The sequence below is a fragment of the Salvia hispanica genome, chromosome 3 (assembly GCF_029641045.1).
Source record: "Salvia hispanica isolate PSC_SH4W2 chromosome 3, Shi_PSC_v1, whole genome shotgun sequence".
Classification (NCBI taxonomy): Eukaryota; Viridiplantae; Streptophyta; class Magnoliopsida; order Lamiales; family Lamiaceae; genus Salvia; species Salvia hispanica.
Window position 1 is genome coordinate 58,944,767 of NC_142694.1, and position 72,089 is coordinate 59,016,855.

The 72,089-nt window shown below is 36.7% G+C and overlaps 2 protein-coding genes, 2 long non-coding RNA genes and 2 pseudogenes across 4 annotated transcripts; 3 read left to right on the forward strand and 3 right to left on the reverse strand.

Moving 5' to 3' along the window:
* Positions 1-281: 281 nt before the first annotated feature.
* On the reverse strand, positions 282-1,611 carry LOC148931169 (uncharacterized). Its single transcript, XR_016136709.1, has 2 exons — positions 772-1,611; positions 282-668 (listed from the first exon to the last, which is right to left on the reverse strand). It is a non-coding gene; the product is annotated as an uncharacterized LOC148931169 (long non-coding RNA).
* Positions 789-3,953, forward strand: LOC125212009 (uncharacterized). The gene is made up of 3 exons (XR_016136710.1): positions 789-915; positions 2,175-2,235; positions 2,768-3,953. It is a non-coding gene; the product is annotated as an uncharacterized LOC125212009 (long non-coding RNA).
* An 8,009-nt stretch (positions 3,954-11,962) lies between these two features.
* LOC125210477 (inositol-3-phosphate synthase-like) lies at positions 11,963-13,943 on the reverse strand (annotated as a pseudogene).
* Positions 13,944-17,726: 3,783 nt separating this feature from the next.
* LOC125210744 (protein SOSEKI 2-like) lies at positions 17,727-20,041 on the forward strand. Its single transcript, XM_048110326.2, has 6 exons — positions 17,727-18,056; positions 18,133-18,202; positions 18,292-18,404; positions 18,495-18,910; positions 19,103-19,305; positions 19,923-20,041. The coding sequence occupies exons 1-6, from the start codon at positions 17,885-17,887 to the stop codon at positions 20,026-20,028; spliced, it is 1,080 nt and encodes a 359-aa protein (XP_047966283.2). The 5' UTR covers positions 17,727-17,884; the 3' UTR covers positions 20,029-20,041.
* A 4,339-nt stretch (positions 20,042-24,380) lies between these two features.
* LOC125211925 (protein DOWNSTREAM OF FLC-like) lies at positions 24,381-25,934 on the forward strand. The gene is made up of 2 exons (XM_048111888.2): positions 24,381-24,609; positions 25,387-25,934. The coding sequence occupies exons 1-2, from the start codon at positions 24,453-24,455 to the stop codon at positions 25,713-25,715; spliced, it is 486 nt and encodes a 161-aa protein (XP_047967845.1). The 5' UTR covers positions 24,381-24,452; the 3' UTR covers positions 25,716-25,934.
* Positions 25,935-56,877: 30,943 nt separating this feature from the next.
* Positions 56,878-58,465, reverse strand: LOC125215394 (putative ETHYLENE INSENSITIVE 3-like 4 protein pseudogene; annotated as a pseudogene).
* Positions 58,466-72,089: the final 13,624 nt, after the last annotated feature.

Consider the following 72,089-nt stretch of genomic DNA (forward strand, 5'->3'; position numbering starts at 1 on the left):
TTTGGACAAAAATATATTGTTTGGGACCAAAAGGTAATAAACTTAATGTAATGGACCAAATATTTTTAGAATATACATAAAGGACCAAATTTATACTTTAGTGTAAAAATAAATGTAACATCCCAACTTTTATCGTCTTTTTAAGGTGGGTAGAATGTAACACCTCGTTTATTTTTATTATTCTCGAAATGACATTAAATGTTTAGCCGAAAATTTCAAACTAAAGAATAAAATAAGTTATTATAATTCTAGTAAATAATTAAGGTTATACATAAGTGAGAAACATAGTCAACCAAACTTTTTATTTTACAAGTCTAACTACCAGGATACATCTCTAAAAACTATGAAATGGAATACAAGAAATAAAATGGTGTACATATGTGGGCCTATAAGTTAAATCCCAGCCCACTTCAAAATTTTTGGAACCCATTCATGGAATACCCAAATAACTAAATTAATTCTTGTTTATTGCTCCTCCACCTCCTCCTTCCTTCTTCTTCCTCCTGATGACTCTCATCCCCCTCAAGCCACGTAACTGTTCCACCTCCTGCTTGATCCACCCCTCCACTTCCTGCTTGATTACTTTCCTTCCCTTTAAGGCACGTAGCTGCTGCTTGATTACTCTCCTTCCCCTCAAGGCACTTAGCTGCTTGATTACACTCCAGCTCCTGCACATAATTCACAATCACTTTCTGCAAATCCCAAACAAAAACAGAGAGAGAGCCGAGAGGGAGGAAGAGAAGTAGAAGAGCTCCCGTTTCCAATACCAACCATTCACGGCAGAAATCGAGAGTTCAAGGGTGCTGCCTAATTCTCTTCCAATAAGCATCCCAAATCATAGAGACGAGTCTGCCAAGTCCAAGGAAACTACTCCTTTCAGTCCCACAATTTCACAATTCAATATCGTGTTTTGAGGTATAAAACCCTTCCCCTTTTGATCATGTTTATACATAGCATATCATCCACCAACTCTCACCCAAGTAATTCAATCAATAACAATGAACCGAACACAACGAATTGAACACCCCTCTGTAACTAAATGAACTACGAAAAGAACATAATTTGAGTGCGAGAACTTATCTTGCGTTTCGGGGCTGGTTCGGGTGTGATCGAGTTGAGTTCGGGGTTGCTTTGAATGGTTCGGGGGCTGCCGGATACCGGCGAGGTTGTTTCGAGCTCAGTCGGGGCTGCTGGATATTGATTCGGGGCTGTCCGACAGCAAGCGTACGACGATGGCGTGAGCAGCGCCGAAAGAGAAAGAGGGAGTGGGGAAGAGAGAGGGAGAATCGGAAGGAGATAGAGAGAGACACCGCCGTAGGCGGCGGCGGACGGCGGCTCTGGACAGGGTCGGCGGCGGTGGCAGATTCGAGAGAGAGGGCAACGGCTGAGGCAGGCGATGAGGAGAGGGAGGTGCGACGGCGAGCCACCGCACGCGCAGCAGTGGCGGCGGCGGCGGCGTGAACAGGTCCGAAAGAGGGGAGGGGAGTGGGGCATCGATTCTGGTGGAGTGAGGAGGCAGGCGATGGAATTTAGGGATTTGTCTCTAATTTGGGAAAAATGGAAATGAGAGAGATAGGGAGGGGACGATTGTGGAGGAATGGAGTATTTCAAATTGGGCCTCTTCCCAATTAATTTAATTTGGGCCTTTTACTTTTAATTATGGGTTCCTTTTCTTTTAATTATTGAGGAAGAAGTTGGGCCTCTTTTTGAGTTATAATAGTTGGGTTCAATAATTTTAAAGTGGAGATATAAGGTGGGTGAATAGACGCAATTTTTTTGGGTTGAAAATAAAAGGGAGTCTTGGCCAATTGTAAAAATGATATCATTTGGTAGAAAATATAATATAGAATTTTAGCCCTAAGTTTTATATTAAGGTTCAATTAATATTTTGATTTCTTCTAATTGTGTAACTAAGCTAAATAATTGATCTTTTGAACTATTTTAGCGTATTGCTTAAGATTAAATTTTCAAAGTAAAAGAGACATAGATCCAATTTAGTCGAAACCCGAGAATAGTGGAAGAAGAAGCATCAAATAATATGAGTTTTAGAAATTGCTTAAAGACAAGAGAAATAATATAAGGCATTAATTATGAGGCATGCATTCCTATAAAAGTTTAAGAATTTCTTGAAGTTTGATTAGTATTTTATTTTATATTGTGATGTTTTCAAAAAGGTTATCTCCGCAAGTTAAGGTCGGAGCGAGAAATTCAAGTTAAAGAAATTAAACGAACGAGGTGAACTTTTCTATCCTACAGACTAATGTGGATGAAAATATGAAAATGTGAATCTATGTTTGTTGCTTATGTAAATGGTGTTGTCTTGCCATAAATGATTTGTTTTATGCCTATCTGTTTGGTTGGAACGTAAGAATCGAATTCGGGTCTGAGTGAGGGTGGTGTCCCTACTCGGATTAGTGTACACAGGTGACTGTTGGAAGGTGGCCACCTTCCACGGCACAAAGATGATATAGTGGAGGCCGTTGGGAGGTGGCCACCTCCCCGGCTGGAGAAAGATGTAGGTGACCGTGGGAGAGCACCATCTCCACGACACTTGGTGTTCAGATATGGCAAAAGTACAGAAAGAACATAGACTGATCAGTCGAACATTAGCTCACAAAGAATTTAGTAAGCTCGGGCCTTTTAAGAGAAAACCCTCGAGTGTTACTGTGATGGCATGACAATATTTTCATTTTATGTATGTATATTTCGGCAATGTGTTCACTGAGTATTTTTATATTCAGCCCTGCATATATTTCTAAATGTGCAGGTTGAGCAGTGACGATGGAGAATGCTGAGCAGAGTTATGATTTTCCTTTTATTTTAAGTAGAGGTTCTCGGCGGTGCATGTCTCCATACATGTGACCGTGTTCAATCCGCTGCGTACTAAGGTTCTAGATGACATTGACTGTTACTCTGATAATTAGTTATTAAAATGTAAGATTTTCATTCAAGTTCTAGTGATTAAGAATTGATTTGAAATTGTTTGCCCTTTAATTCTAAGTGAATATTCAGTCATTGTTTATCGCCTTTCTATTCCCCTCTTCTTATTTCCAACCCTAGTCACGGTTTCCCGGCTTTGCTATCCCTAGCAAAGTGCGGTCGTGACAATAAAGTACTAATTTTTTTATATGGATGATCAATAATTAATAATGTCATATTGATACGCTCTGTTTGCACTGCTTTAGGGCCCTTATTTGGTCTATTTTTAATGTCTAGATCGCAATTCATGTCCGTATTTTACATGGTTTATCTATTTTGGTATTTTGACATGTTTTGTGAGAATTGCGCATATTTGAGCTAAAAAGATAGGAAAACGACGAAGATGGAAATTTGGAGCGTTCAAGACACCCAGCGGCCCGCTGCGTGTGTCGCTGCGACAGCTGGCCCATAGCGACCGCTATGTCTGAAGCGGTCCGCTCCGGAGAAAGTTGTGCTAAGAATCTGAATACGCCCAGCGACCGCTGGGTAGTGCGCAGCGACCGCTCGAGAAGGTCCCGAAGCCACTGGACTAATTTGCAGCGACTGCTACAACTCATGCAACGACCGCTATACAAATGGGCAGAAGCTACGGGCAACGCACAGTGACCGCTGGCCAAGGTATAGCGGTCCGCTGTGAAAACGCGGTGCATGATTTGACCTAGATTTTCTCCAGATTTTACCAAAATTAGCCAACCTTTTCCTTATATCCATAGGATTTGAAATTCTCCCTATATATACCCCCTCAAACCTCTTCATTTAGAGACACTTTTACACACTCTTTCGCCTCACAATTCTAGAGCATAATATTTGAGAGATCTTTGTTGTGCAAGAGTTTGAAGACGGATTCAAGTGAAGATCAAGGCTACAGGATTCTACATTTGGATTTTATCACTTTAGTTCTTATTTTTACATTGCTTTCCGTTCAAACTATGTTTTTAGATTATTCCATCATGTGTAACTAAATTCATAGGATTCTAGGGATATGTTAGTAACTTTTATTGGTTTATACAATTCCTTTTTCTATTTAATATCTGTTTTATGTTTACTTCGTTTCTTCCTTAAGTTGTTCCGTAATACTGAACAACTTGCTGATTTGATATAACTTGCTACATAATCGTGAGAGGAGGTTGGCGAGTTAGATCCACTTATTAGACACTACAATTAGCTTCCCTTAAAATGACACTGTTAATTGAGAGTGAGAAATTTTCACGGGTCTTAGGAGCTTTTAGGAGTTACGAATCTAGGATTGACAACCCTAGTGTTAGTAATCTACGCTTGTATCCCATGGGCATAACTAGCGTGACTCGTTCTATCGAAGTATAAACTGTGCTAGGGTATTGTAGTTGGAATTTGTATAACCATAATTGTGAACGCACACCCCCAGAATTCTCTTATCTCATACTCCTATATTTTTTCTCTATTCTTGTTGCAATCGGTGATTTGCTACTTTCAGTTTAATTATTTTCAAAAGTTTTCAAAAACTCTTTGGTTCTGCAAATAGTAAAAGAGGCTTAGTAGAAGGTAGCCAGTCGGTGATCTTATTCTCCGTGTTCGACAATCCGGTACTGACCTTTAGTTATACTAGATCTACCCTATATACGTGCATGTATTTTTAATGCTAATAAATAGTGCATCACACATCAATTTTATGATTATTTGAATCATCAGTCTATTAATTGGAAGAAACCTGTCTCACCAATAATATAAATATAGCAGAAGTTACTCTAATAATTAGATCTCTAGATAATTGTTGGATAATATCTATAATGAAAAAAAAGAGTGAACTAAATAAATGGTGCTTGATCTTTATTTTATATCGTTTTTGGTACCTATAAGTCACATTTTTGGTACTTGATGCGATTTTCACCCCAAAATACCCTCTAAACAAATATATTTTCCCATTTTGTCATAGAGGATATTTTGGGCATACACAAAACTAGTACCAAAAGTGATAATATTATAATATCTTCTCTCATTCTCTTCACTCTTTATACTATTATTATTTTGATGTTATAAATTAATATTTAATTTATTTTTTAATATCATTCAAATATAATTAATTTTTTTATTATAGGTAAAATTATATTTAGTTATTATAATAATATTATTATAATAGTACTTAATAAATAATTATAGTATAATTATTTAAATTATAAATCTTATAATAATAATAATAATAGTAGTAATAATAATTAATAGCTAATCAATATAGTCTTAATAAAAATTTAAAATTGTGAATTGTATCCATAATGATATAAAGAGTTGAATATTTTTTGTCAGATGTTTCAATCCTAAAATGAGTATAAAAATAATTTAATAAAAATATTCAATTGATTTAATTACTTTAAATAATTAATTTAATTAGGTGTTTTGTTCTTGATTTATATTATGAATGCAATTAGATGTATATATAAAATACTAAAAAGAAAGAAGAAAAAGAAGAGAAAAAGAAAAAAAAAGAGGAAACATAAACTAAGGAAAAAAGAAAGAAGGAAGAAAGGAAGATAAAATACTAAAAAGAAAGAAGAAAATGAAGAAAAAAGAAAGAAGAAGAAACTAAAGAAGAAGAAAAAGAAATAAGAAAAGAAGAAAAAAAAATTACATGTTTGGTAACTACTCCCTTCGTCCAACAAAAGATGTCACACTGTCATTTTTAGTTTGTCCTACAATTGTAGATGTCACATTTCCATTTTTGGAAAAAGTTCTTTCTCACATGAATATAAAAATAATATTTTCTCTCTCCATTTAACACACAAAATAAAACCTCCTGAAATCTCGTGCCGTCCCACAAGTGTGACATCTTTTGTGGGACGGAGGTAGTATATAATTGAAATTTTCAAAAATATCCTTCATAACCAAAAAATCACATGTTTGGTACCCTAGGGTTATTTTTGTCAAGGGGTACAAAAAACGATATAAAATAATGATCAGATATTATTTATGTGCAAAAGTGAAAGATTAGATATCATTTATGTAGTTCAATCTTAAAAAAAACATAATTATTGACCTATTTATTGACGAATTCTCATGCAGTCATTTGAGTCACAAAATATACTGTCAATTGCCACTAATATCTAACTAGTTAGTATTCCTTCTGTCCCATAAGAGTATGCACTCTGTTTTTTTAGTCCGTCGTTCTAGAAGAGTATTCACTTTTTAATTTTGGAAAATATTTTTTTTATTGAGGTGGAATCTATTCTTCACTAATACTGCTTTAGTTACTTTTTTCTTTTTCTTTAGTCAATACAAATCAGTAGTATTACCGTCAATGAAGATACTCAAGGTAATAAAATACCGTATGTTTTTGTTTGATCTATTTGACATCCTACTTGAAGATACTCAAGGTAATAAAATACCGTATGTTTTTGTTTGATCTATTTGACATCCTACCGTCAATGCAGATGCTCAAGGTAATAAAATACTGTATATTCTTGTTTTATCTATTAGGCATCCTTTACCATAAGCACTATATTCGCATTTGATCTATTTAGGGCATCCACAATGGGGTGGACTATACGACGTCCTAAGTTCCGCTCTATGCACTGCCACATCAGTATTTTAGCCTCCGCTTCTTCCAATTTATAATGGGGTGGACTATAGCCAGCCCTAAGCCCCGCCCTATAGTTTTTTCTTCTATTTTATATTTAATTTATGTTTGCAAATATATCAAGCTAAATTAAAAAAAAGCAACACAATTAGATGCAAATCCTACATTTACTTTATTTTTTAAAAAAAAGTTACAAAATTAGATATAAAAAAAGTGCACTGCATATAAAAAGAGGCTAGTCTAGCAATACCAGCGTTCGGCTGAGGCCATCGATCATCCGCTGGAGGGACGCAATTTGAGCCGGGTTGGTCGCCTGCATGAGGGTGTTGTGCGTGTCCAAAAATGTCCTATAGTCGGAGGAGGCCACCAAGTCCATGTAGGCCTGTGCTGCATCCGAAGTCGGGGCCGTGGTCGCGCTCGAGGTCGGGCTCGGGGTCTGGTCAGGCGGTGCCACGGCGGAGGAGGTCGCCTTGCCCTTGCCCTTGGCAGCCTTGATGCCAGGGGGACGTCGGGTGGACATCGGTGTGCCAGAACTCTCATCCTCGAACACCAAATGGTTGAGGTCCATGGAGCTGCGCCGCTGTCGCTGCTCGTATAATCACGATGAGGGTGCACTTCGCCCTCTTCTTCGCCGTCGTCGAGTGGGGCAGCACACATCCAACAAACTTCTGCTTCTCCTTCAATAGCGCCCAGGACTGGTAGAGCTTGAAATCGCCGTACAATGCGTGTACGACTGCACCGCTTTGTTGCGCACATCCGCGAGACTCTCGCCGCTGCCCTGCTCCCTCTCGTACTTCTCGTACTCCCCCGAGAACAAATTGACCTGCTTCTTTCAGTGCTTGCGGAGTGCTCCCTATGGCGGTTGAAAGAGGTCGACGGCTTGACCTCGTTATATTTTTCGGCGATGCGCTCCCAATACGCAGTAACCTTCTAGTTGTTGGCGAACATCGGATCCTTTGAAATATCAATCCAACATCTCGTCAAGACGATGGATTCTTCCACCTGGTAGTTTGTCATTCCAGGGGCGAACTCTTCATTCACCGCCGTTTGCGGCAACTTCTGGGCTCTTACCTTGGTTCGCTTCTTCTTAGTGGCGGAGCCCGAGGCGGCGGAGGGAGCGGTAGCGGCGGAAGAGCGGCCGCGTGATGGGGCGGGTGTGCGGGTTGGAGAAGGCTCCATGTCTGACAGCCCGCACGAGTATGTGCTGAAATCAAGATCGTACTCGGTGGTGTCGAAGCGCCGGTATTCACCGGGCTCTGTACCAGGCCACCCTGCACCACCGAACATCGGACTATCCGGATATGGATAATCGGGATTCATTTTGTTTGAAATGTTGAAAATAGAGTGTGAAAGGAATGGAAATGGAGTATGAAAGGAGTGAAAATGAAGTGAAAAATGAGATATATATATATATATAGTGTGTGAAAATTAAATAAAATAAAATAAAAAAACCGAAAAACGCATTCTATTGTCCGTCGTATCGTCCGCGTCTCCCAAGGTGGCGGACGATGCGACGGACGAAGGAGCGGAAGACGCACATCGTCCGCGTACGATGGATCAGGCGCGGACGATGGAAAAGCCATCGTCCGCGACGCCACAATGGCGGACGATGCGACAGATGATGCATCGTCCGCCCCATCGTGGATGACCTTAACATAATTTTATTTAATGTTTCCTTCCAAAATGAGCTGCATTGACTGTAATATCTAGTCATATTTACCACTAATACATAGATCACCAGTTAAACAAATATTGCCACTAATATCTAGTTAGTATAAAATCACTATAAATCTTTATTATACAATGACTATAAAATAGTTCTCCCTCCGTATGCAAAAAGTAGAAACATTTGAAATGATACGTGTTTTAATGTACAATTGGTAAAATAAGTGAGAAGAATTGGTAAAGTAAGAGAGAGGAAACGAAAAATGAGTAAAGTAAGAGAGAGGAAGAAAGGAAGTAATGAAAGTAGAATTTGTGGATTGTGTGGTTCATGTCCTAGAAAGATTATAAAGTTTCTATTTTTAAGGAACAACCCAAAATAGAAATAATTGCTATTTTTTAAAAACGGAGGGAGTAATTCTTAATTTTTAGTAGTACTCCATCCGTCCAATAAAAATATTGGCACTTTCCATTTTTATCAGTTCCATATCCATTTATGGAAAATTATCACAATTTTTATCTATGTACATTAAGTTATTTACAACTTATACCATAAATAAATGCTACTCCCTCCGTCCTATAATAGATGACACACATTGGGATTGACACGAAATTTTAGGAGATGTTGTTTTGTGTGTTAAATGGAAAGAGAAAATATTATATTTATATTAATGTGAGAGAGAACTTTTTCCAAAAAAGAAATGTGACATCTTTTGTGGGACAGACTAAAAAGAAAAGTGTGACATCTATTATGAGATGGATGGAGTACTAATAATAATGTGGGTCCCACTATCCACCAACACTACTTCACCTAAACTACCTTTCCCCCCTCGATCTTACTTTACCAATTTTGTCTTAATTCTTGTATCATATCATATGACCATATTTTTATGGAACTGAGGATGTATAATTTTTTTGAACTTCCTTTTGTTCTTTGTCTTGATCATATACTTTGTACTCTCAGCTATAATGATCCCTCCATTCCATAATAGAAGTCATATTTTGTGTGAATACGGGTTTTAAGAAATGTAAAGAATATTGAGTTGGAAAAGTTGTAGAATATGAGGTCTATTTTTTTATACTGATTTTATAATACAATGTGAGTGAAATGAGTTAGTAGAATGCGAGACATACTTACTATTTAGAGTCCACAGTGATGGAACCAAAATTCAAAGAAGCTGGTGCTGATATTTTAAAAATTAATAACTTCTAAATTATTTATTTTTTATAAAACTAAAATAATATTTTCTCCTGTAAAAATCGTACCCAAAATTTTAGGACACTTTTTTATTTGAACACATTTTTTAGTTTTACCATTCAACACACAATTATGATTATAATTTATTCTGTCATTTATTCTTAACAAAATTACATTTTAAGGATATATACTAGTCAACTTATTATAGGATACATTAGCAATTAATATAAAAAAAAATAAATAATTTAAATTATAAAAACTAATTAAAACGCATCTTAATAAAACACATATAAATTTAATTTTTGTGCATAACACATAATGTATGTAACAAATACATGAATTGTAATTAGGAAATGATATAAATATACAGGCAAGTTGATGGAAAAAGGATGTAAATACATAGCTTAAATTTAATGGCTGATCACTTGATTCAATTCAAAAATTTTTTGTAAAGAAGAGAAATTGTAGGCAATTGAAAGGTATTGGGCACCTAGTACTAAATACAATTGGGCCATTAAATTTATTATTCATTTTCAACCCAACATTAATAATATAAATTATTCATCTTATTCCCTCGCATAACATCTTCTTCGACTAACGAGGTGTGACGCTCACTATAACCACTAATGCCAAGTAGGGATGTCAATCCAACCTAAAATCTACGGATCGACTCGAATAATCCAATAAAATTATAGATTTAGGGCTATATTTTTGCAATTGGAATATAAAACGGGCTATATAAGCCAGCCCGATTAGGTCGACGGGTTAGGTGGGCTGACCCAATAGGGTTGTGGATCAGCCCGATGGATTGCACTTTTCCATTAAAATAATAATAAATTTAAGGTTTATTTTAGATATATATCATGCTTTCATAATATCAATAGTTCTTGTTTTCATAAATTTTATTATATAATATTCTTTTAGAAATTTTAATAAAGACAAAAGAGTTCAATTTATATGCTAAACACTTTTATTCTTTGAAATTTAAGATTTTTTTTAGAATACATTAGTTTAAAAATTATTCTTTTCCAAAGGTCATGAAATTATATTGAAAATATTACTATTACTCCCTGTATCCCATTACAAGTGAGAAGATGTATTCCTTTTTGGACCGTCCTACTATAAGTGTGACATTTCCTTTTATGGAAAAAAGTAACACTTTATCTTTCTCTTACTTTATCATTTCTCTTACTTTTTCTCTTTACTCTTTTTTCACTCATAAAAACATGTTCTTAAAAGAAATGTCTCTCATCATCACATGTAATGGGACAGATGGAATATTATTTAATAAATATATACGTTATTACTCCCTCCGTCCCAACTAAGTTAATTTATATTCCTTTTTGGGATGTCCTAACAAAATTGAGGTATTTCTTTTTTTTTTGACAAAAAATAAAACATTGAATCAGTCTTATTTTGCTATCTCTTATCTCTCCTACTTTATTTTACTATCATTTTAACTCATTCAATACAATTTCTTAATCTCTCAAAAAAAGTGACTCAACTTAATTGGGATGAAAGGAGTATTATTTTATACTGCCCTTGTCCCATGCTATTCGCTCTTTTCTTTTTTCGGGCCCGTTCTAAACTATTTTCACTATTTCTATTTTAGGTAAGAATGTTTTAGAAACATCTTATAAATGCATAACCAAACGCAATGTAATAATATTACTTCTTCTCGAATTAGGTTAAAAGTGGATTGTAGAGTTTATTATATACAAACAAAATTCTATTCGTGCGAACTGCTCGAAATATATTTTTCAGTATACAAACCCTAACAATCTCTCACTTTTACTCAATACATGGTTTCGAGTATACCCACTGCCAAAACTCTCCCACTTATATTTACAGTAGGTCTCAATGCATGATATATCGAACCACAAATCTTTTCACCTCATGTTTGAAACATGTTGTCACAAAGACACTTTTTTGAAAGATTCTGTCAGGTTGTTCCCTGATGATATCTTGGTCACTATAATGTCTTGTTGTGCACTAACTTAATGAGCTCATTTTTTCCTTGAGTTATCCACTTGACTAGGGTAAACGTTACAAAATATAATATTATTAGGCATACTTCGAAATCACAGTCAAAGCTATTAGAAAAAAATGAGATAGAATCTATGATTTAATCACACTCCTTCAAAACTTAGTATTCAACACATAAGATGAACACACAGTTAGATGATGACTTGCTCAATCACTCCTAAATTTAGATGTGCCCCATCGTGCATGCTCCTCATTTTATATTTTTTAATAGTCAGAAGTTGCAAGCCACAGTTTTATTAACGTTTTCACTTACTTATTGTGTAATTGTTCATCTTATCTTGTGACTGCTGTAATATAAAAATATATATCAAATATAGACACAAAATGACGTAATACAAAAGTTAAAAGCCATATAATAACGTCTTTAGTTTAATTAAAACAAAATGAGATATGGGTTAATGCTAGCTTGAGTAGAAAAAAAAAATACAACTGTAATGACTTAATGAAAAATAGAGTAATAGGAAGAAAATAAAAACAAAAGAAACCACCATAGAATATAGTTTGATAAAATGATTTGGTTTAAGTAATCTTCACTTGTATTCCAAAATCATGTTGTTTTCAGGTGCCAATCCAACACAAGCCCTAAATATGTTCTCCAGCATCGCACGCTGCTTCGACATTGCATTCACCACCGGTGTTCGTGGAGGCAACTGTTTTATAAAATACTCCCTCCATCCCCAAAGAGTATGAACTTTGGGTTCAACACGAGTTTTAATGCATTATTGGTAAAGTAATAGAGAGATAGATAGAAAAAGTTTTTAAAATATTGTTAGTGGAGAATGGGTCGCACCTCATTAAAGAGAAGAGAATTTCCAAAATTGGAATGTTCAAACACTTTCGGGACAGACGAAAAAGGATATAGTGTATACTCTTCAGGGACGGAGGGAGTAGTACATATGTTCATGTAGATGTTTGATTTTTTTTCTTTTAAATTAAAAATTTATGTAGAAAAGAATGTGGAACGAGTAAAATTTTCTTGCAAAATTTTGAAAAAAGTTATATTGAGTCTATTGAAAATTATGATTATAATATTTACGTTAGATTTGAATTACTACTCTAACCTCGTTATTGGGCTTTGAGATAAATTCGAGTGCTCAGCTCATCAAGAAGGACCAAGTCTAGAATGATGGAAGCTTCAAGAAGATAGTCCTCGCAAGTGTTGTGCATAACAATAATGCTTTTGCCTCCCATGAAGATATTCGATGTGTACTCGTCCATCGCCCTCTTGTTGTCTTTTGACATACGAGACATCTTGTATAACAGCTCAAACTATAAAAATGTCGTCTTGGTATAATTAGAGGGACAATTGTATATACCTTAATAACAACAACATGGTCAGTGTCCACGACATTGCTCTTTGAGATCTCTTTGGACGGAAAGTTTGAGGAGCGGAGAGGTTTATTCCATCATTATTTCCCAAATGTTTCTAACTCACTATAGAGGACGGCTGCATGCACAAGAGAGATGTAACATAAAACATCTTAAATTGAAACAAAGGGTAAATAAAAGTGGATATAGCTTAATACCAGCCCCAACAAGGAAATCTACTAGAGCTGATTTCATCTTTGTTTGCCCACTGTTGAAATCATCGCAGCCAATTAAAGAGTTCCTACTAATGGCTATCTTAATCAACCCTGTAAAATTTATTTCTTAATAAGATTTCTTGTTTCAAATATTACCAAAAGTTCCACTATCCCAAACAAGGTTGAGGGAGAGATCTCAGATTCATTCCTCTCCAGCGAGGCCAGTAAATTCTCGGTCGTATCATTCAAACCAACAACGATGCTGCTATACCTCTCTACGTTTGTCGTCCATAGCACGATGACCCTGTCGACCTTGTTCTTTTCCTTAAACTCCCTGCAACATATGAAATTCCTTCACATTCTAACAACACCTTCCAAACTACAAAATAACACATAACATGACCTAAAACATTACCTAATGTCTCTAATCAGTTGCGGGGCTTGTTCCTTCTTGGTTTCCTTGATTACGTTGTTGGCACATGCCACTTGATTGGCTGCGATGAAATCTGCATCGTAGATTCCCGAAAGTGGGACCATGTGCTCCATGTAGGGCTGCATCTGCTTTTGAAGATCAATATCTAACACTCTGGCTCTGCCCGTTGCATCTGTCGAATTCACGTCGCTTAAGTCCGATCCCCCCAAACGATATCGTCTGAGTCACCTAATTATTTGTTAATCATAGTCAAAATCGTTAAAGACAAATAATATCTCTTAAAGGGAAGAAGTAATCCAAAATTAGATTGGCGAAGCACCAACATGCAACTCAAAAAGGATAAATAATTGGCTTCATTATAAGTGAATTATAATCTATTAATGATAAAACTTCGCACATCATAGTATAAGTGTGTGTGTGTGTGAGAAAGAGATGGATTATATACCATAGGGAGCAAGCTCTTGAAAGGAGCATAAACTCTTCTCCGTTGAACGACCGAACCTGGATTAAGGACGCTTGGGTTAGCGGCCTGAAATAGTTGGCATGTTTCACCTTATCTTTCATTTCCCACGGAACACAAACTGGTCAAATTTAAATTAATTAACCAATTATCTTATTTAGTACTACTTTCGTCCCCCAAATTTTGACACAGTTTATCATTTCAGTCCGTCCCTGAAAATTTGACCCACTTCACTTTTACCATTTTTGGTAATGGACCTCATATTCCACTAACTCATTCCTACTCACATTTTATTATAAAACTAATACTTTAAAAGTAGGACTCACATCCCACCAACTTTTTCAACTCACTTTTCATTACATTTCTTAAAACTCGTGACGAGTCAAAGTGTGTCAAAATTTGGGGGATGGAGGTAGTAATCACTCTAAGATTATGTACTTCCTCCGTTCCATAATAGTAGCGGCAATTCTTTTCAGCACTGAGATTAAAAAAATGAGTGTAATGTATTAAATAAAAGATAATAAAGTAGGGGAGAGAAAAAAGTAGAGAGAATAAAGTAACATAGATGAAAAAGTAAGTGATAAGAAATGCATCCACTTTTACTTAAAAGGGAAATGACTCCACTAATATGGAACATAGCAAAATGGCAAAATGACTCTACTACTATGAAATATATACACCCTCCGTCCATCTTAAGTGATTGACTACTTTTCGGCACGTGTTTGGAGAAAATAATAGTAATAAATAGTTAAAGTTGAGAGAAAGTAAAGTAAGTAAGAGAATAATGTAGATACGACTCTCTTTTATACTCCCTCCATCCCACTTTAGGAGTCCCGAATTACTATTTTTGGGTGTCCCACTTTAGGAGTCCCGGTTGGAATATTCCATAAATGGTATTAGGCCCCACATTCCACTAACCTTTTTCCATTCACATTTTATTATAAAAACTAATATAAAAAAGTAGGACCCACATTCCACTATCTTTTTTCACCAACTTTCTTTTACATTTCTCAAAACCCGTGTTGAACTCAATCGGGACTTCTAAATTGGGACGGAGGGAGTATTATTCTCTCTCCTACTTTATTTTCTCTCCACTTTAATTATTTATAGTATCATTTTCGCAAAATAATGGTAAAAAGAAATCAATCACTTTAGGAGTCCCAATTTACCCTTTTTTAGTGTCCCACTTTAGGAGTCCCCGTTGGTTATAGGCCTCATATTCCACTAACCTTTTTCCACTCACATTTTATTAAAAAACTAATGTATAAAACTAGGATCCACATTCCACTATCTTTTGTCACCAACTTTCTTTTACATTTCTTAAAACCCGTGCCGAACTCAAATGAGACTCCTAAAGTGGGACATAGGGAGTAACATCTCGAATAGTAAACTAAAAAGAAAACCTAAACATCTTAAATGAGACGAAAGTACTCCCTCCGTCCCAAGATAAGCGAAACACTTCTTTTAGACACGAGATTTAAGAAATTGATATTTAAATAGTTAAAGTGAGAGAGTAAAGTATGAAAGAGAAAAGTAGAGGAGTGAAGAGAAAATAAAGTAGGCGGAGAATAAAGTAAGAGAGATGATTTTTTTACCAAAAAGGGAAATGACTCACTTATAGTGAGACATTCCAAAAATGAATACAACTCGCTTATATTGGAACGGAGTCCCTCCGTCTGCGAATAGGGGTCTCATTCCTATCTTGAACGGGTTTTAAGAAATGTTAAAGTAAAGAGAGTGGAAGAAAGTTAGTGGAATATGCGTCTCATTTTTATATACTCCCTCCGTCCCACAAAGATTGTCCCATTTTTCTATTTTCATCCGTCTCACAAAGTTTGTCCCATTTCATTTTTACCATTTTTGTTAGTGGACCCCATATTCCACCAACTCATTCCTACTCACATTTTATTATAAAACTAATACTTTAAAAATAGGACCCACATCCCACCAACTTTTTCAACTGACTTTTCATTACATTTCTTAAAATTCGTGCAGGGTCAAAGTGGTACTATCTTTGTGGGACGGAGGGAGTATTACAGTTTTAAATGATATATGGAGTGAGTTAGTGGAATATGAAACCTCTTTACTATTTATAGTAATTATGAACGGAGACTTGTATTCACGGGTGTAACAAAATGAAAAAAACGGAATTCCTATTTGTAGACGGGAGGGAGTAGAAGAGGAGGAGGGAGTATACACATAGACGAGATGATTGAAGTGACTAAATATGCAAAAGCAAAATTCAGTGCATTTATAGTTGTGTTTTGAGGAACAGTGGTTATGAACTTATGATACGCTCACTTTTCAGTTTTCACGTCTTATATTCTGTACGAAGTACAAAAGCTGTTTCATTGTTGTAATAAATTTCTAGTACCCATTTCTTGCTTTTTCACATCGGTCACAAAAGTCAAACCACCCAATTTTCACATCTTGTAATCAAAAGTTCTAAACACAACATGCCATGCCAATCTACCAGGCCATTATTGTGTTTATATGTAATTGTGTATGCATATTAGTTAGAGCATTTCTTTCCAAAATTCCTCTCCAATTGTAATTGTGGAGTACTTGACCAGATAGTATACCTCTTTCAATTTAAAAAAAAGTACATTTACCTTTTATTCACGTTAGATGAAATTGAGATATAACACAATTTTGAAGAGTATATTTAGCTCATATGATTGATATATGTGAAGGTTGCATTAGACTCCAAGTGAACACTAAAACTTAAAATGGTATAGATAATTAGTTCTATTAGTATTTTAAAATTAATCCCATTTTTTATTTTTAGTAAAAATTACCTATCTTTAGATTTACACTAAACCAAAACAAAAAAACTTTCTCAAATTTTATGAGTAAAAAAACATAATGTAGAGAATATTCTTTTAAGTTTAAGTTTAGTATAAATGGTTGAAGTAAAATCAGATTTGGTGTGATAAATATGTTAAAATCGGTTTAAGTTTTGTGTAAATAGTTGGAGATGCTCTTATGCCCCCTCTCTACATGATTAAATGTCTTATATTGACCGGCTTGGATTCTAAAAATTGTTTTAACTTTATGATTAAAAGTGGATATTAAAAGTTAGTGAACTGTGTGTCTTACTTTCATATATTAATTTTATAATAAAATGTCAGTGTAATGAGTTAGTGGATTGTGAGGTCCATTTACCAAAAATAGTACCCCCACCGTCCTTGAAAAACCGTCCCTGAAAAAGTATAAACATTGTAATTTTGGAAACTTTTTATCTAATGATGTGAGACATATTCTCCACTGACAATACCTTAATTATTTTTTTTATTTTTCTTTTACTTTACCAATTATGCATTACAACTCATATCGAACCAAATGTTTGTACTTTTTAGGAACAAAAGGAAGTAAAAGTGAAATGAGATATTCATTTGTACACAAATGAAAAAGAAAAATTAGACATTTAAGAGTGAACTACAAAAATGGTCCCTGGACTTTGGGTTTAACACGCCCATAGTCCCTCGATTTAAAAAATATCTCTAGACATCCCTGGACTAATATTGATATAAAGAAACAAAGTGAAGGATGAGAAAAGGGAAGAAGAATGATAATTTTGAAATAATATCATATTTAGTACATAACTGAAATAATATCAGATTTAAAATGATAAAAGTATAAAGAGACCAAATTGTCCAAACTCCCCAAAAGGGTATTTTCAACCGAAAACGGTGAAACAGGACAGTCCAGGGATGTTAGGCGATATTTTTAAAATCCAAAGATGTCAGAGCGAGATAAACCCATAGTCCAACAACCATTTTTTTAATCCACATATTTAATGATGCACAAGAGTAAGCATTGAGTTACACCACACCACACCTCACCTCACCTCACCTCACACATACATTCTCTCTCTTAAAGAATTTGCTGTAGATACGGTGATCGAGGCAGTCTCTTTCTTGTCTTGTCTCTTTCACTGCATCCTCTTCTTGCTCGTGTAAAGAGGGGTATCTCCACACGTACACTCTCTCTAACAAGTTTTCAACATTTCTAGAGAGAGAAAGAAAGAGCAGGAATGGAGGTGAGGAGAGAGAGCAACAATGGAAAAATGTGTATTGAAGCAAGAATGATGAGGCCATCTTTCAAGAAAGTTCAAATTGTTTACTATCTTTCAAGAAATGGCCATCTCGAGCACCCTCATTATATGGAAGTCACTCATCTTTTTCATCAACAACTTCGTTTAAAAGGTTCAAATTTTTGTTACTTTGTTCAAATTTACATATTTAATTAGATTTTGATGTTACATTTTTTATGTGTTTGTAGATGTTATAGATCGCCTCACGGTTCTAAGGGGTAAGGCCATGCCTTCCCTCTACTCTTGGTCTTGCAAAAGGTTTGTCACAAATTTAATTTGTACATGTTAAAATTGGAATTTTATTAGTTGTGTAATACTACTAATTATTAATACTAACATGTATGTAGGATATACAAAAGTGGGTATGTATGGAATGATTTGGCACAAAATGATGTTATTTATCCATGTGAAGGAGCTGAATATGTACTAAAAGGATCTGAATTAATTGAGGGCACCACTGGTAATTGAACTAAATTAAGTTAACCTCTTCCTTTTTATATTGAAATTGCACCGATTGATGTCTAAGTTGTGGTGTTTATTTTGACTATAGAGAAATTGCGCCATCTTCAAATTAGCAAAGTTCCACTAATCAATAACCAATACGATCGAGATGAGGAGGAAGAAGGATACACTAGCACCATTACGCCGCGGTCGAGACGCTCGAGGGGGGTCTCGACCGACGAATTCAGGCCTCCGAAGCCTGAATTCTTGTCGGTCTCGTCGCCACCCTCGACCACGTCATCCTCCGTCTCTGAGAAGGCGAACAACGAAGTGATAGGTGTCGAAAAAGGTGGCGCAATATCTAAGGATGTCGAAGATGTTGGCACCGAGCCATTGCTGAGCAGAAACTCTATGCTGCTCAGCCTCATTGCCTGCGGCGGCTCTGTCTCGTTCAGGAAGGCTGCGCCGCCGGAAGCGGCCAGAAGGAGCGGCAGCGGCGGGCTGCATAAAGGGGTTGTGAATAATGTGATATGTCCTACTCTTTCGTCTCTTAAAATTTGTCACTTTTCTATTTTATTCTATTCCCAAAAATTTGTCACATTTTAGTTTTATTATTTTTAGTAGTGAACCTCAGATTTTAAATTGTTAGGGACAAAGGAAGTGCTTTATTTTTTTAGAATTGCTTCATTTATGGTTAATTTTATTTGATATGGTTAGGTTGTATGCAAATCAGCAGTTAAGCATGTCGTGGACGTGGATGTGGACGAGGATGTAAAGATGATAGGTTTGATGTCGGAGAATCCGAGGTTTGGGAACTTGCAATCGGAGGAAAAGGAGTATTTCAGCGGTAGCATTGTGGAGACAATCCCCATTGAAAAAGTTGAAGGATTGAAGAAATCATCATCTCATAATGAAGAAAAGTGAGTATGTTTGATGTTTCTGATTTTGATTGCTATGATGCTTTTCTTTTTGGTTATTAATAGTACTAGATTTTGACTTGGGTCTTAGTAAACGTGCTAGAACGACAATTTGATGCCACAATGTTATGCTGTAAAACAAGACAAACGTTTAAAAACAAGAGTATTGATATCGATAAGTCAAATTATTTGAGTATAGTTAAGTAGGAGTTAAAGTCAACTTCTAAGTGTTGTTGGTCATTATCTAATCTCTCTTTCTGCAGACAAAATGCCAAATGAAAAAACCAAATTGGTAATACCAAGAGAAATATCACAAAGAGAAAAAGACATGTAACTTGTGATTTTTGCAATAGGTTAAAGGTGATTTTGTAGGCCCCATTGGATTCTTGACAAAATAGAAAAGGTGATTTTCTTCAAAAAGATTACTTTTTCCGCGAGGTAAATTTTGGGTTTAGTTTTAGGTAAATTTTGTTTTTTAGTTTCTTTCTTACTCGTAGATAAGAGATCGACGATGGTGGGATGTAGTGATCATTCTTAATAGGGCTTTTTATATCTCAATCGAAGATGGATAGAGTATCAAACTGTATTAATAATTTTGTGTGGGATGATTTATTAATTAGGAGTGGCATGAGTGGGCTAGGAGAAGCAGCTGATGAGGAACAAGTGCAAAAGAAGGGGAAATGCATTCCAATGAAGAGGTCATGCTATAGACAGCCCAAGAAATGAACCATTTATTGCCAAAAAATTACTGGCTTGTAATTTCGTTGTTTGCAACTTAGTTATCAACAGTTAAATTTCAGTATTTACCTTAGATTATGTCATGTGCTTTTTTACCCAGTTACTCATAAATTTTAAAGTTTCATGGATTAATTAAGTCGCTAGTGCAGCAGAAAACTTGCATAACTAATATCATACATACACTATCAGTAATGATTAAGAAATAACAATCACCGAGATTTTATTGTATATAGTCAAGAAAGACCTATCTCACTGTTAGATACGTTCAATGGTATACAACTGCGGAGTCGCCGCACAAACAACAGCAGCGGTGGTGCTGAGCTGTGCAAGTGCGTGAGGTGAGAGAAAGTGAAAGTGATGAGAAACTTGCTCTCACATGCAAGACTTGGACCATGAAATTAATTGTTTGGGTCGATTAGTTAAAAGAAGAGAAAAGAGTCATTGGGCTGTTTGTTTATTAAAGTTGGTTTTTAGTTTTTATTATTTTGGGCTGGAGGAGTAAGTAGAAAGAGATATGGTTTTGTGATGATATTTTGTGGTTTGGGCCGATGGATTCGAATAAAGGAAAGGAGTGTTTGACTGGAACTTAAGTAATTGGTTTGAGCTGAATCAAATTATTTTTTTTTGAGCCGGTTTAACTACTAGACTTTTGGGGATGCGAACGGCCAGCTGGTGACACCTCAGGCGGCCGCCAAAATCGAAAGGGAGATGAAGACAACGTTCTAAAGTTACGGAAAATTTCTGAAATTTCTAAGAAAGATCGTAGGGTAAAATGAATCATATAGTAGGATGCATGTTTTGTTTTTTCTAATTAGATTATTTTCCTAAAGTTTATTTTTGTTCGCATGTTATGTTCCTTTCATAAAGGTGATTTTTGCACAATATTTTAAAACTGGAACGGAAAGGTAGACTTTTTTTTAAAATAAGGATTATGTCTTAAGTATATTTTGATGTTAAAGGTTATGTTGATTGTTTATCATACCGTATTTTATTTTTTATGGAATCTATCTAAAGTGATTTTTCCATGTATAATTAATCAAATTCGGGTCTAACTATGAGTATGGGATGAGCCCTATTAGGCTAGTGTACACCGATAGTAGATCGTGAGCCATCTTTTGAATTTATCGGTCTAATGACTTGGTATGTGGTCACATACCCTATCATGCATAGTTCATATATGGAGTGATGATGATGATGATGATAGATGGTTGCGGAAACAAGTTTTATGATTGAAATGATTTTAGTGTCTCGGGCCTTTCTAAAGTTAAAACCTCGAGGTTACTCAATGGTGACATGATAAATATTTTTGAAATAATTTTTTCGGCATGAGTCCACTGAGTGCATCAAGTACTCTGCATGTGTTTAATGAATGAGCAGATTGAGCGGTGGGTGTTGTACATAAAAGTGAAGAAGATGCCCAAAAGTGAAGAATATGTTATGTCTTCATACATGACATTATTCTACCCTCGAATGCTTCCGCTGAGAAATTCTTTTTATGGCTTCATGTCATTGAATATTATCTTCTTTCGATTGTTGAACTACTGGGAACGCTACCCTGATTTGCTTCACTAAAAATCCAAGTTTTGAACTATGTTTCGTGCCCAATGATTGTTTTCTCCTTTCTTCCCCATTTCTTAAGCCTCCACTAATCGCGATCAAACGAGTTTCTTATCCTTAGAAAGTGCAGTCGTGACATTATAAGTACTCCCTCCATCCACAAATAATCATCCCATTTTGCTATTTTCATTTGTCCACCAATAAATCTTTCATTTGCTTTTAAATTACTTTTGATAATAGACACATAAATTAGGACTTACCTTCTGTTAATCTTTTTTATCCACTTTCTACTTGTTTTTAGAAAAACTCATGCCTAATCAAACTTGACCTTATAATTACCGGCGGATGGAGGATTTATATTTCTTGCATTTTGTAATTGTATATTTGATATTAATAATAATTTAATTAAATAAAATACATATAATGAATATAAAAATATAGAAAAGTGAAAATATAATAAGCAAGCTAGGTGGATTTTCTTAGGCCCTACTTGGTAGGATGGAATGGAATGGAGATGTGAATGGAAAGAATGTGGGAATGGAATGACAATTCCATTCCATTCTTGTGATTGGTAAGCACAAGGAATGCAAAAGGAATGGAATTGTTATTCCTTGATTGATTTCATTCCTATGTTTGATATCTACAAATTAATATAGAAATGGAATGAAATGAAATATGAATAATTAATATGTTGATTCTACCAAAAATAGCACTACACACATTTCACACACTACACGCACTTCACACACTTTACACACTGCACACATTTCACACAAAACACACACTTCACACGCTTCACACACTTCACATTTCACACACTACATATATTTAACACATTTCACACTCTACACACACTTCACACATTTCACACACTACAAACACTACTCACATTTAACACATTTCAAGCATCCTATTTTGAATTTGTGTACTGTGTGTAGTCTGTGAAATGTGTGAGTGTGTATATTGTGTGAAATGTGTGAAAATGTGTGCAGTGTGTGAAATGTGTGAACTGTGTTTAGTGTGTGTAGTATGTGTAGTGCGTAAAGTGTGTGTAGTGTGTGAACTGTGTAGTGTGTGTAGTGTGTGAAATATGTGTAGTGTGTAAAGTGTGTGAAGTGCGTGTAGTGTGTGAAATGTGTGTAGTGTGTAAAGTGTGTGAAATTTGTGAAGTGCGTGTAGTGTGTGTAGTATGTGTAGTGTGTTGTAGTGTGTGTAGTGTGTGAAATGTGTTAAGCGTGTGTGTGTGGATTTTTCAATTATTAAAAAATTTAAATTCTATTTTATTGTAAAATTGTGATGATATTAAATTTATATATAATATAAAATAATATTTATATAACCTTGTTAAATTTTAAGATAAGAAGAAAGGAAAATAGAATGGAATGACCATTTCTTAGCTAAATGGATGGAATGGGTATTCCCATGTAGAATGGAATGACCATTTCAAAAGGAATGATGATTCCGAACAAAAATATTTACCAAGCAAAGAAAAGAAATGAAGGTAGGAATGTCATTTCATTCTTCCTTTCCATTCCACCATTCCACCGTAACAACAAGGGCCTTCTACTTTTTGTTACGTTTTTATATTTCCATTCATAGATTCATAAAAGAAAAAAGACCAAAGCAAAAGACAATGTCATTAATCGCTAATTAATGACTTCGCTGATAACCATGCAAGATCTAATCGTGAAATTTTATTGCTCATTAATGATTATCATTAATCACAGTAAACGAGTCAACCCAGATCTAACATGGGTACTCTTAAAACTTGCTCTTCCTTTAAGTTAGCTTCCTCCATCACATGTAATCTCTCAATTTAATGTTGCAACCAAATACCGAATCAAATTTAGAATTTCACAATGCATTGCAAAATCTAATTTAAAAATATTGTTATCCATATTTATAAATAACGACTGTGATGGTAAAACCAATTTTAAAAAATTACTCCTCACGTCCCACTTTAGGAGTCGCAATTAAGTTCGGTATGGGGTTTTAAAAAAAGTAAAGAAAATTGGTATAAAAAAAAAGAAAGTGAAATGTAGGTTAAAATGTGAGTGGAATGAAATAATTGGAATGCGAGGCTTATTACCCATTTATGAAATATTCTAATTAGGAGTCCTAAATTACGACAGACTAAAACAGAAATCAAGACTCCTAAAATGAGACGGAGTGAACTACATAGCACTAATCTCATTATACAAAGTGTTCAGTCTTAGATATCTGAAAATGGATTATACGATAATGCAACTTAAAAGCCAGAAACAATTAAGAATATTGTACTAAGAGAATCTTCCTTCAAGAGTTGCATTACATAGGTTGAGTTGAGTCAACATAATGTTACTCCATATATTTTTTCCATAGACAATTTGATAAAAATTTAAATATATGGGTACATTTGAATACATTGTATCTCGAGAAGTAATTCACTAGCACAATGCGAACTCACATACACATTTGACATTATGAATAGTAAAATTATTGCTCGATATATATTGCTTTTACAAAAGGTTAGCATTTTCTTTTCTCATTAATCACTTTATTCCTTCCATTATACTCTTCACTCTATCGTTGTTATTCATGACCAAAATAATAAGTCTTCACATACGATAAACACTGCACCTTAATTATATAACGAACTTACTCAATTTGGATTAAAATTTTTAGTAACACTTATAATTACTCCACTTGGTAATAAAATTAGAAACCCCACCGACACATGAAAACCATGTGACGACCTTCGCCCCACGGCCCACATTATATACATACACTCAGCTTCACCATCCAATCCTCACCCTCTCTCTCTCTTCCACCGTCACACATATAATTTGCAGAAATCCTTTGCTTAGCCTCTGAAAATGGTGAGATTTATGGTGATTATACTTGTTGCTGCTTGCGTGGTTCCGGCGATGGTGAGCGCTGGTTTCGTGAGCCAGCCTTTCCATTTGCAGGGAAGTGTGTACTGCGACACCTGCCGCTGCGGCTACGAGACCGACGCCACCGAGTACATGGCCGGTCAGTAATTCTATTCATCAGTTTTAATTTTTCATTAACTTTAAAATCAAGGTATAGTTTTTCTAATTTTACTCTCCCCGTCCCGTTCTGAGCGGAGCTTAATAATTCGGCACAAGATTTTATGTAGTGTTGTTTTGTGAGTAAAGTGAAGCGAATAAAAGTAATAGAGTGGAAAAAAGTAGAAAGAGCGATGTTTTTATATTTAGAAATGTGTCATTTATAGTGAGACATTCCAAAAATGAATGTGTCACTTAAAGTGGAACGAATGAAGTAGTAACTATCACAGTTAGATACAGCTGATTAATCTCTAATAGAGATTTGGCAATAAATGTGATAAAAAGTTGGGTTTCAACTAATTTGAATTAATCTATTGGATTTCATGGATGTCACAAGTAGTAAAGAAAACATACATAAGAACCGATGCCAACCGGGTCGGTTAGCATGCATTAATGATAGTGAAACAATTTAATCAAGTTGGAATAACATGTTTTGATGAAGTGAAACATAAATATTACTCTCCCTCTGTCTACTAATTATAGTCTTATTTTGATTCGGTCCAAATTTTAAGAAATTATTTGATTTTGTAAAGACAAAATGGAGAAAGGAGTTAGTTGAATATGAACCCCACTTAATACATTGATGTTATAATAAAATGTGAGTCACTTGGAATCGAAAAGGGCAAATGGGACTTTAAATCGTTCACACCCCAAAATGGCAAAATGAGACATTTTTTCAGTGACAGATGGTTATTAGTCTAACTGGTCGAACATGGTGCAGGTGCCACCATTAGAATCGAGTGCCATGGCAAGGACTCGGACAAGATCACCTTCACGACCGAGGCCGTGACCGGCCCCGACGGGCGTTGGAGCGTGGACGTGACGAGCGACCGCGGCGACGACACCTGCGATGCTGTCCTGGTGAAGAGCGACAACCCCGAGTGTGCCACCCCGAACGCTGGTCGAGACCGCGCTCGCGTGATCCTCACCCGCAACAACGGGATGACCTCCAACATTCGTTACGCAAACAACATGGGATTCCTCAAGAGGACGCCATTGGCCAATTGCGCTCAGATCCTCCAGAAGTACCAAGAAACAGAGGAGTTTTGAGAGATGTTTTCTCTTCTTGAATCATTTTAGAATATCCTGTTTTGTTGTATGGTATTTGTATTAGTAGCTTTATGGTTTAATTTTTGAGATAATGATTGATTGGGTTGTGTTATGTGTAATTTTGTGCAATAGTCACTCGCCATTGTTGACTAATGTAACTCTAAGTTCCACACTCTTCTTTAGTCGCAACTTGAAAATGTTTTTTTACCCTTTTAAAAATATCATTATCTATTTATCTCATCTAACGTTTGAATTTTTACACAAATACTTTCTCCGTCCCAAAAAAATTGACGAACTTGTAAATTTCACAGATTTTTAATATGCAGTTCGTGAAGTTATAGAGAAATGAGAAAATATAAAAGAAAGAGGAAAAATGTAGTAGAACAAGTGTTCGCGATTATTATTTGTTGAAAAATTTTCCATAATTAGATTTTGTCTAATTTTAGAGGATGATCCAAAATATTAAAACTAATCTATTTTTCGAGAAGAGAATATTTGTAAGATCGTCGCATAATACCAATTTAACCTCCGCAAATGAAAATAGTTAGTGGGCTTTCGTTAGAGCCCATAAGTACATTGGCGTCAAAGCCCATTTCGTAATATGCCAAAATTGGCAGTTCATCTCAACAAATATCGACCGGCAATGAAGTCTATTTCAAGTTCAGTTTTCAGTATGATGCTGGAAAAACTATAGGTAAGAATGCGCGATATAAGTCCATATAACTTAGAGAGCAACTTCAAAAACATAAATAAATATTGTAAATATAAGAAATCACAAAAGGAGTTGATGAGCCGTTTAATAAATCAGTAATTGAACTATAAGCACTACGCTTGAAGGGGATAAAAGAAAGGTAGGCAGTGTCATGAGTCATTCAAAATAGAAAGTGGCAAATGACTTTGGATTGAAACTAACAATCGTTCATTATAGATTTTTCACATCTGAGTAAAAATTCCATACTCATTCCATACCAAGTGGCATGATTATGTGGTATACCTCACCACTAATTTAGTGACAAATGGAAATAAAATGCCATATATATTTAACTCCAATATACTAAACTAACGGCTCTGGTAATTCATTTATGGAAAGTAGCAATCCTAGTATTAGATATGGAATGACTATATCCTAGAATTTGATACTACAATATCTCCCTTATAATATAAAAATTATAAATTTGATACTTCAGTATCTCTCTTTTAATATCCTAGAATTGGCGTAAAATATACTTTAATATAATAATAATATTTTATCCAAAAAAAGTAATCATGTACTATTACATAATTTTCATGTTATAATTGTTTGATAGTAGTGATATTTTAGGATTTGATAGGTAAGAATATTTGTCTTTATTTTATATTTATATATACAAAAAAATTATAGAAATAAAATTTATGACTATAACTTAGCAGTAACAAATTATACTAGTTTTTAATTATTATCAAGTAAAAAATTAAGAAATTTTATATATAAGAAAATCAAAATCTAAAAATAAAATATTGTATTTTCAAATAGAATAACTTGAAGATCACCGAAAAGTATAACCTTATGAAACTTAGTCGGTAACTAGTACATAATATGTCTCCCACTTTCATAAACAAAAGAAATAAAAATACTACTCCTTGTTCAAATTTAAAGGTATCACAAAAATCTCTTCAAAAGTATTTCTTCGCGTTCTAGCAACGATACCTAAAAATTTCTCCAATCCAAAATACTTTTCTCAACTTGAGATAAAATCAAGGGGGACAGTCACTCGGAAACATGATTTGAGGTACACTTGGAACACCTTGGTAACCCTACAAAGCAAAAATAATGTATATCTAGTTACAAATGAAACACATAAGAAAATAGGGTAATATATCGTCTTTTGAGTGTGAAATATACCTGAGTCAATAATGAAGTATATGAGAAAGGTTGTGCATTAGCATGCTGAATCGACATCATATTAGATGACAGACCCTATAAATTTTTACACCAACAAAGAACTCAAATATGATATATTCATATAGATATATATAATATATTTATGCATAAGCTAATATGCATAACTTTTAGACATGCATACCATGGTTTGGTGGCTTGGATTCACGTGAAAATCCGTATTCAACATTGGCGTTTGCTCTATGGGAGTCATGCCATGAAATGGCGGCAAATGTTTTTTTCCTTTCGAAGAATTTCCCTTCTTTCGCTTCTCTATAGCACTTTTCAGTCGAGTATTTGTCATCCCCTTTGACTTTCTTCTAAGAGGATCAAGAATCTGAGTTGAAGCATGTTGAGGGACATCATTATCCTGATTTCTCATGGTGTGGTTTTCGCTCTTAGAAACCGAGGAGGCATAGTTTCTAATCTCAACATCAAGCTCATGGAGTTTCCTTTTTGCAATTTTAACGGTTTCAACGTCATTTACACTTAAGCTCATGACGTCAAAAGATTGACGCATCAACTCCTTTAGATGATAAGTTTTTGACATTGTCAAATCGAAGGAGCATGAACCACCGTCATCATGAAGAAATTCTCGTCTTGCACTTTTCGTCCACCTCTTTAGTATGTATTGCATAGGAATAGTAGTCATATTCAAATGATTATTCATAACCGTCAATGCATGGAAACATAACCACCCCAATAAATCAAATAACCTGCACGTACATGAGATGATAACATTATTTGAATCAAAACTTACAGAATGCTCTGCATGACCTAATTCCCTCCTCAAGGTGTAAGTGTAAACTCCACCTTCATGCTTAGAACTTGTCACATGCCATGACAATCCTTGAAAATACTCGGCTTGAAATTTTTTGAATATCTTCAAAGTATACACTTGTGCCTAGGGATGTCAATTTAGCCCGAACCCGATGGGCCAGCCCGAATAGACCAGTAAATTTACAGGGTTAGGGCCGAAAATCTATAAACCGATAAGAAATCGGGCTAATCGGGCTAGACCGATCGGTTTGAAGAGTTGATTTCTTGCTTGCTGTATCCTATCAATTTCTAATTACACACTTCCTAGATCCAGTAAATCAACTAGATCACAAGGTCTAGAGACTCACAAGACTGGAAGTCTGGTCGTTGGTACGCAAGCAAACCTTCAAAACCCTCAACCACAGATACTAAACTAGCACAGGGAAGTAGGGATCGATCCCACAGAGATGGACTCGTAAAATACATGCGTAGAGAATTGGAAACTATTTTTGGGTTGGCTGCTGCCACGCATATTTTGGGTTGAGGAATTTAACTAAGTGAATTTGGAAATAAAGTATGCTATGCTAACTGCTAGATCTAGGCAAAAAAATGAATTATGTATAAGAACTAAATCAAATCAACTACTAGATCTGGGACTTCTACGAACATCTCTAGACCAAGGAGATTAAAACAAGTGGGGACCAAACTCTGAAAAAGGTAAGTACGGACAGAATCGAATCTGCAGCCTAACTAACTAAAGCAGCAACTGAAAATGACTTCATCTTCTTCAACGAACACAAATAAATGCAGAGATCAAGAAAAAACAAACTCAGATGTAGATCGGAGGCATAATCTTAACAGAAAACTAAACAACGACGGAAATTAAACTGCTAGACGAAGCAAACCAGGCAGAACAAAATTTCCCATAATTTCATGCACAAATTTCACCTCCCCTGTTCAGATCCACACTTCGGATGCTAAATCCACTCCGGATCCAAGCATCAGAACAAAAATCCAACCGAACACAACTTCAATACCACGATTCTCGAATCTCCTAAAATATTCAGCAACAAATTCAAGAGAACATCTCAAATAAACAAACCAAAATAGCAAGCATCATAATAATCAACACGAAATCTAACTTCATCAAAGTAAATCAAATGTAAATAGAACGGATAAACTGATTCAGCAACAAAAACAGCAAGCTCGACTTCCAAAAGTGAAGTTCGAGACGGAACAGAGTAGTAAACAGAAATTAAGAGAACAATTGTTTCTTCGCCCTCAAGGGACGGTGATGCACTGATACGAGACTCCTGAAAACGAAAACCACCCCAAATTTCCCATTTCCCTAGTGTGTGTGCTAAGAGCGTGACTGTGTGTGGAGTGTAACCGATCTCCATTCTTGTTGCGCACTCCTTTATTTATAAGCTTCGAGGTGGGGCCCAGCGAGGTATTGATTGACTTGATTGCCCTCAGCTTTTGGCTTCCTTCCTCTAGCTTTTCCTCGTGATTCCGTTCCTGCTCCTCGCTAGATATCCTCCTCCAGCATCTCCTGGATCTAGCGCTACACACACACCTGGCTTAACAAAACTTGTTAGATCCAGCAGAAATGTGATGTTTTTCACTACATAACCAATGCATGAAATTAGCCTTATCAAACTGCTCACACTTAAACCATACTTGTCCTCAAGTATAAAGACAAGAAGAAAAGAAGAATAAGGCGAATTTCAAGCATGGTTATCCCCTTGACCGACTCTACAGACTCTAGACAAAACTCCTACACCTAGACACAACTGAGGCAAAGCTAGACACTAAAACAAAGAGTACATAATCACATAGGATGAAAACATATAAACACATATGCATGAACTGGTTTCAACTTTTAGGCAACCGTCCCCACAAGATTAAGATCAATCCAACAGGCTGCACTCCTCCAAATAGGCCCTTTTCTCCCCTCTACCTAGCCAATCTGTCAGCTCGTCAAGATAGCCTTTTACTTCCCCAATTGTTAGATTCACTCGATCGCTCATTCCTTACCAGGGATGTTAGGACCGATTCTCTCTTAAGTTATTGCCAAACCACTGAAACCTCGGGTTATGAGAATTCCTCCTTCTATCCTCCGTCACTATCCCCCTTTTTTCTTTTTTTTTTTTTCTTTCTGGACTTCGTCCAGCTTATACCTCCTTGATTTCCTGGACTTCGTCCAGCTTATACCTCCTTGATTTCCTGGACTTCGTCCAGCTTATACCTCCTTGATTTTTTTCTCTCTTTTTATTTCCTCCTCTGGACTTCGTCCAGCTTATACCTCCAGATTTTATGATTATATATTTTCTCCTTTCCCCCTTTTTTATTTATATTTTTTTTTTTTTTCTTCTCTTTTCCTTCAGCATTCAGTGGCAGACTTTTGACATATGTTAGCTCTAAGTGTTATCACAGGCTTATAACTCACCTCTAGAGTAGGGCTTCACAACTGAGCAAGTAAAGGCATTTACTATCGTTCTCGCTTCATTCAGATTGGTTCGGCTTACTAAAGAATCAGGCTTCTAAGTTGGAATACCTCCTATTTTCAATTGCTCTCCCTAAGGGAATCTGCCGTATTATATCCACTAGTTCATGCGACACACCCCTAGACCTACGACTCCTCAAAGCATAATAACACTGCATTGATTCCTCTCCCCCTCCCACTTCACTCAAGCTTGTCCTCAAGCCATCGTCGTGAAGGGGGGAAAACAGAGAATTCAATGCAGAATTAAACAACAATTTCACTTCTCACACTTAGACCGAGCAACGGGCTAAGTGGGAGAAGAATAAACCAACAGAAAACATAGAACTTCTCACACTTAGACCAAGCATTGGGCTAAGTGGGAGAAGATAGCATAAAACACAGCAACGCATGGAAATAAAACACAGAAAAAGAAACACAAAAACTAAAATTTACTTGGTCTGGGGAAATTGCTCATTTCTGGGGCTGGCTCCCGCGAGAGCCAGACGGTGGTGGAACACTGGGGCGGTTTGTTTTCACTTTCTTCTTCGCTGGTTGCTCCAGCTCTTCCTTTCCTTCTGCAGCTTGATCGAGTCCTGGTTTCCTCATTAGCATTTTCGTCCTCGGTGGATTTGGAACTTTCTCGGGAATAGTCGGGGTGGTCAACTGCTGGAATGGCTTGATCGAGGGACTGCTGTGGATGATCTTCTGTGCCTCGCCACTTGACCCAGGAGTCGACTTCGACTGGGTCAAGGGAAGCGTCTGATGCAGCCATTTCAACATCCGCGTAGATATCTCCACAGCTTCCGCCACTCTTTCACTTTGTTTGGCACATTTCGTGGCCAAATCTGCTACGTTGCTGCTCAGAACTTTTACTTCTTCCCGACTCCCATTGAGTTCCTTCTGTATTCCCCCGAGTTCCTTCATCATCTCCTTTTTCATCAGTTGCATTTCCTTTTTCATGTCCTGCACCTCCTTCCTAAGCTCTTCCACCTCTTCACTTGGCATGGCCTCCTCAGCTTCCTCTAATTGATTCCCTTGACCGCGACCTAAAAAAATATGAAGACCCCAGACTCCTGGGTCAAGGTTAAAGTACGAGACATAAACCCCCTTTGAGTTTGGGTCTTCGAAAATATTTTTGGAAATTTTTGAATTTTTATTTTGTTTGGATTTTCTTTGTCTTCTAAAGCAATTAAACTATGTACAATTACCTTTGAATATTCTCGAATCCCCTGGATCAGTGTGTAAAAACATAAACATTTCTCTTGACCCAGGAGTTTATCGAGAATATTCCTTTGTCTGGCTAAGTGATAACTGAGAGCGCACGTAGTGGTATTTCCTCCACTACGCATAGCTCAGAATTATCCCTATAGACTTTCAATCGATGGCCATTAACAAGAAAAGGGACCGAGTTAGGAGCACTTCCCTGGATTTCCACTGCTCCGTGTGCGCGGAGGCCAACGATGGTATATGGACCTACCCACTTTGACTTCAACTTCCCTGGCATTAGCTTGAGTCTGGACTGAAATAGAAGTACTTTCTGCCCCACCTGAAGTTCCTTGACCCGGAGGTTCTTGTCATGCCAGAGCTTCGTTCTTTCCTTGTACCACATTGCTGAATCGAATGCCTCTAGCCGTAGTTCCTCCAGCTCCTGTAATTGCAGCTTCCTTTCTTCTTCACATGCCACAGACTTCATATTCATCTTCTTAATGGCCCAATATGCCTTGTGCTCCACTTCCACGGGTAAGTGACACATTTTCCCAAACACCAACCTATAGGGTGACATCCCGATTGGTGTCTTGTAAGCAGTCCTATACGCCCACAAAGCATCGTCAAGGCGTTTACTCCAATCCTTCCTTGTGGTGTTAACTGATTTTTCCAGAATACTCTTTATCTCCCTATTAGAGACTTCAGCTTGCCCATTCGATTGGGGGTGATATGGTGTAGACAATCTATGATGCACGCCGTATTTTCTCATGAGCGCTTCAATAGTGCGGTTGCAAAAGTGTGTTCCTTGATCTGAGATAATCGCTCTAGGAACTCCATATCTGCTGAAGATGTTTGACTTTAGAAACTTGGCCACCTCCTTAGACTCACAAGTGGGCGTAGCCTTCGCCTCTATCCATTTGGAAACGTAGTCTACCGCAACCAATATGTAAGCATTTCCATATGACGACGGAAATGGGCCCATAAAATCCATCCCCCAGACATCGAAAATTTCGCAAATCACTATGGGCACTTGGGGCATCTCATCTCGCCTCGAGATTCCCCCTGTCTGTTGACATCTTTCGCAGCATTGACAGTATTCAAAGGCATCCTTGTTCAATGTAGGCCAGTAGAATCCACTGTCTAAAACTTTCCTTGCGGTTCTCCTTGGTCCGAAATGCCCTCCACACGCCAAGGAGTGACAATGATGGAGTACATCTCTTTGTTCCCATTCAGGAATGCAGCGTCGAATTATCTGATCTGCGCACATCTTCCAAAGATAAGGATCATCCCAGAAGTAATATTTGGCTTCGCTTTTAAGCTTCATCTTCTGGGCCCGGGAAGCTTCCTCTGAACTTGGCACCTCTCCCGTGACCAAGTAATTTGCCAGGTCTGCGTACCATGGTTCTGCGTTACGTACGCGCTTTCCTCGATCAGATTCTCCTGGACCGGTTAAAACTAAGACAGATTCCCAGCTTATCGGTCTAGGTGGTTCGTCCATATAGTACAAATGCTCTTCGGGAAAAACATCGGGAATAGCCTCGTCCGTATCTCCTTGATGAATTCTACTCAAGTGGTCAGCCACTCGATTCTCTGTTCCTCTTTTGTCTCTTACTTCCCAATCAAACTCCTTTGACCCAAGAAGATAAGGGCGGAATTTTTCGAACGAGTAGACGACAGCCAACATTTCCTTCTCCGTAGTATCGTAATTCTTCTGAGCTTGATTTAGTGTCTTGGACGCATAGAAAATTACGTAGTTTTTCCCATCTATCTTCTGCCCTAGGACGGCTCCCACAGCGAAATCGCTCGCGTCGCACATTATCTCAAAAGGGTGATTCCAGTCCGGTGCCCTGATAATTGGTGCGGACACTAGTCTCTCCTTGAGCAATTGAAATGCCCTCTTGCATCCCTCATCAAACTCGAACTCCACATCGTTGTGCAGCAAATGAGTGAGTGGTTGCGCAATTTTTGCAAAGTCCTTGATAAACCTTCGATAAAACCCTGCGTGACCGAGGAATCCTCTAACTTCCTTTTGATTTGTAGGGTAAGGTAGCTTTGCAATCACTTCCACCTTTGCCTTGTCCACTTGTATTCCTCTTTCAGAGACCACATGACCTAAAACAATCCCCTCAGTTACCATGAAGTGACATTTTTCAAAATTCAGAACTAGATGTTTCTCTTGACATCTTTGCAGCACTAGGTCAAGGCTGGCTAAACAAGTATCAAATGAGCCTCCATATACAGTGAAATCATCCATGAATATCTCGATGCATACCTCTAGTAGATCCGAAAAAATACTCATCATACAACGTTGGAATGTACCTGGTGCATTACATAGACCAAATGGCATCCTTCGGTAGGCATAAGTTCCAAAAGGGCATGTAAATGTGGTCTTTTCCTGGTCCTCTGGGTTCACGAAAATCTGGAAATAACCGCTATATCCGTCGAGGAAACAGAAATACTGTTTGCCAGCCAGCCTCTCTAGCATCTGGTCAATGAATGGTAAAGGAAAATGATCCTTTTTGGTGGCTTCATTTAGTTTCCTATAGTCGATGCACATCCTCCATCCAGTGACCAGTCGAGTAGGCACCAACTCGTTCTTGTCATTCTTCACCACTTGTATTCCAGATTTCTTCGGTACCATGTGAACCGGACTGACCCACTCGCTATCTGGAATAGAGTATATGATTCCAAGGGACAGTAGTTTCAGAACTTCCTTGAGCACTTCCTCCCTCATGTTTGGATTCAGTTTCCTTTGTGGATCACGCCGAGCCTTTGCCCCTTCCTCTAGTCTGATGTGGTGCATGCAAAGATCAGGGCTAATTCCAACTAGGTCAGAAAGTGTCCACCCTATGGCCTTCTTGTTCCTCCTTATTACTTCCAGCAGCGCACTCTCTTGGTCTTCAGTCAAGCGGCTGTTAATTATCACTGGACAAGTTTCTCCTTCCTCCAGGTATGCATACTTTAAATTTTCAGGCAAAGTTTTCAACTCCTTCTTCGGTGTGATGGCTTCCTGAGGTAAAGGGTTCTCCGCCTTACTTCTTGGCGCCATTTCCTCTAGATTCGCTCCCTCGTCTGGGCTCTTCTCCTGAACAGATCTGGCTGATTGGAATGATAGTGGCTGGTGGCAGAATGCCATGATCGCTTCATTGATCTGATCATCTGTCAAGTCCTGTGTGAAAAAAGTTTCACACCATCCTGTCACCTCCTTTTCTACAGTCTGGCTCAGCTCCGAATTGTCAAACTGTTCCTGCATTAGTTCAGTCTCAAGATATTCTTGGACTAGGGGGTTAATTACATCTACAACATGCAAGTTTTCAACATCAAGCGGTTTTTTCATAGCTTCTTCAATGTTGAAGGTGTATTTCTCCCCATGATAGTCCAGGCATATGGTTCCATCAAACACATCAATAACAGTCTTCGCGGTGCGAAGGAAAGGTCTCCCCAGTAACACCCCACTAGACTCAGCAGATTCATTACCCCTCATTTTTATCACATGAAAATCAGCTGGGTATAGGAAATCATGCACTCTGACTATGACATTTTCCAATACTCCCTCAGGCGATATGCATGTTCTATCGGCCAACTGAATCACTACTTTAGTATCGACCAAACTGACTCCCACCAATTTTTTATATATTGACAGCGGTAGGACATTTATCGAAGCACCTAGATCACACATGGCATGCTCAATTTTAATATCACCTATAGAAATAGGAAGAGTGAACATACCTGGATCTGTACACTTTGACGGCATCCTCCTCTTTTGTATCACGGCGGATACATTTTCTCCTATAACAATCTTCCCATCAGGTTTGGTTTTTCCTGCTATGAATTCCTTGATGAACTTGCTGAAGGTGGGTATTTTCAGAGCCTGCAAAAAGGGTAGGTTAATCTCCAGCTTACTAAATATTTCCACAAGGTCCTCAGTATCATCTTTCTTTTTCTTGGCTTCTCCTCGATATGGGAATGGTTTGGGTCGCTTTACTGCATTCGTGGAACTCCCTGCTGGGGCTGCACCTGTCTCCCTGCTTCCCTCTTTAAGTTCCAACTCAGGTTCTGGATCAAGGAAAAATGGGTCACTTAGTCGAGGCATAGATCCCCTTAAATCTCCCTCCTGGAGGTCATCCTGTATAGGAATTTCTCTGAGTCCAGGATCATCTCCTCGAGACTTCTGATTCCCCTTTTCTCCGTTCATCTGTGAGGGTGTCTCCTCGTTTATCACTTGCTTCGGTCCTTCATAGCCTTTCCCCGATCTCAAGGTAATTTGACTAATATTTGCTCGGTCTGGTGGTTTGACAGTGGCAGGCAATTTCCCTTCATTTCCCCGCATTTCGTTCAGCGACGTGGCCAACTGGGACATCTGCTTTGCCAACATGTCCATGGCAGACTTCTGCTCCTGCTGGGCATCTTGAATTTTGTGCACCACGTCATTGTTAGCCTGCATGTTATTCTGCATGTGTTGTTGGAAATTTACCAGGTCATGCACCATGTCATCAAGATTCCGCTGTGGTCGGAAACCTTGAATTGAACTGGGATTAAATCCTTGATTTTGATTGGTTCCAACCACCTGGTTCTGGCGAAAATTTCCCTGACCTCCTTGATTATTGTTGTACTGGGTTGCTGGACCTGGGTGACTCTGTTGGAAATTTTGATTGTTTCCTGAATTGTTCCTCTGATGCGGTGGCACATAAGAATTCCCTTGGTTGCTCTGGTTCCTGTTGTTCCAGTTATGCTGATCCCCTTGGTTACGGAAATTCCAGTTGTTCAGCCCCTCTTGCTGCTTCCCTGCCCAGTTAGAATTATGCTGTGGTCCTTCCTGATTCCGGCTGGGCCATGTCTGCTGGTTCTCCGCTGGACCTGGGTGTTGTGACTGTGGTTGTTGGTTCCCTTCAGCCCATCTGAAACAAGGATTGTCCCTCCATGGTGCCTCCTTAATCTTCCACTGGTTCCAGTTGGTATTTTGATTACTTTGATTCCAATTCCCCATTGCATTCACTTGAGCTTGGAAATCTCCATCGAGTGAGGGATTATTGTAAAATTGAAGCTGATGTTCCTCTTGACCTGGGTTTTTTTCCTTATCAGTCGACCCAGGGGTATTTTTCTTTTCAATGGCATTTAGCAGTGCCTTCTCCAGTCGATCTATTCTGTCTCTAACCTCTTCTCCTTCTCGTTCCTTAACTGTGTTCGCGGAGCTTCTCCTCATGATAGCACGCGGGCAGTCATACGCCTTCTTCGCGTCGATTAATCTTCCCAGAATCTCGCGTGCCTCGCTTGCCTTATTCTTGGTGAAATTCCCCCCGCTCGAGGAATTCATTAAGTCCTTGGACTCAGGATTTGCCCCTTCGTAGAATAGATAAAATGTTTCAGCCTCCGTCATCCTGTGATTTGGGCAAGCGTCAAGCAGGCCTTTAAACCGAGACCAATATTGGCTTAAAGATTCATCGTAGTCCTGCTTACACTCTTGAATTTCTTTTTTCAAAGCGTTTGTCTTATTGGACGGAAAGAAATAGTCCAGGAACTCCAATTTGAAATCCCTCCATGTGGTGATCGAGTCAGGTGGAAGCCTCAGCAACCAAGTGTTTGCCTCTCCTTTCAATGCAAATGGAATCGCTCGCAGGCGATAGTCCTCCTCGGTAGTTTCGTTAGGCCTTTTCTGGATGCTACATAGCTTACTAAACTCGTTCAAAAACTCATAAGGACACTCATTCCTCCGTCCAGAGAATGTAGGTAAAACGCCCAGCACATTCGTCTTGATCTCAATAGACCGCTGACGTTGATTTGACACTATGGCATGAGCTGGCTCTCCGTCGAGATGTGCAGTTAGCGAACCAATCTCTGGGTCTAGGTCCACTAAGTTTGCCATTACAGACTCCTCTTCCTCCCTTTCCGAATGCTCAGTTTCTGACGACGACCGTGAATCCTCTTTCCCCGATGAATTCCACTCTTCTTCACTCCCTGATTCAAACGGAAATGGATCTACAGTTGACAACCCCGATCTGGTAGTTATGGCGGATGTTGATTCCCTGACTTGCCACTTCAACTGCACGTTCCTTGACCAAGATGGGTTGCTCCAGATTCCTGACTTTGAACCCTTGCTCATAAACTGCCAAAAACGAAAATCAAAAGATCAAACTATTTACACCAGATCTCTAAAACATGTAAACAAACTACGCCATCCATCCCCGGCAACGGCGCCATTTGAAGAGTTGATTTTCTTGCTTGCTGTATCCTATCAATTTCTAATTACACACTTCCTAGATCCAGTAAATCAACTAGATCACAAGGTCTAGAGACTCACAAGACTGGAAGTCTGGTCGTTGGTACGCAAGCAAACCTTCAAAACCCTCAACCACAGATACTAAACTAGCACAGGGAAGTAGGGATCGATCCCACAGAGATGGACTCGTAAAATACATGCGTAGAGAATTGGAAACTATTTTTGGGTTGGCTGCTGCCACGCATATTTTGGGTTGAGGAATTTAACTAAGTGAATTTGGAAATAAAGTATGCTATGCTAACTGCTAGATCTAGGCAAAAAAATGAATTATGTATAAGAACTAAATCAAATCAACTACTAGATCTGGGACTTCTACGAACATCTCTAGACCAAGGAGATTAAAACAAGTGGGGACCAAACTCTGAAAAAGGTAAGTACGGACAGAATCGAATCTGCAGCCTAACTAACTAAAGCAGCAACTGAAAATGACTTCATCTTCTTCAACGAACACAAATAAATGCAGAGATCAAGAAAAAACAAACTCAGATGTAGATCGGAGGCATAATCTTAACAGAAAACTAAACAACGACGGAAATTAAACTGCTAGACGAAGCAAACCAGGCAGAACAAAATTTCCCATAATTTCATGCACAAATTTCACCTCCCCTGTTCAGATCCACACTTCGGATGCTAAATCCACTCCGGATCCAAGCATCAGAACAAAAATCCAACCGAACACAACTTCAATACCACGATTCTCGAATCTCCTAAAATATTCAGCAACAAATTCAAGAGAACATCTCAAATAAACAAACCAAAATAGCAAGCATCATAATAATCAACACGAAATCTAACTTCATCAAAGTAAATCAAATGTAAATAGAACGGATAAACTGATTCAGCAACAAAAACAGCAAGCTCGACTTCCAAAAGTGAAGTTCGAGACGGAACAGAGTAGTAAACAGAAATTAAGAGAACAATTGTTTCTTCGCCCTCAAGGGACGGTGATGCACTGATACGAGACTCCTGAAAACGAAAACCACCCCAAATTTCCCATTTCCCTAGTGTGTGTGCTAAGAGCGTGACTGTGTGTGGAGTGTAACCGATCTCCATTCTTGTTGCGCACTCCTTTATTTATAAGCTTCGAGGTGGGGCCCAGCGAGGTATTGATTGACTTGATTGCCCTCAGCTTTTGGCTTCCTTCCTCTAGCTTTTCCTCGTGATTCCGTTCCTGCTCCTCGCTAGATATCCTCCTCCAGCATCTCCTGGATCTAGCGCTACACACACACCTGGCTTAACAAAACTTGTTAGATCCAGCAGAAATGTGATGTTTTTCACTACATAACCAATGCATGAAATTAGCCTTATCACCGGGCTAGGCGGGCTGGGCTGCTGGGCTGCCGGGTCAGCCCATCGGGCTATATACAAAAACCCTAAAAATTAAATGTGTGAGTTTTAATGATCTTTTCTCTTCCACTTCCCGTTGATGACTTTTCTACTTCCAATTGATAGTATTTAAATCACTTCCAGTTGATGACTTTTCCACCTCCAATTGATTAGTATTTAAATTACCGTTTCTATAGTTTCACTTTCACACATTATTCACTATTCCCTTCCACTCTTCACCGTCGACTTCACAACGTGGCTCAATTTGTTACTCTTTAGCAGGTGCTTTCCCTCTCTTTCCCTCTCTTTCCCTCTCTTTCTCTATTTGTTATGTGTATGTGTATCATTCTATATGTGTATCAATGTATGCATTTGTTTAATATTAAAAAATTACTTTTTCTGCTTTGTTGTCAACATCTTTGTTATTGTGTTTGCAATATGTCAGTAAGAATAAGATGTACTATCAATTTATTTACATAATAATATAATGTGTATATGGATAATGGATGTATCTGTGTATGTAATATATAGTATGTATTTGTTTTTAGTTGTTGCAAATGAGAATTATGAGATGGCTTACATAGTTTATACATTATGATTTATGTGTATGTGTATATAATATGGGGGTATTTTAGATTTTTTAGCTATCGCCTACTGGAGAACAATATATATATATATATATATATAGGGGTGTATTCAGATTAAAACCATAATGTATATTAAAACATCAAACCATGTAAAATAATGTACATTATACACACTAATAATGTACATTTTATTCATGTATAATGTACTGTCAGCATAATGTACAGAATTCATATAATGTAAATGTACATTATTAGTGTGTACAATATTTAGAACAGTACATTATACATGAATAAAATGTACATTATTAGTGTGTATAATGTACATTATTTACACGGTTTGATGTTTTAATATACATTATGGTTTTCATCTGAATACACCCCTATATATATATATATATATAGGGATGTGATCAAATGAAAACCATATATATAATGAAAACTCAAAACTTTAATCCTAGCCACTAATTTTTACAGATCTGTGTTTAATATTGCGTTGTTTTTTAATCTCAACAAAAGTATGTATTTTATCAACAAGGGGTATTTTTGTGAGATTATTTTTGAACGATTTGTCTGATGGAGCTGGCAGCGGAAGCGGGTGCATAAAACAAATCACATAATTATCAGATCTATTTAGCAGATTATTTAGACAAAAGCTATTCGCGCAAATTTCACATGTATCATGCTCATAACTTGAATCAATCATGTTTTAGAATATAGAAACCTAAAACATGCTTTTCTACGGAGCAGAATAATACCTAATTAATTCTCCAAAGAATTGAAGATGGCTAGCGACTTCTCCACGTGTAGCTTTAAGTACTAGACCACAAATCTTCTCTCTGGTTCCCGAACTGTACTCTAATATCAGTGTGGGCTGATCTTACTAGAATACTAGGACTTAAATAAAGAAGACAGAAGAAATCCTTTTTGAAACAGGAGAGGAATTCGAAAATTCCTACAGCTTGTGAGAGCTGAAATTTTCGAAAATTTTAGCAAATAAAATTGTGTTATTTCTGTCTCCTTTATTCTCCTATTTATATTAAGTTCCTTTTGGGCCCAGACAGGGATCTATGGAAGGCTTTGGATATGGGCTCATCCAATTTACTTTTACTAATTAAATTGAACCCACAATTTAATATAAGTTATAATTGGAATATTACGAGCAGCCACTACAGAAGTAATATTGAACTCTCCCCATCCAAATCCGAAATTACAAGTAATCCGGGTTTCCGTTTATCTTTCATTTCCCGCGCTTAAGATTAAAATGTCCATTAATTAATTAATGTCTGCTATTGACTTAATTAATTAACTTCTTATTAATTCCAAGAGTGGACTCAGCATGAAACACTTATTTATTATTCATAGAGTAATCAAACTCCAACTAGCTAGGTTCCGAATAATAAAACCTTGTTTCGCGCTCCTCTTGAGGACATTATCAAACGAGACTCAGCTCGTGCACGATTCAATATAATAGCAATCCTAGCACCGCTAGATATCGATCACCACTGCCCAATATATCAGGATAATTGGGTTACAAAAAACCCGCACCATTTGATAAGTCAAAGCAATGCATAATCAATACCGTATGCTCAATGCTAACCTACATTGATTAAGAAATAAATATTTATCAAGACCTCGCCTTTCAGTAGATAGCCCAAGGCAAGTCTTGCTGTTAGATCCGTTCAGTGCTATACCACACCAATGTCATCTTATTTCAGTAAGGCTTAGAAATATACGGACTGACATTGCAACCTTTCTCGATGGGTAGTCTAATTCCATCTAGGTTGTGAAATTCATATTTTTCTTTGTTTAGAACTGACCGTATTACCTTAAAGTGGACGACGCCCACAACCGGTCTACTAAAACAAAGACTTAGACTTTGTTAAGTTAACTTATACATTTAAACATGCATTAACATCCATTAAATGTAAAACATAACAACATTATGACAAAAATAATCTGTTTTATTCATTGGAAAATAAAATAAGAGTTTTACAGTATTCAATCACTCGAAACGTGATTTCTAGTATACAAACTCTAACAATCTCCCACTTATACTCAAAACACTTTCGAGTATACAAAATGTGCTAACGTCTAAATCTCCCACTTATACTGAAAGCGGATTGAGGTCTTGAATTAGTCGAACTCCCATTCCTTCAACATGGCTTTCATACGGCTTTACCGCTAATGCCTTTGTGAAAGGATCTGCCAGGTTGTTCTCTGACTCAATCTTGACCACTTTTATGTCTCCTCTCTGCACTATATCTCGAATGATATGATACTTCCTATCTATGTGCTTGCTCGCTTTATGAGCCCGTGGTTCTTTCGAATTTGCCACAGCACCGGAATTGTCACAATAAACGGTGATGCTCTTGGGCATATTCGAAACCACACCTAAGTCCAGAAGGAAATTCTTAAGCCAAACAGCCTCTTTTGCAGCCTCCGAAGCGGCCACATATTCGGCTTCCATGGTAGAGTCTGCAATGCATTTCTGCTTTACACTCTTCCAAATTACGGCTCCACCTCCTAAGGTAAACACATATCCGGAAGTTGATTTTCTCGAATCTAGATCAGCCTGAAAGTCTGAATCTGTATATCCTAAAGGACAGAGCTCGGCTGCATTGTAAACTAGAACATAGTCCTTAGTCCGATTAAGGTACTTGAGTATGTTCTTTACGGCAGTCCAATGTCCTTGGCCGGGATTTGATTGATATCTTGCTACCATGCCAACAGCAAAGCAGATATCGGGTCTAGTACAAAGCATAGCATACATGAGACTACCAACTGCCGAGGCATATGGTATTCTTCTCATCTCTGCTATCTCAGATGCTGTCTTAGGACACATCTCTTGAGACAACTGGATGCCATGTCTAAAAGGTAGGAAACCTTTCTTGGCATCTTGCATGCTAAAGCGTCTAAGTACCGTTTCGATGTAAGATTCTTGGGATAAGCACAACATTTTCTTACCTCGGTTCCTAAGAACCTTGATACCGAGAATGTGTCCCGCATCACCCATATCTTTCATCTCGAACTGGCTGGACAACCAAGTTCGCACTGATGACAACATCTTTTTATTGTTTCCAATTAGAAGAATGTCATCTACATACAAAACTAAGAACACAACATTTCCTTTTTCAACCTTCTTATACACGCAGCTTTCATTAGGGCATTTTTCGAATCCAAACTTTTGAACAGTTTGATCGAAACACTGGTTCCATGATCTAGATGCTTGCTTGAGACCATAAATGGCCTTCTTAAGCTTCCAAACCATGTGTTCCTTGCCCTTCACTACATAGCCTTCGGGTTGTTCCATGTAGATGGTCTCCTCAAGACTCCCGTTTAGAAACGCAGTCTTAACGTCCATCTGCCATACTTCCCAATCCATGTAAGCTGCTATAGACAAAAGTATACGGATCGATTTGAGCATGGCCACTGGGGAGAAGGTCTCATCGTAATCGATACCTTCCTTTTGGGTATACCCCTTAGCCACTAGTCTTGCCTTGAAGACTTTAACTCGTCCATCGGGTCCACGTTTACGTTTGTATATCCACTTGCTCCCAATGGCAGTACAGCCTTCGGGTAGGACAGACAAATCGTAGACGTCTTTGTCTAACATAGATTGTAGTTCCGAATCCATTGCTTTCACCCATTCGCAATGATCGACATCTGCTTGCGCCTCTGCAAAATTCCAGGGATCAAGTACATTGCTGTCCGAGGAGTGATCCATGCACTCACCCAAACCAATGTATCTATCGGGCTCATGAGAGACCCTCCCACTGCGGCGCGGCACTACAATATCTGGAGTATTAGTTGAAATTTCTGGAATTGTTGTTACACTAGGTGATTGTTCTTGGTTAATGGAAGTTGAAACTTGAGTTAGCTCTTCTAGAGCAATCTCACTGCTGGACTTATGATTCATTACATAGTCTTCCTCTAAGAATGTGGCATGAGTGCTCACAATCACTTTCTGATCTCTGAGACTATAGAATTCATAAGCTTTCGTTCCTCTAGGGTATCCTATAAACACGCAAACCTCAGTCCTTGATTCCAGCTTAGTTGGATCCTTTTCCAATACATGAGCCGGACACCCCCATACTCTGAGATGTTCTAGATTGGGCTTACGCCCATTCCACAACTCATATGGGGTAGTAGGAACAGATTTAGAAGGTAAGACGTCTAAGAGATAGTTTGCAGAAAGCAAAGCATGACCCCAAAACGAAACAGGTAACCGTGCATAACTCATCATCGATCTGACCATATTTAATAAGGTCCTATTCCTTCTTTCAGCCACGCCATTCTGCTGGGGTGTGCCCGGCGCAGTCGTTTGGGATTCAATCCCAGCTACCGATAAATAGTCCAAAAACTCGGCACTTAGGTATTCGCCTCCGCGATCAGATCGCAGGCATTTGATACTCTTACCATGTTGCGTCTCTACTTTAGCCTTAAACTCCTTGAACTTGTCAAAAGTTTCAGACTTGTAGCGCATCAAATAGATGTATCCGATTTTCGAGTAGTCATCTGTAAAGGTGACGAAATATCGAAAACCGCCCTTTGCCTCGGTTGACATTGGTCCACACACATCAGTATGAATGAGCTCAAGTACTTCTTTGGCCCTATTCCCCTTTGATCTAAAAGATCTCTTAGTCATCTTGCCTTCGAGACAGGACTCACACTTCGAAAACGGTTCCTTCTCAAGACCTTTAATAAGATCTTGATCAACCATCGCATGAATCCTTCTTTCGTTGGCATGACCAAGTCTAAGGTGCCATAAGTACGTTTCATTCATTGAAGTTGAAGGTTCTTTTCTTTTCTTAGAAATTTTCGATGTAGCATTGAGTTCTGATTTACGTTGATTAAATTGTGTAGAAGTGATCGTGTACAGATTGTTTTCCATGATACCGCGACAGATATAAGAACCATCTTTCTTAATAACGCAATTGTCATTAAAAGAAATCGAATATCCATCATAAGACAATTTAGAAACTGAAATTAAATTTCTTCTAAAAGAGGGTATCAACAAAACATTCTTCAAAATCAAAAATCTATCACTAGAAAAACGTAAATAAACGTCTCCCACTGCAACGGCCGCCACTTTCGTAGCGTCGCCCAGCTGGACCTCTATCTCACGATCATGTAGCCGTCTTGTCACCTGCATCAAGTCAGGATCAAAACATATATGATCAGTTGCTCCAGTATCAATAACCCAAGTATGAGTAGATGTCAAAGCCAAACATGACTCGACTACTAGAGCATGGTGCATACCTGTAGCCTTGCCCTTTTTAGGACAATCTGGCTTCCAATGACCTTTCTCTCCACACTTGAAGCATTTTCCAGTTTGCTTCTTGTCACCCCGCTGTTTCTTCTTTCCCTTAGCATTGTTGACTGCTACTTGGTTCGGTGCCTTTTTCTTTCCTCTTCTAGCCTTAGAGCCAGAGGAATTAGGCGCGATACTCATCATAGCTACTTTAGCTTGAACCATAAGGTCCTCCGCCGACTGAAGTTCAGTCAGCAACTCTGCTAAAGTATAATTCCGTTTGTTCATCTCAAAGTTGAGCTTGAACTGCTGGAAGCTAGGGGGAAGACTCTGAAGGATTATAGTAACCTGGGACTCGGGATCGATCGTCCCTCCCAATACCTCAATCTGGTTGAGGTGACTCATCATCTCGAGGACGTGTTGCCTCACAGACGAGCCTTCCTTCATAGACTTCGTCATGATACTCCGAAAGGCTTGAGACTTAGCCGTTCGATTCTGAGTACCAAAAAGATTTGCGAGATTTGTCATGATCTCGGCGGCAGTTTCCATGGCAGAATGCTGATGCTTGAGTACTGATGACATAGAAGCCAACATGTAGCACTTAGCCATCTCATTCGCCTTATGCCACCGTCTATGCGCATCTCGCAATGCTTGGCTGGCACTAGCAGCCGGGACAGCTGGGCGTGGAGTAGTGAGTACGAACTTGTACTCTTCTGCTGTGAGAACGATATCCAAGTTTTGTTTCCATTCGATGTAATTTTGGCCTTCGAGTTTGTTTTCTTTGAGAATGGCAGAAAGAGGATTAAAAGACATCTTGACGAATTTTATTGCACTGCAAACAGAAGATTTTACTATTTGTCATAAACTTATGTAAGGAAATTGAGTAGATTAACCATAAAACTTTTCAAAATCTTACAACAGCCAAATTAATAAATTGTACCCTCCTCTGGAGGTAAATACGCATTAAAATTTTGACAATTTTACTGGTCACAGCACCGACGCATCAATATCTTCCTCCTCTGGAGGTCAACACGCCTAATGTTGCCTAAGCATGACCATCAGATTTAGCATTACAGAATTTTATTTCTACAACACACTCCCATAACAATGTTTATGTGCTGATAATAAAACCAAGCTATCTCATAAATTCTGATTGAACCCTGAAACTTGTAATTCCTTAGGATTATTGTCCCTACTCTGTAGGTGGCGATAATATTAGGAATCACTTTCTAGTTCATTCTATTTATTATTTGAGAAGTCCGCCCTTATGAACTTACTGTTTTCGTAGGATTATTGTCCCTACTCTGTAGGTGGCGATAATATTAGAAAATCAGCTTCACAAAATTTGGCAGTCCAACCGATGGAGACCATATATAAACATTTAGTTCATAATTATCGCTTAGATATTTTAGTTATGGTTTTTCATTAATTATCCTTTAGCCTTAAGGCAGATTAAGACTAATTAAATTCTGTTGGCATTTAATTGACTGGATAATTAAATCTTTCATTATCTTTAGTATCTTAGTTTAGGAATTATTATTCTAGAATTTAATTCTTATTCATGTCATACTATAAGATATATCTAAAATAAAGTACATTATTTATAATCTTAATTAGACATGAAAAATTAAATTCATATAATTTCCAAGTTCAAGATTAGGAAGATGATTAATTATATTATTTAATGTAATCTTACATATATCTTATCTTATTATAGATTCAAGATATATTATATATTTAGGAAACTATTAAATTATTCTTATCTATATCATCTAGGATATAAAATATTCATAGATATAGAAAATAATCCAAATATTCCTAAAATCTAGGGAAATCTTCCCAAAATATTTTATTTCATTAAATAATATTATTTTTAATGATATCTATTAATTAATAAATTAAATAATCATTAAAATAATCTTTCGTCGATATCTAGTGATTCGAGGTTCGCACGAATCAACACGACGAAGATTTGAAGACTCCCACCGGAGACGCTCGCCGGAGCGGCAAGTTCGCCGCCCGACCGCCGCCGGCAGGCCGCGCCCGAAGGCGCGCGCTTCCTCCTTCCCTCGCGGCGAGCGTATGCCGCGACTCCCTCCGTCTTGCCGAGCATCCCGCGGCCACTGACCGCCATGCTCCGGCGAGCTCCCACTCAACCGACGGCCTCGCGCGAACCAGCAGCTGCGGCGCTAGGCGCAGCTGCTCTCGGTCGTGCATCGCCGGTGACGGGCGACTAGGGTTAGGGATTCTAGGGTTAGGGTTTATCCGGTAGAGCTTCGGCACCTCGGTGGTTCTCGGACGAGCCACCGTGCCTCATCTCCTCTCCAGCGACGAAGTCGATTCCGGCCTGGGCATGCGGTCGAGACCGGCGGCGCGCACGAGCCCTTGCTCGTCAGCGCGTCGCCGCTTGATCGTATCCCTTCGGCTCCTTTTTCTGTCGCGTCGAGTTCAATCGGGGCCGGCTAGGGTTTGCACGGGTTTCGCCGGCGGCGCGCGCGAGCCCTTGCTCGCCGGCGCGTCGCCCGATGCCCGACTCCCTCGGCTCCCACTCAATTCGACAACCCTACTTCGATTGCACGTAGTGCGATTCGTCCCGGCGCAAGCGCCGACGAATCGCACATCTCGTACGTTCGAATAATTCAAGTTCTATGATTCGAATGTTCTTGAGTTCAACATGCATAAACATAAACAATAAAACAAGAACATGCTTCGTAATCAAATAAGACATGCATACATGAATTTCGCGAAATTTAAATCCAAATAATCAGAGCCAAAGACTGGCTCTGATACCAATTGATGGAGCTGGCAGCGGAAGCGGGTGCATAAAACAAATCACATAATTATCAGATCTATTTAGCAGATTATTTAGACAAAAGCTATTCGCGCAAATTTCACATGTATCATGCTCATAACTTGAATCAATCATGTTTTAGAATATAGAAACCTAAAACATGCTTTTCTACGGAGCAGAATAATACCTAATTAATTCTCCAAAGAATTGAAGATGGCTAGCGACTTCTCCACGTGTAGCTTTAAGTACTAGACCACAAATCTTCTCTCTGGTTCCCGAACTGTACTCTAATATCAGTGTGGGCTGATCTTACTAGAATACTAGGACTTAAATAAAGAAGACAGAAGAAATCCTTTTTGAAACAGGAGAGGAATTCGAAAATTCCTACAGCTTGTGAGAGCTGAAATTTTCGAAAATTTTAGCAAATAAAATTGTGTTATTTCTGTCTCCTTTATTCTCCTATTTATATTAAGTTCCTTTTGGGCCCAGACAGGGATCTATGGAAGGCTTTGGATATGGGCTCATCCAATTTACTTTTACTAATTAAATTGAACCCACAATTTAATATAAGTTATAATTGGAATATTACGAGCAGCCACTACAGAAGTAATATTGAACTCTCCCCATCCAAATCCGAAATTACAAGTAATCCGGGTTTCCGTTTATCTTTCATTTCCCGCGCTTAAGATTAAAATGTCCATTAATTAATTAATGTCTGCTATTGACTTAATTAATTAACTTCTTATTAATTCCAAGAGTGGACTCAGCATGAAACACTTATTTATTATTCATAGAGTAATCAAACTCCAACTAGCTAGGTTCCGAATAATAAAACCTTGTTTCGCGCTCCTCTTGAGGACATTATCAAACGAGACTCAGCTCGTGCACGATTCAATATAATAGCAATCCTAGCACCGCTAGATATCGATCACCACTGCCCAATATATCAGGATAATTGGGTTACAAAAAACCCGCACCATTTGATAAGTCAAAGCAATGCATAATCAATACCGTATGCTCAATGCTAACCTACATTGATTAAGAAATAAATATTTATCAAGACCTCGCCTTTCAGTAGATAGCCCAAGGCAAGTCTTGCTGTTAGATCCGTTCAGTGCTATACCACACCAATGTCATCTTATTTCAGTAAGGCTTAGAAATATACGGACTGACATTGCAACCTTTCTCGATGGGTAGTCTAATTCCATCTAGGTTGTGAAATTCATATTTTTCTTTGTTTAGAACTGACCGTATTACCTTAAAGTGGACGACGCCCACAACCGGTCTACTAAAACAAAGACTTAGACTTTGTTAAGTTAACTTATACATTTAAACATGCATTAACATCCATTAAATGTAAAACATAACAACATTATGACAAAAATAATCTGTTTTATTCATTGGAAAATAAAATAAGAGTTTTACAGTATTCAATCACTCGAAACGTGATTTCTAGTATACAAACTCTAACATTGTCATCCTGATTTCTCTCCCACTTTCCAAAACCAAAAATTTTCAGATCTTAACACATAACTGACGTCAAAAATTAAACTTGGTTGAAAAAAAGCACAAAATTCAAGTTGATACAACCAAAACCCTAGTTCAAACAAGAAGTGAAATTTTTTTCCGCAACAAAATGCTTGAATTTTGTGTTGAAATTGTGTTGCTCATGTGTTGATGTTGAATTTTGGGTTGAAATCGTGTTGATTCAATATTGATTCTTACGTTTAAATTGGTTGATTGTTTTGGTCTGATTTTGAAATCGAATTTTGGTTGGTAATAGGCTGTGCAGTAGAATTCTGATAGTCTTTGCAGTTGAAATGGCTTCAATTATGCGTTGATCCTGTGTTGATCATGTATTGATGTTGAATTTTTGGTTGAAATCGTGTTGATTCTATATTGATTCTTACGTTTAAATTGCTTGATTATTTTGGTCTGATTTTGAAATCGAATTTTGGTTGGTAATAGACTGTGCAGTAGAATTCTAATAGTCTCTGCAGTTGAAATGGCTTGAATTATGCGTTGAAATTGCGTTGATCCTGTGTTGATGTTTGAATTTTTGGTTGAAATCGTGTTGATTATATATTGATTTTTACGTTTAAATTGCTTGATTATTTTGTTCTGCTTTTGAAATCGTATTTTTGTTGGTAATAGTCTCTGCAGTAGAATTTTGATAGTCTCTGCAGTTGAAATCGTATTTTTGTTGGTAATAGTCTCTGCTATTGAATTCTGATATCTGTTGGTAATAGTCTCTGCTGTTGAATTTGGTCTGCTGAGTTTGTGCTAAATTTGTATTGATTGCGCGTTGATTTGTGTTGATCTTGTGATATGATTTTAGGTGTATTCCGTACAGAAACTTACATTGCTTTTTTGTTGATTTTGTGAGTAATTGAAACTGATTAATTAACGTGAATAGTGGAAGGAGAGAGAACGACGAAATCGGGATTGCATAATTATTCCATAAATAAATGATTCACTTTATTATGAAAATGTCTAATATGTCCTCTGTTGCCAGATTCATAGAGGTTATTGAAATTAATAATCTGGAAACATAATATGCGTTGATAACTAATAATTAGTGGCTAGGATTAAAGTTTTGAGTTTTCATTATATATATGGTTTTCATTATATCACTACCCTATATATATATATATATATATATATATATATATATATAGGGATGTATTCAGGTCAGAACGCTAAGTATAAGTAAAACTCAAAACACTTGCAGTCCATTGGATCTTATGATCTAACGGTTAGATTAATGCCACGTGTCATCTAATGATGTAGAATTTTAGACTAATAATGTAGCTCGGATAATAATGTAGCATTTTAGTTTAATAATGTACAGTTTTAGTCTTACAATGTACATTTCCATTCTAATAATGTACCTCGGCGAATAATGTACATTTTTAGTATGATAATGTAGCTTATCACAGCCATCCAATCTAAGGATCTAAGGGCTGTGATTAGTGCTGTGTTTTACACTAAGATGCTGTAAGGATCCTAACACACCCCTATATATATATATATATATATATATATATATATATATATATTGTTTAGACATTATTTCAGCTCTATGCTATTTAGACATAAAAGGAATTTAAATAGTCAATAATAGCTTTATGCTATTTAGACAGAAAAAGAATTTAAATAGTCAATAAACCCTAACCTCAAAATACCACAATCCACACTGACTCTTGGCACCCCTCGAGTACATTCGAAATCATCGGCCACTTGATTATCACGCATCTTTTCTGCTTGCTTCTCATAGTGATTAACAAACTCGGTTAATGTCATTGTCTTACAAGACAAATGTTTGAAAACATTATTCGTGCTTTCACTTCTTTGTGTAGATCTTATGCCGGCCGAAAAAACTAGCACGGTTAAATGCGGGGCACCATTTATGACGCAACGAGTACAAATTACACAACCACTTATTTTCCCCAACATTCCATTCTTCACATAGATCTCTCCAAAGCTGCTCCATCTCATTCTCCATTTCAACTTCATACATAATTTTATTGAATTTTGCCTTAAATCGAGAATCCGAAAGAAGATGCGAAATATGTTGGGTGGCATTTCTAGAGATATGCCAAACACATAACCGATGAACACTATTTGGGAAAACCTTGCCAATAGCATTGGCCATTGCACTATCTTGATCAGTGAAAATTGTTTTAGGTGCCTTGCCTCCCATTGCCTCCATGAACGTCTCAAAAACCCAAATAAATGAGGTTATTGTCTCATCTAGCATAAAAGCACAACCAAATAAAACATTCTTCCAATGATTATTAACCCCCACAAAAGGCGCACACACCATGTTGTACTTGTTTGTACGATACGTCGTATCAAATACAACAACATCACCAAAACAATCATAATCTATTCGTGAAGCACCATCGCACCAGAAAAAATTAGTCATTCTATTTTGGTCATCTACTTGGAACGAGTAGAATAGATTACTTTCGGAAGCTTGTAAAGACTGTAAATGCTTCAAAAGGCTTTGACAATCTCCTGCACTTATTAAGTTCATCCTCTTTGACTGTAAAAAATTTCTAGCATCCTGAAGAGTAAAAACAACATTTTGTGCTCCCCCCGCTTCATTTGTTAGGTAAGAATAAGCTTTTATGGCTTTAATCCCAGATTCTACCATGGTGTTAAGAATGCATCCCTTCGTTTCTGTAATCTTTCGACACGATCTAATCAAGTGCTTTTGATTATCCTCAACAAAAGGATGATTATGAAAATCATTGAATTCGACCACTTCCCAAACACCTCCTTCTATATGAAATCTAATACGAGCCACACACCCACATCTTTTTAGTGACCTTTCAGTTTTTCTATCATCGGAGGGGGCAAATTCTGAGTATCCCTCACAACAGCACAAAAACGTGCATCCTCGAAGCTCGTTTTTACGATTATAAAATTTCTTACCTTTACGAATTTCGAATCCCTTGCTGAAGGCATATGCATTATAGGCCTGATACGCCTCTTCTTCATTTGTAAAAGTCATTCCACGTTTAAATACAAATTCAGTCTCCACAATACGCACGTAGGAATCAGATGGAATTTCTGTCATAGAAAAAATATGTATAATTCAATATAAATTCACGCAATTAAAAATACTACTGTATGTTAATAAATTCAAATTAAGGATTCACTATCTTATCATTATGCAATTAAAATGAAATTATGAGTAATAGAAGAACGTCAATTGTAAAATCAAGAATGAGTATTTTCAAAAACACATTACAAAATAGTTATAATAACATATTCCACTATCTGTGTAGTCAAACAACACATACATACACCATATAAAGATAATGGAGGAAAACTTACCCATGGAATTCAAAAGGGATGGAGAAGTGGAGATGATTTCTTCTCTATTGTATGATGAGACCGAATGATTATGCAGTACACATAAAAATATTTTTATATTATAAGGGAGATATTGTAGTATCAAATTCTATGATATATTCATTCCATATCTAATACTAGGATTGCTACTTTCCATAAATGAATTACCGGAGCCGTTAGTTTAGCATATTGGAGTTAAATTTATGTGGCATTTTACTTCCATTTGTCACTAAATTAGTGGTGAGGTACACCACATAATCATGCCACTTGGTATGGAATGAGTATGGAATTTTTACTCGTCCACATCTAGGGATGTCAATTCAACCCGAAACTCGTGGGCCGGCCCGAACAACCTGGTAATATGAGCGGATTAGGGCTGTAATTTTATTACCCGAATACAAAACGGGCTAAACGGGTTGACCCGAATGGGTTGGCGGGTTAAACGGGTTGGTCCGAACGGATTACTGGTCGGCCCGATAGATTGTGAGTTTTAATTATAAGATATAAAGTTTTAGGGGTTTTTTTATATTTTTGATTCCTCAATCTTCATTCTACGCAATCGTTAGTCTTATTCAATCTTCATTCTACACTTTTCCACTCGATCCCACAATATCAACTTTCAAGTTCCATCAACTCATTATTGCACCGTCTCATCATCTGTCACTAGTGTCTTACCATCACCAAAGCCAATTAAGACAAAATTAAGAACTACCACATCAAAATCTTAATATATTTATCATTTTATTAATGATTCATGTAAGATATGGTTTTTAATTTTCATAAAGAATTAGTTACGAACAATGCCATAATAATGACACGAACACAAGCTTTAATTTATATTGTAGTTGATCGAGATGAAATGCTTCTTTTCAAGTATTATTGAAGAAAACTATGAAAGTTTGAAGATTTTATATGATTCTAAACTAAAAAGGAAAAAGTATCTAAAATTTAAAATCATCTTATAGAAGAAAATTTTGATATAAGAGATTATTTTCGAAAGCTTTTAGGCCCGAATAGCCCGATGGGTTAGCCCAAAACCCGACGGGTTAGGATTAGGGTTGAAAATTTATGACCCAAAAAATCCATAACCCAGATGGCCCGCACCCAAATAGCCCAGCGACCCGAGTGGGCTGGCCCGAACCCGAACGGGTTAGCCCGATTGACATCCCCTGTCCACATCTATCTAGGTTGAGAATATTGATAAATTGTACAAAGGTATCGACTGAAAGATCTTTTGTAACCATGAGTCTATCGATTAGTCTACAATGTAGAAGGAGGTTGAATTTGGCAACCACTTGGCATTCAAAATTGTCAACTCTGCATAATTCCATTTCCATTTAGAGTAGTACTCCCTCCGTCCCCCATTAGGAGTCACACTTTGACCGGACACGAGTTTTAAGAAATGTAAAGAAAAGTTGGTTGAAAAAGTTAGTGGAATGTAGGACCCATTTTTATATTGATTTTATAATAAAATGTGAGTGAATTGAGTTAGTGGAATGTGGGAGCTACTTACTATTTATGGTAAAAATGAAGTGTGACTCTTAATTGGGGACATACCGAAATAGAAAAGTGTGACTTTTAATCAGGGACGGAGGGAGTAATAAAAGCTGCATTGACAGCAGTATGACGCATGAGTGACCAAAATTCTCAAATTTGAATCCAATCTTTGATCATATGAAGTGAAAATAATGTGGTATTCTTAATGAAGATTAGGAGCAAGGATGCCCTGATTGAAGAAGGGTGCAAATTTCGTGTTTTGAGCTCCTTTGGGCAATATCATAACTTAGGCCTCTGTTCACTTCTACTTATCAAAAGGAATGTTGTAGGGCATGAATGTATCTTCAAAAGCTTGTAATAATTCCTCTTTTTTCCCTATGATTTTGTGTTACTCTGATACTAATATGGACATAATGTACTATAAAGTTCATAGAGTTTGATTTTATAAAGAATCATTTCTAACATTGTTATGAACTTTGATAATAATTTTCCACTTACTTACCTTCCAACATTTCTTTCGTCTCATCCTTGCATTGACTTCAAATTTTCAATGTTGGTTTATTTTTTGAACCAAGTTTACAGAGACTTCTTAGTTAATTGCACTAGTCAATTATAATGTTTAGATTCAGTGCTCATGAAAATCACTTGCATTGACCCATCAAACATATATTGTTTCAGAAAATCTTGCCAAAATTTATAGTCATTCATTAGCAGACTTTGTAGCAAGTGTCCTATTTCTTTCCTTTTCACCTTCTTCTTCTCTTATAAGGTTAGCATAGTAAACTTCAATCAGAGTAGCAGACCTTAATGATAAGTTACCTCACAATGTAGTGTATCAAAAATATCAATACGAATCATTGAATATGTCAACACAATTTAATATTGACATTTTATATGTATTACATTGACATTTTATGATAACTATATTGACATAAAACTAATACTTGAAAAATATGAAAATTCAAAAAAAAAAATCAAATTTTGACATCGGAACATATGCAAGTGAGATCCCATTAGAATCCTTATAAAATTATCTTTAATTTGATGTATGTTGTGTAAAAAAGTAATTTAAATTGAAATAGCTATACTCATTTAAAGTTTTGGGATATTTTTTAAAAGTTAGTTAGACTAATTTGTTGTAAATTGACCTTAATTACCTTACTGATGTTTTTTGTTGATCGTATTGACATTTCGAGACTGATGATCTAGGCCTTTGATTTGAATATCTAATGGTTAGTATATTTAATTATAGTTAATAATTAAGTATTGAGTTACCAATACACATTGGATAATGTGCAATGTGCGAATATATATAAATAACAGAAGATATCATTGATGCATGTGTTGAAAAAATCCCATTAGACTTTCAGAAGTTGCAGGGTTGAATTATTAAAGTCCAAATAATTAATGAATACATGCATGTCCAACCAAACAGACGCAGCTTTTGTTGCCCTAATTTGCAAGTATTTCTTGAATGACATGAGATTTTAACTGGAATAGTTTAGTATGATAAAGTAGAATGAAAAAGGTGATTGAGTATTTTAATAAGAAGAGAGGAGAGAGAAATTTATTTCCAAAATAGAAAGTAGACATCGTAAATGGGACACACTAAAATGAAAAGATGGACATCTTGAGTAGGATAGAGGGAGTATATGTTAATTTTGGTTATATCAACATCAACATACTGAAAGTAAAGGTGGAAGAGTATTTTGTGGGTGGAAAGGGCTGACAATTTTTTATCTGATACGATAATCCGACACGAATCAGCACGAAGTTAACCTGACACAAACATGCACGTATAGGTTTTGGGTCATTATAGAGTCGACCTAATAAGAAGCGGAAGATAACGGATTGGTTTGGGTCAGGTTTGGATTTGACCTCATTAAGTTGGGTCAATAACGGATTGACCCGATAGCTAACCAATCCGCGCGATTTGATAGGAATGTTTTATTTGCACCCACATAGTCACATACAAATATTCACAAACTTATGTTCATATGCAGGTGACTAGGTGAGAATACCCAGTCACAACTTCTTCCATTGCGCTAGAATCTACATTTTCCAATCATAGGCTGGTGGAAGTCATCAACACAAATCCCAATTTTACAAAGGGACATTCATGTTGCTATTCTGTTAGGCAGACATCCTTCTTTCTTTATTTCATAATATAGGTTAGATTCATCATGAGAAATACATAACACATATTCAAAACTAATCCATGATGCCTATATCTTTATATCTCTTCTTCACAAAACACACATTACATCTCTCATAAGTACAATTCTATATCCCTCATACAGGTGGATTTAAAATTAATCCATGATCCATATATCACTATATATATCAAGATATCTATATATCTATCTCTTGAGTGAAAAATGAAAAATCTCACACACAAAAAGTGGAGACTAACTCATTCATCAATCCACCATGTCATGATACCCCATGTCCCAAACCGAACCCGCCTGATCCAAATCCCCATAAACCGCCGGCCCGAACCCGAGCCGCTCGATCTCATCAATGGTCCATAAACTTCCAGAAACATCACCGCTGCCGGCGCTCTCCCCCTCAGCCTCATGAACATTGCTCTTCTCCATCAACGGCATCTCCAGCCAATCACACAGATTCAACTCCTGCAAAATAGTATTCCTCTCATTCACAACCATCTCATCCTCATTACTATCCCCAAACCCCGCCTCCGCGGCTGACCTCCCGGCCCGTCGCCCGGACCCAAACTCACACGGCCGCTTCTCATTCGCATTAATTGATCCGTCGCTCGCCTCCTCCTCGTCCTCGTCCTGTTCATCATCTAGATCGGAGATAACGAGCGATTTCTGAGTCAATTTAACCAGGGCTTCCTCCTGATTCACGACCTTCGCCCACGTCGCGGTGTCCTTCGCCGTCATCTTATGCTGCAGCGACTTGGACTGGTTGACGAGCCTCCTCATCCGCTCCAAATCCGGCGCCATGTGCTTTATAATCGCGGCGAGCACGCTGACCTTCCACGCCTTCTTCAGGTCGTGGGGCTTGCGGTAGGGGGGCGGGCCGTGCTCGTGCGCGGCCTCCCCCTGGTCCCCCCACCACAGCTCGTCCCCGCGCGGCCACCACGGCGGCGCCAGGCCCCTCTCCAGGGGAAAGCGCCGCTGTGGGGGCACGCAGTGCTGCATGAGAGCAGAAAGCAGCGACCCCAGCGTCGTGTCCTGGAGCTCCTGCAGCATGTGCATGAAGGAGTCCGGGCTGATCTCTGCGGCCGCGGCAGCGGCCGCGGCCACCTGGGGGAGGAAGTCCGCGATCGCAGTGGGGGCGTTGCGGTCGAAGCGGACCTCCTCCTTCCACCAGCCACGGAGGCTGTCAGAAGCCCCCGTGACTGGCTTCCCTTTTTCAGGGACGATGCCGTAGACGAAGCCCTGGCCCTTGCAGACGTCCATGATCTTGGCCATGTATTTGAGCACGGCGTCCTGGGCGCGGCACATTTTTTTGCGGCGGGAGAGCTCGAGCTTCTCCGCCGTGCCGGGCTCGTCGGCGGCGTCGAGGGTGGCCTTCATCTTCTGCATCCGCATCCGGTCCTTCCACATGCGGCGGTTGAGGTCGGCGTAGCTGATGACCTCGTCGTCGCTCGGCAATTCAAGGTCGGAGGCGGTGCTGCTCGGCGGAGGCTCCAGAGCCTCCGCCGTGCAGTCGTGGATCTCGACCATCTTATCCACGGTTGTGGCAATTGTAGTGAACTATTATTAGATAGGGAGTGAGTGAGATGAGGGAAAATGTGATTGCGGTTTACGAGATTTGAAGAGGGATGTTGGATTTATATATAAGTGGACATGTGAGTTTTTGAGGAAATTGATGCAATATTTTGTGATTTGGTTTGAATTCGGCTTATCTTAGCAATCAGGTAAACCCTACGCAGAGGAGGGCGATGCATGCTTGACACGTGGCAATTTCGTATTCCAAGTCAGCAGTCCATTGTCCATGACCTAAGTTGTAGTACATGAAGATGCCACAATATATCCATGCTTGTAGTATATGAAGATGCCACAGTATATCCATGACCTAGGTTGTAATCTTTTTTTCTACTATATAATACTCGCTCCGTCCGGCATTAGAAGTCCCAATTATGGACGGCACGAGTTTTAAGAAATGTTAAGAAAAGTGGGTGGAAAAAAGTTAGTGGAATAGAGGTCCCACTTGTATACATTAGTTTTAAATTAAATGTAAGTGGAATGAGTTAGTGGAAGGTTGGACCCTATTACCATTTATGGTAAAAGTGAACCGAAACTCCTATTCGCGGAAAGAGGGAATAGTAGAGACATTTTTTTCCGGTATGAAATTAAGAAAAAGATGTCTAAAAGTATATTAAATTAAAAGATTATAAAATAGAAGAGAAGAGAACGTAATAAAGTAAGAGAGAGGAAAAAGTAAGAGTGAGAAAATGTGTTACTCCCTCCATCCTTGAATAGGTGTCTCATTTATTTTCGGCACGGATTTTAAGAAATAGTAAGAGCATCTCCAATGGCGGCTAGCCGATTCCCGGGAGCTGGCCGGTCCGCTAGCCGACTATTGCAACAGGCGAGCGGCAAATCGGCGAGCCGATCGGCTAGCCCACGCCGATTCGCGGGCGCTAGCCGATCCGCTGGCCGCCATTGTAGGCTCCCGATCGGCTAGCGATCGGCCAGCGCCATTTTTTTTTTAATTTTCGAAACTCTATATATGAGTGACATAATGAACCGAGGCTCCTATTCGCGGACAGACTAAAATGGCAAAATGGGACTCCTATTCGCGGACAGATGAAGTAATTTTTACTAAAAAAAGAAATGTATATACTCCATCCGTCCCAAGATAAGCGAGTCATATTCCTTCCACTATAAGTGAGCCATTTCTCTTTTTAGCAAAAAATCATCTCTTTTACTTTATTCTCCACCTACTTTATTCTCTCTTTACTATTCTACTTTTCTCTCTCTTATACTTTCCTCGCTCTACTTTAACTCTCTAAATATCAATTTCTTGCCCAAAAAATATGTTTTGCTAATCTTAAAACGGAGGAAGCACTACAATGGAACACCCAAAATAAAATAAGTTGATTCTATTACTATAAAATGGATAAAATGGAGGGATAAATAGCATGAGACACTATAAACTGGGATGGTGATCCAATTGACAAATTAGTAAATTGAACTTCCAGAGTTAACACTCACATTTATATTGATGGTTCAGTTTTATTTTTGTTCACATATAGAGCTCTTTATATAAACAAAGTGAAATATCAACTGTCTTACATCAAAATAGTTTCAACAGACTCATCAGCCATGCATATCATTGAATAACATTTACACTATTCATGAATTCTTATGTCAACTTTCAAGCTAACAAATTTAACAGTAGTAACTTTTTTTAAGAATAATTAGTAGTAACAATTTTCCGTCTAAGCTGATAGTAATTATTTTCCGTCTAAGCTGATAGTAATTATTTTCCGTCTATATATGTTGTAATAACGGAAACTCCCAACCTTATTAGATGGAGGACAAGCATCTTATCAATTGAATGGCACTTTATAGTTTAATTAATTAATTGTAACTTGGGAGTAGTATGGAACTCTTTTCACTTACTCAATTAGTGGGTTTTACACATATTTTCCTATTCTTTCTTATTTATATGTTTCAATTAAATTGATTTGCAAATAAACAAAAAGTACTAATTTTATTAAAATAATGAAATATTACATAATTAAAAAATCATGCATAACTGAAATTATAAGGAAAGGCATGGTTGAAATAAAAAACTAAATTACTAAAGTGACTTAAGATAATTATGAATTAGATTTTTAAAACAATATAAGGATCAAACAATCCTAAATCTTATTTTTCATATTATGAGAAGAAGCTTTTTTATACACAATTAGCGTTAAGGTACTCCCTCAGTCCTAAATTGTTATTTAAAAAGTAAATGGGGCCAAAGTAAAGTATAAGAGAGAAAAAATAGATAAATAAAAATGAAAATAAAATAAGTGAGAGAATAAAGAAAGATAGAAGACATATATTATATTTTGTTAAAAAGTGAAATGAATCACTTATGGAGTAGTATTTTTAACACAGCATATCAACTGTTGACACTATGTTGACATTTTTTATTGTTTTTATTTTGTCATTTGTTAATATTTTTTAACTGTTCAAATCATAATTTGAAGTTTGTACAATATATGCATTTGATTACCGTTAACACTATTTATTGTTGTTATTTTGTAATTTGTTGACATTTTCTAACAATTTAGAATTTGTACAATATTTGTACTCCCTTCGTCCCATGTTACTCACACTTTATATTTTAGGCCATAAATTTGAGATAAATTTTTTAGTGTAGTTAAATTAGAATTTTAAGTGTAATTAGACATCACTTAATAAATGAGCTCTTAACTTAATCTAACATATTAATTAAATGCATTAATTCTAACTTAAACTATAAATAGTGTAAGGAGTTTGTGACGAGGCGATAAGCAACAGTGTAAGTAATATGGGATGGAGGGAGTATTTGATTATGTCCCTATATTAAGGTATACATTCTTTCACTTCTTGTACACTATAATTCATCCTTCTATAAAAGATGATATCTCTGTGTTCTAAAACTCATTCAATTCAATATATACAAGACTACTCAATACAACAGCACATACTATTAAGTTAATATGCTTATTAATTTTGAATATTAGAAAAATATATTTGATGTATGGGGCAGACGCAGTCAGTTTCTCGTGGGTGTGTTTGAATTGACGTTTATCTTTTATTTAGATAAGAACATAACCATTTTGCAGCAATGATTTTCTTGGTTTTCAATTTCTATTTGTGGTGTTTGAATTGATGGTATGTTATCTATAGTCCTTAATAATACATGTTTGGTTTGTTATATAAAGCCACATTATAGTAGGAAATTTTAAAACTACCCTCTAACTTTTTCTATATTTCCAAGACTGTGGACTATATTTGTAATTACAGGTAATTTAAGATTGAAATAGTGTTGCACACATTATTATCACTGAATTTTTCATGATAATAAAACGGTCATTTTCAGCCTTAATTCAACGGACCCTTGTCCATTGAAAGCGGACCATACAGAAATTTAACCAACAAATCAAACTCTTGGACCATTAAATGAACCCTAAATATTCTATTCCTGTCAAAGAGTTAAAGAAACTAAAAAGGCAATTCGTATTATTTCTTCTTGAATATTAGTACTATTTTGATCCCGTATAACTTGAAGATAATTGCAGAAAGTTAATTTGTTGTGTGTACAAAACTAGTAGTAATAATTATTGATTCTCGTAAAACATAAAAAAAAAATTAAGTATTTTAATGTATACTATATTTTAAATAATTAATTTTACTATTGGTATAGAATATTGTAAAATGATCCGCGATGGTGTTTCCGCATTCCGCATTCAGCGCTGGCTGTCTAACGCAATGAAGAAATCTCCACATAATTATGCATATTTAATAGAAAAAAAAAAACTTATATTTTTCTATATATTTTTCTATATTTAATTTCAGAATACTATCGTTAGCGCATGTAAAGTCCCGGTGTAAGAATGAGGGGAATTGAAATCTTTGTCGATAAGTAATTTGCGGCAAAATAGTGTCCAATTTAGATTCTTGAGACTGACGTCCTGTATAACCAACTTCCTCTATCAATTTTGAATTCATCTACGTATGTAGTATATCTTATTTTAAAGTATTAAAATAAATTATCCAAGACTTATTTAACTTGTTGTCTGAATATTGGCCTCGTGTTATATAGGAGTAATTCATAATTTTGCTACAAAAATATAAAATTAATTTGGAGGGATTGGTGACCTATTGAGGAGCTTCTTGGTACGATTGAATGGAATAAGGAGGGAATGAAATGAGGATAGGAATATGATTCTATTCTCGTGCTTGGTAAGCGCAAGGAATATAAAGAGAATGTAATTATTATTCCTTGATTAATTTCATTCATATTCTTGGTAATTACAAATAATATAGGAATGGAATGAAATATGAACAGTTACACACTACACACACTATATATACACTGCACACACTACACACACTGAACATACACTAAACACACTGCACACACTTAAGAAAACCGAATATCTGGTCAGAAAAAAATTGAAGTTTAAAACTAGATTCATGATAAGTCGTATTCTAACCCTTGGTTACTGGTCAGTATGTCGTGATTTGCATGTATTATCCGCAAAATAGTTGCTTAAGTGTGCAGGATAAAGAGGTCCAAGTCAGTAGAAGATGGTTCGGACAACTCGGGTGAAAAGAGCGCTAGAAGGGTGCAATACTGACCAGGATGCATGTCAGAGAAAAAGGCTCGAGATGGAGAAGAAGGATAGCTGGGATGGTCAACCATAAACAAGGGCAAGAGAGTCATTTCGCGAAGGAAGTCTACCCTAAAAGCAAGGGCAAGCCTCTCTATAAAATAAGCCACTTGGAGAGAGAGAAGGAGTTCTTAGTTCGGAGTCCAACCAACACATAGTTAGAATTCTCGCTCGATGATCAGTTCCTTCAGCATTGTCCACATTCTTCTCGTTCCTCGCCACAACTATGGTCACCTGAAGTTCCAGACGTCCACTGGAGAATCATCATCCACCGTTCCAGCCAGTTTGTCTCGTAGCAGTAGCAGTTTCATCGCCGGAGTGGCATAAACAATCTTTAATCGCTTTCCTAGTTTAATTTTTACTAGTTTTCTTCGTTGGATCTGTTGTAAACTTAAATCTTGTTGCCTTTTGAAGTATTTCGTTAAGATCCAAACATTTTAATTATGAAGTTTGTTTTTCGCATCTCTCTTTGGTTTGAATCTGCTTCATTCTTCCTAGGAAAGTTAGATCTAGTTATCGCGTTTATTTTCTAAGTGTTTACGCATGTCTTCGTCTGAGTAAGCTAAATCTGGAGTTGTTAATTGAAATTTCAAAGTTCATGTTTCAGTTTAAGTTTTCGTGCATGGGTTTTTTATTTTGCGTTGCCATTACCACCTTGCATGTTAGCCAGTAGGAGTAATCTGCAGTTATTAGCCGTTAATCTTTAAGTTTAAGCTTTTTAATTGATGGATCTTGTGTTTGAAGTTGAGAATCTGAGTTTATGCATGGAGTTTGTGTTCATATAATTTCTGTTAATACTTGTTGAAGAAGAAAACATCACAATCCACTTTTGCTTTGGACCACTTTTGTTTTTTAGTTACTTTTTACTTTTGTCATTTACTTTAAGTTTGTACCCTCTAGACCCTAAACCCTAAACCCTAAACCCTAGACCTGTCAGAGTTGCCACCCAGCCATCACATATACCCTGTTGTTTTATATTTCCTTATTTAGTAACTGTCTACTTTCCACATGTCTCTGAGATACATTGTTCCCTATTTTCACGTACACAACCACATGTCGGTCATTTTCACGCCCACTAGTCAGTAGAGTATCATCTTTCATTTCTGTCCAGGTAGAATCTCAACCCAAAAGCGTGGTATATGACCAAAACCTTCCAGATTATCACCACAATTATCCGAACGTGTCCATCTCTGTGGGATTCGACCCTTACCTCCACTATACTAGCCAGTAGAAGTGAGTTGAGGAATTTATTTGATACCAGGATCCGGTCATCGTGCCAACAACTCAGCTAGGTTGGGATTTTCATCCTGATCAGTTGGACGCACCCTTAATTTAACACAACACCGAAACTTGAGACCTATCAATTCATTTTTTCGGTGTGTTTCAATTCATATTTTTTGACAAATTTCATTTTTTTTGGTTTGGTGCGAATGTATAAAATATATCAAATTCATTTTTAAATATTATACTTTAAAATTATTTTGTAAAAAAATAAAATATATATTTTTGTTAATTTATATTAATATATTAATAAATGAAATAATGTTTCGATTTTCAAATAATTCAATTCGATTAGGTTTTCATTTTCATAACAGTTTGATTTTTCTATTTAACCGAAAAATCGAATACTCACTCCTACTTCACAAAATTTGTGCAGTGTGTGTATAGTGTGTGCAATGTGTACAATGTGTGTAGTATAAGTATATTGTGTGTAGTGTAGTGTAGTGTATATAGTGTGTGTGTGTAGTGTGTAAGATGTGTGTACAGTGTGTTGAGCGTGTAGCATGTGTAGTGTGTCTATAGTGTGTGCAGTGTAGGCAGTGGCGAAGCCAGAAATTTTACAATGGGGGGCCCAAATTACTGTTATTAGTTATAGAATTTTTTTGGTGTTCGTGACGTCGGAAGCTTGAAATAATTGATATTTTTAAGTTTTACGTATGTATAATGGATGAAAATAATTTTTTTATAGAGTAAAGGTCAATTTTGGTCCTAAACATATGACCAAAATATGAATTTGGTCCAAAACATTCACTTTTTGAAATATTGGTCCATAACAAATGAAATCCGTGCCAATTAGGTCCACTTTTTATGGTTATGTTAATTTTTATCGGTCAACCATCGATAAGCGAAATGTTGACCCGATTACGCAATTATGATTACTGCATATATGTACTTACTTTTTAAAAGATTGAAAATGAAAAATCAAAAATGCAAAATTAAAAATGTAAAATTAAAAACAAGTTTATGATATTAAAATTCAAAATATACGCGATTCACTTTTAAATTTTCACTTATCCCTCTATTTCTTCTCTTTCTTCTCCAAGAACCCTATTTTTATCTTTCTCTGCAACACCACCATACACTATCCGACCGACCCATCGGATATGGCCTACTCGAGGTGCAACAAGGGTTCCGGCAATGGCGGCAGCACACAAGACCTTCGATTTAGCTACGTTTTCTGCAACACGTCGCTTCGGATTGTCACCAACCAAGCAAAACCGGCAAGGGGAAAGCTTTACTTTGTATGTGAGAACAATGAATGTTGTTCCTTCAAGTGATGCGAGTCAATTCATGAAGTCGAAGCCAGTTCTTAGTAAACCTCAGTGGGTGGTTCCAATTTTGAGGGTTTAGCATTGAATTATTCTGAAATAGAGGATAAAATTGAGAAATTGATGAATGTTGTGTCGTATTGTTTATTCTTTGTTGTTGTTGTAACAATTGTTTGTGTATTCAAGTAATTTGATGGATTTCAATGCAAAACCCTAATTTTGAATCTGAATTTCATTTTGAATATGGAGGGATGGATTTTGAATATGCTACATATCATTATGGGATGGATATTTGAATTTCGATTAGCAATTCTGGATTAATTTTTTTATTATGAATCTAAATCGAAAAACATACAACTTAATAAACGTCAAAATAGTCCATGATATTCATAATCAAGCTCAAATAGTTCCTGAACATTTTACAATTAGATGACTAATAGTCCGAGATTAAGCCTAATCGGGTCAACATTTCACTAATCGATGGTTGACCGTCAAAAATTGACTGAGCCATCAAAAAATGGACCTAATCGACACAAATTTCATTTGTTATAGACCCGTTTTTCAAAAAGTGAATGTTTCGGACCAAATTCGTATTTCAGCATATGTTTAGGACCAAAATTGACCTTTATTCTTTTTTATAATATTGAAATGTCCCATAGCAAATATCAACGAAAATATAATTATAACAACTAGAATATAATAATTATTTTTTCAAATATTTTTATTTTGAGTATAATAATGGAAGAAAACAATTACGAAGTAAATAAGAATTAATATTAACATATTTAGTGATGTAAAAGAGAATAAATAGAAATTATATTTCAAAAAATATAGAGCAATTAGAAACAAAATATGCATATTATATTGCATAAACATATGAAAGAATAAAAAGTTTGCACATTAATAGAAATAATAAGGAAAATAAGTTATATAAATAGAACTAAAAAAGTTAGATAAAAAGAAAGAAGAGAATAAAATGTAATGCCCCAATAGGAGACATAATCCCAACCTACTACACTCTCCAATTTACATATAGTGTTAGTTTACATGTATAATATATAGGTAAAATAGAAATTGATAGGGGACCATGGGCCTCCCTTGGCCCAAATGTGGCTTCGCCAGTGAGTGTAGATGTAGTGTGTGTAAAGTGTGTATTGTGTGAAATGTGTGTAGTGTATGTGTACAGTGTGTTAAAGTGTGTAGTGTGTGCAACATGTGTAGTGTAAGTATAGCGTATGAAAAGTGTTGCGTGTGTAGTATGTGTAAAGTGTACAATGTGTGTAAATTGTGTAAAGTGTATAGTGTGTTGTGATTTTTTTTTTCAACTATTAAAAATTCTAAATTTTTTGTTTTATTATAAAATCTAAATATTATAAAATTGAGGTGATATTGAATTTATATATAATATAATACTCCATTCGTCCCACTTTAGCAGTTTCGTTGACTTTTCTGCACTTGTTTTATAAAAATGAATAAATAGTTAAAGTGGAGAAATGATAAAATAAAAGATAGAACAATATAAAGAAAGAACAATGTAGCTAAATAGGAGGAATGAGCTATATAGACATTCCTTCTATTTTACTAAGGAATTGTCATTTGGTGATTTCTAAGAAAACAAAATACCAAACAAAGGAATGGAACAGAGGTATAAATGTCATTCTATTATTCCACCACATCAAATAGCTCATGATGGCTTACTGAATTAGAATTGTTGTTCAAGTATGTTTTATCATTGAATAAATATATATTACTACTAGTTGTTTAAAAAAATTGACAGTGAAACACTTGACATATACGTAGCTTTTTTTTTGTTTTTATTATTATTATTATTATTATTATTTTAGATATTGATGGAATGATAACATTCGATGAATTCCCATGTCTTGTCCCTCTATATGGAATGAACCTCTATATGGAATGAACATCACCCTACTTGAGTACTTGGTAAAACACCACCTAGCAAACATTAATTAGTCTCCTTTTCTAGGGTGGAGCATTTTGAATTTTGATCACTTAATTATTAAGTTTCACAAATTATTGTGCTACAGAAAGTCATAATTCTATATACATCTTGTGCACGATATATTTTTATAGTGTATGGGATGTCCGAATTAAAATATGAACTGCAGAAAACTAGAAATCTTTGTCAATAAGTAATTAATTTATCATTTAGTGGGGAATAGAGCCAAGCATAAAATTTTGAAACCGAGGATGTATTTGCCAACTAAGAATTCAAGATTCAGTGTATGGCACAAAATAGGCCCACGTTTTGAACGATGCGTGTGAAATTACTATACATAGCTAGCACAGAGTTCAATCTTAATTAACTTACTACTACTAAAATATTTAAAAAATATATCTTGAATCATTTAGTGGAAAAATACAATGTGACAGGTATGTATTTAAGTATTAATTTATTCCGCTGGTATGTTAGTATGTTACTATGTTGCTGCACTTAAGATGGGAGATGGCATTCGATTTGAATCTCAAGTTAGGACCAAATATCTATCATGTTCTCTTTTTTTTTCATGAGAATTAAGGATTAAATCACCATACTTAATGATTATAAAGATGGTGAATTGATATTGTATGGACTAGTCAAACATTGGAGTTGTGAGCTTCATTATGATATATATCATAATCACTATATTATATTAATAAAAGAATGAAAGAATCATAATGACTATATTATACTCCCACAAAAAAAAAAAAATAGAATTATTCCATTTTTATCTATCATTTTGAAAAAAAATTAATAAATAGTTAAAGTGAATAGACTTTCTTACTTTTCTTTTTATCCACTTTAACTATTTATTATCATTTTTCCGAAACGAGAGACAAAAATGAAATAGTCCTATTTTTCGTGGACGGAGAGAGTAATTTAAATCAACTCTAATATGTTCAACTTTTTATATAGAGTTTAATTACTATTAACAAAAAAAAACTATTTATGACTCGATTATTTTTTATCGATCTAAATTGATTTCTTACTTTCTTGAATAAACTCTAATGACAGCGTTAATTGTTTCTTTCAATCACACATTTCTCCATTCAAACAGAATTCATAGTTAAATTTATTATGTGTAACTTATAAACCTTAAATATGTGAATATTTCTAATAATATATTGATATACTTTTTGTGAGCACTAAAAATATATGCAAGTATACAGGATAGATCTAGTATAGCTAAAGGTCAGTACCGGATGTCGAACACGGGGAAGGCAAACACAAAGAGTCTATCCTCTACTAAGACTCAATTACTATCTGGAAAAGCAGTAGGTTTTGAAAAACTTTTGAAAACTAAAAACAATAAAAAGCATATAACAACTAAATGCAAATAAAACACGGGGATAATCGATAGAGATAAGGGAATCCCAGGGTTGTGCGTTCACAGTTATGGTTATACAAGTTCCAATCTACAATACTCTAGCACTGTTTTTACTTTGATGGAACGAGTCACCTAACTTATGCTCATGCGATGCAAACGTTGATTACAAAATTAGGGTTGTCAATCCTAACACGTAACTCCATAAAGCTCCTAAGACCCTTGAAAAGTCCTCACTGAACAGTGCCGTTTTAAGGGAAGCTAACTATAGCGTCTACTAAGTGAATCTAACTCGCTAGAACTCTGTCACAGTTATGAAGCAAGCTATATTAAATCATGCACGATTGTGTCACTCAATCATGCAACATCAAAACTGCTTAGAGAAGAAACAAAGTAAAAACAAAACGGATATTAAATAAAAAAGGAATTGTATAACCAAAGTCGTTACTAACACATCCCTAGAATCCTATGAGTTTAGTTACACATGATGAAATAAGCTAAACACATAGATTGAAGGGAAGACAATATGAACATAAAACTAAAGCAAACAAAACTCGTAGGTTGAATCCTTGTCGTTCTTGATGTTCTTGAAATCCTTCTCCAACTCCTTGCACAAGTGTAGTACTCTAGCTCTTGATCTCTATGAATTATTTTGCAAGTAGAAGCTCTGTCTTTTGATGAAGCTTGAGGTCTTATTTATAGGGGAAAACCAATCCTTGTTGTAGAAGGAAAAGATCTTCAAAATATGGTAAATCTTTGAGCAAATATAGGGCATCTCGAATTCGCTGCCTTTCTCCGGCGGGCCGCCGTACCTTGGCCGGCGGTCGCCGCGTTGGAGTCCAGAGAGTCTGTTTCCTCGGCAGCGGACCGCCGCACGACTTCTGGCGGTCTCCGGGCGAGACTTCTCTTCCAAGCGTATTTTTCCGAGGCGAAACGCTGCATTGATCTGCCCGCCGGGCGCCGGCGATCGCCGGTCGCCGTCTGACTCCAGATTTCCAGACTTTGCGTTTTGGCTCCCTTTTTCGGCTCAATTATGCACGTTTCTCACAATACACGTCAAAATACCAAAATAGACAAAATATGCAAATAATGGACCTGTAGAGTGACTTTGACATAAAAAACGAACCAAATAACGGCCTTAAAATAGTACAAAATCTGAGCGTATCATATATTTTTATATGTTAAATCATTTGACAACTCAAAATATATCAAACATTATGTTTATTTTTTTAATATTTATAATATCAGTACTCCGTCCATCCGGCATTAGGAGTCCTGGTTGACCATTTTCATCCGTCCGGTATTAGGAGTCCCGGTTAGACATTTCCGTAAAAAGTGAAAAATAAAAATATTATAAAATAAAACACTAAAAAGCACAAGTAAAAATACATCCAAAGAATAAAGCAAATAATAATGCAAATGGATCTCACATTCCATTATCACACACTCCAATTATTACACACTCAAACATTTCTTAAAAACCCTCACTCAACTCAACCGGGACTCCTAATGCCGGACGAAGGGAGCACATAATTGTATTATTTGAATTATTAGTATTTATTATATGATTAATATGTTTAATTTTAATAAATAATTCTATATTATAAATACTCAATAAAACTCTTGGCAAGATTAGCCATAGGGCTAGCCCGAAATATTAAACTTTTAAGGTTAGAATTATAAAATTACTCCAATAAATATTTAACTCGTATACTCAGTTAACCCGTCATTTAAGTAGGTTGGCCCGATTAACATCTGAGTTTTCCTATTTAACAAACACTTTATAATAAGGCTGAGACAATACGATATACCGTATCGAAAATGTTGTATCGTATACCGTCAAAAGTTTCGGTATGAAAGAATTTCATACCGTTATTTCAGTATACCGAACTTTCGGTGTGGATAATATCAATACCGTTACCGTATTGATATTTCGGTATATCGTACTATTGAACTTCGGCATACCATTCAGTTTGGTATACTGAAGTTCAGTGCGATATACAGAAATATCGTACCGTTTCGAATACATGTATGCCGAAATATATAATTTCAATATGCATTGATTTTCATTATATATCGGTATATACTAATAATTCAATACGTATTGATTTTCAATATATTTCGATATACCGATAATATCGATATATATCGGATATTCGATATACAATACGTTAACGATATGAATTTTACGTAAACGATATGAATTTTCTTATACCGTTAACGTATAGAAAACTTACGATACGATATCGTATCGTACCGAAAATCACGGTATACTAAAAATTCAATAATTTATTGATATTTTTCAATACGATACGAGCGATATACCATTTTTTCGATTTCTAACCCTCCCCTAGAATTCGGCAATTATCTATTTTTGTTGTGATGCTCATTTAATTTTGTATATGTTTTTGTGGGCGTTGCAGCTATCTTTTATATTAACTCTTTTATTAACATAAGTCCGTATGAAATCTGTTTTTTCAAATTATATTCCCTCCGTCTCAATTAAGTGTAGTCATATTCTTTTTTGAGACGTTTCAACAAAGCTGAGTAATTTTTTTTTTTGACAAAAAACAAAACATCTATTCATTTTTTACTTTATTCGTTCTCCTACTCCACTCTTTTTTATCTCTCTTATTTTTTTTCCTTTCTCCTATTTTATTTTATTATCATTTAACTCATTCAACACAATTTTTTAATCTCCGTCTTTAAAAAAAGTGACTTAATTTTAGTTGGAACAGATGGAGTAAGTTTTATTTAAAATATATAATCTTATCTTGAACCTGTAAAAGTGTGGTTTATTTTATAGTATTGTGAGCAACCGTAAGTCATAACGTCTTAAACTGTTACTTAATTCCATCTAATTAAGTTACTCGGTTTATTGATAAATATACGGCTCCTTTCATTTCTTAAAAATAGAAATTTTATAATTAAAATAAATTTTAATAAAAAATTAATAAAATTAGAGAGAGGAAGAGAAAAAATGAACAGAGTAAGAAAGAACGAGACAAATTATAGTAAAATTAGGGTCAGTGGATTTTGGGTTTCATTTCCTAAAAATCAAGAGTTTCTATTTTTAGATAATATACTACTTAACAAGAGAAAAAATTTATATTTTTAGAAAAAGTATGGATTATGTTTTTTGGTCTTTATTAGAATTTCCTTGAGCTTACATATTTTTGAGCTGAAACA

What these genes read in the sequence shown, in the direction of transcription:
- LOC125210744 (XM_048110326.2), top strand. Translation starts at nt 17,885, where the DNA reads ATGGAGGTGAGGAGAGAGAGCAACAATGGAAAAATGTGTATTGAAGCA. An exon ending in TCAACAACTTCGTTTAAAAG is followed by an intron (nt 18,057 to 18,132) that starts GTTCAAATTTTT and finishes ATGTGTTTGTAG; the next exon opens with ATGTTATAGATCGCCTCACG. An exon ending in ATAAAGGGGTTGTGAATAAT is followed by an intron (nt 18,911 to 19,102) that starts GTGATATGTCCT and finishes TGATATGGTTAG; the next exon opens with GTTGTATGCAAATCAGCAGT.
- LOC125211925 (XM_048111888.2), top strand. Translation starts at nt 24,453, where the DNA reads ATGGTGAGATTTATGGTGATTATACTTGTTGCTGCTTGCGTGGTTCCG. An exon ending in CGCCACCGAGTACATGGCCG is followed by an intron (nt 24,610 to 25,386) that starts GTCAGTAATTCT and finishes AACATGGTGCAG; the next exon opens with GTGCCACCATTAGAATCGAG.